A 68,261-nucleotide genomic window follows, 5' to 3' on the forward strand; every position below is an offset into this window, starting at 1 on the left:
TGAGTAATTATCTGGCTTAAATATTAATTTCCATAAGAGTGAATTATTCTACTATGGTGAGGCAAAATTGTACGAGGAACAATACTCTCAACTTTTCGGATGTGAGATAGGTGATTATACTTTTAGGTACCATGGTATTTGTATGCACCATAGATTGTTACAAAATAAGGATTGAAAAGTGATAGAAGACAAATTCGAAAAGAAATTGAGCGGTTGGAAAGGCTTTCTATGTTCATGCTATTATTTTTTGAAGTCCGTGTTGGGGTTTTAAAATTTTGGATTATTATTTGTCTAGATTTTTCTGACAATACGATGGGCATAAAAAGAAATACAGAACATATTCTGTAGGTCTAAGAATAAAGGGAGGCTGAACATAATAGACCTTGGGATCCAAAACAAAAGTTTACTGAGTAAATGGTTATTTCAACTGATTAATAAGGATGATGTATGGCAGATTCGAGTTAGGGACAAATACCTTGATGGCAAGATTATTACTTACGTGGAGAAAAGCCTGAGGTTTCCTATTTTTTGTCGGCCTTATGAGTATCAAACCTCTCTTCGTTAGTTTACAAGACGCACACAAGTTAGATTATGAAAAGGTAAATAGTTAGACAATAATACTCTAAAAGCATATAATACCCATATGGTGCATCGGAAACAGGCGACGATAGCAGAAGTGCATAACTTAGAACTATCGAATGTATCCTTTGGTAGAGCGACTATGGACGACAAACTAGAGACCTGGCATAGTCTTGTAACTAAGATAGTTTCAGTTCAGCTTCTAAGCAACATGATAGTTTTAGATGGTCCTTACATCACAGTGAAGCATTTATTATTAACTCTATGTAGGGCGTTGCTAGACTCTAATGTGATAAATACCAACTGATATTCGTGGAAGCTTAAGCTTCCTTTTAAATTAAAGATTTTTCTTTAGTACTCGTGTAAAAGAGTCATTTTAACTAAAGACGCTTAGTAAAACCAAACTGGCTAAGGAATGATAAATGTTGTTTTTTAAATAGTGACAAGACTATTCAGTAATTTTTTTAATGCAATTTTGCTAAGCTTATTTGAGTATTTGACAAACTGGATTTGAGGGGATCACAGATTCACAGGCCAACAGCGGGGTGGGAACTGGGAAGCGTCTTTCGGATAGCGCGAGCGCAGCAGCCGGCCGCTGAAACCCGCAGCCGCCTCACTCGGTCGTCGTCCTCCCCGCGCGTAATGCTTCGCGTCCCCGCTCTCCTCCCGCTTAAACCCTCAACCCCAACCATCAGCTTGAGCCCCATCCGCCGCAGCCATGGCCGACGCCCCAAACCCCTCTCAGCCTCCTCCGCGCCTCCTCCCCCTTCGCCGGCTTCACGGTCGCCCAAGCCGACCCCGAAACCGGAACCACCAAAACCCAAACACGAGACCCGCAGCCAAAACCCAGAGGATCCCGCCGCCGCAGGGTTCCCCGCGACGAAGCCGCGCAAGCCGCGCCGCGGGCGCCGTGGCGAGACGGTGGCAGTGGAGGACTTCGTCCGCGGCCGCCTCGAGCAGGTCTTCGCCTCCATCCGGGAGCGCAACCCCGAGGTCCTCGAAGGTAAGGGCGACATCCTGAAGCAGAAGGACCAGGAGGAGCAGTTATCCGATGAGGAGGAGAGGGAAAAGCCGGAGGATGGAGAGGGGGAGCAGAAACCCGTGGTGGATGAGGAGGACCCGAGCTGGCCGCTGGACGCCGACGTCGGGTGGGGGATTCGGGCTTCGGAGTACTTCGACAAGCACTCGATCAAGAACGTGACGGTGAACGGGGTGGAGATCGATTGGGAAGGGGAGGTCGACGAGGGCTGGGTCAAGGAGATCAATTGCTTGGAGTGGGAGGGATTCGCCTTCCACCCCAGCCCACTGGTTGTCCTAGTATTCGAGCGCTACAACCGGTAAGAATCAGCCGTCCCTGTTTAGTTTCGATTCCTAAGCTGTTCACATTATGTTTGGAGCAGACTGGTTGTTATTCACGCACCACCAAACTTTCTGTTTGTAACTGTGGTGGCTGTGAATTGCGAATCCAACGAGGCAACGAGCCCAAAAAATTCAGAACTGCCCTAGGACTGACAGATAAACGGGTTTCAGTGTCTGGAATTTCTCAGGATGCTCTGAGTTGCCCCATAAGAATTGAAGTTTTATTAGTTTCTTTGCAGGACGTTTTGATAGTTTAGTATTGAATTGTACGTGATGTTGTGCTTTGTAGGGCTGCTGACAATTGGAAGTTTCTTCAAGAATTGGAAAAGGCTGCTAAGGTATACTGGAACACTAAAGATCGGCTGCCTCCTCGGGTGAGTGTGAATAATACATTTTCATTAGTTGGCAAGGTTACTCTGGTGTTTGCACAGGTGCTAAGTTATGTTTTTCAGACCGTGAAAGTTGATATAAATATCGAGAGAGATTTGGCATATGCACTTCAAGTAAAAGAATGTCCACAATTATTGTTCCTCAGGGGAAATAAGATCTTATATAGAGAAAAAGGTTAGTCCAACTAACATGCTAACCTAACCCCTTATATTTGTGTAGCTTTGGTAATATATTAAGTCCCAATATGATGTTTATTATTGAAAATAAGATAGTTATCGATAAGTTGCATTCCTTTTGTGATGCTTGCTATTTCAATTGCCAAGATTTCTACTATGTCAGTACATGATTGTCTTTCACGCTGATTGAGTTACAGAGATAAGAACTGCGGACGAGCTAGTCCAAATGATTGCCCATTTTTACTACAATGCAAAGAGGCCATCCTGCGTTAATCCTGAAGCCATTGCTCCTCTCTAAGTTCCTGCACACAAGTCCTGAGATACTGCCCTATTCTTGACTTTGTGCCAGTGCTTTCTGGTAAGCTTTTCATCTAATGCTTACCCTAATACCCTATTGCCTATTCAAAACTTCAACAGTACTGGCTATTGTTCTCTTTAACGCTTTATTCTCTGTATTTATCTGATGCAGGAAAAATATGCTCCTAATTTGGTCATTTTCCAGGCATGCTAGTTATGCCAGTGTGAAGCTGATGCTTGAACGTCCAAAATATACCTGGAAGAAAACCCATCTCAATGGTGGTTGCCCCAAGTTGGGAAGGTGTTGAACTAAATCATGTATTTCGATAAGCTTGAATTCATCGTAGTATAGTCTACCAAAACACAGCTTTCATCTGTCATTATGATATTCTGGATAGTACAGGGGAGAGTGCTTAGTTCAATTTTCAGTTCCCTCATCTTATACCGCTTTTTACCACTGCATGGCTAAGCATATATATAGTTGCTCCACATTTTTCATCAAAAGGTACAAAGGTGTTTGGAGCTTCTTCTTCCGCTAAATCGATTAACCTTTTGGCCTTCCATTGTTGAATCCATGCATCCTTGTTTGGAACATAGATAGTCATATGGTGTAAGAGCAGAATCTTGGTGCAAGCTGAAAACTTACTCTAGTGTTATTTTAAGTCTTCACCTTCTATGCTATAATCAAATATTCTAATGTAAAACTGGCCTTGTCCGCTTTTTAGTCACTGCAACTAGAGTAGGTTTAATTTAGGGTTGTGAACTTGCTGTTTCAAGAAATGCAAAATGCTAGTAGTGTAGTGCTTTCTAAGCATGGATACGATGAAAGGGAGCAGTAAATTTTCCCCCAACATATACACCAGTGTCAACATGTAAGGCATTGCAATCAAGTGCATGCTGTTGATTTCACCGACACACTGCGTATAACAAAGGAGGGCAACCAGCCGTCTGCTTAAATGGGCTACTCTCCCAGCAAAACAGAACAGACACTTCTGTAGACTATACAGTGCAGTATTATGCCCTTCGAACATATCTGAACTAAACCCAGCAAATCAGGCGCATGATATGGACGACGAAGAGGATGACGCGACGCACAACGCCGGCGCAGCTGCCACCTCCGCACCCCTACTGCACAGAAGCTGAGAGATTGCGTCGTCCCCCATGGCCTCCGCCATCTGGAGCGGCGTCACGCCGCGCCTGGTCTTGGCGTTGACGTCGGCGCCCATGTCGAGCAGCAGCTCCACGGCCTCGTCGTGGCCGCCCTCGACGGCGAGGTGCAGCGGCCTGTGCCCCTCCACGTCCTCGCACTCGATGTCCATGCATCCCGACCCGGCGAGCAAGGCGATCGCGTCGCAGTGGCCCTTGATCGCGGCCAAGTGGAGCGCCGTCAGGCCGTACTGGTCGCGGCCGCGGACGCCTGCACGCTTGCTGATGAGGGACTCGAGGCTCTGGAGGTCGCCGCGCCTCGCCGCCGTCATGACCAGCTCCCACCGTTCCAGGACGTCCACCACTTCTTGCTGCACGCACCAAGCACAATCGCCGTTACATTAGTGGACAGTAATGGGATTGCACTGGCTACTATCGTTCGCCGTCCTACTCCTATCATGATTCACGAGCACGACGACGCTTGTCACATAAGCCAAGTTGAGTGCACCCTCCAGCTGATCCATGCCGTGATTCCTCCTGTCTGTTCTGTTCGTTGTCAGATTAGTATATGCGGTTTACCGCAAGGGTTGTTGTGACGAATCTATGTCCAGTTAAAGAAGCAACATCTGAATTCCCTGAATAAGTGTCGGAATGAGACAGTAAGAACGACAACCAGGTAGATTCGGGTCGCTTACGTATCCCTTCTCGCGCGCCACGTCCAGTGGAGTCCTCCCGCGCGCATCGGCCGCCGATGTGTCAGCGCCCATATCCACAAGCGCCGCCGCTACCTCTGCTTCGCCAGCCGCGGCCGCCGCGTGCAGAGCCGTCCTCCCCTCGCGATCACGCGCGGCCAGGGCCTCCGGCCCCAGCCGCCTCACCCCTTCGATGTCTCCTCTCGCTGCAGCCGCGTGCAGCGGTGCCCACTGCTCGGCGTCGGGCACCGCAGCCTCGGGCTCAAGGAACGGGAGGAGGTGCGGCTGCCGGCGCAGGATGAGGCGCACGGCCGCGGCGTCCCCGGCGTCCGCGGCGAGGCGGAGCAGGTACGGCCCGCCGAAGAACACGCGGAGGCGGACGGTGCTCACGACGTTGCTGTTGTCTGTGCCGGAGGCCCCAGAGTCGAGCTGCGCGGCGGAGAACGCGGAGAGGACGAGGAAGCGGTCGGCGCGGGAGCGCGGGAAGGACGGAGGCGCGTGCTGCTGCGGGCGGAGCACGACGCGGAGGGAGGCGGAGGAGAGCGGCGGCACGACGCCGCGCGGGGGGCTGACGAGGAACTTGAGCGGGGAGGAGGTCTGGACCTTGAAGGCGACGGTGAGGGACGGGTGCAGGGAGCGGAGGCGGAGGTCGGCGGAGCACTTGGAGTTGGGCTTGAAGTCGATGACCACCTCGTCCTCCGCCACCTCCAGGAGCTGCTCAGGAGCCGGCGCGGTGGCTGGCGCGGCGGTTGTTGAGGAGGCTGGCTCCGCCGTGGCCATTTCTTGGAAGGGGAGGTAGATGAACGAACGAGTGTGTTAAGGAGTGGAGCCAGCAGTGGAAGCATCAAGCATGGAATGGTGGCTGGCTACCTTGGACGGCGCTTTTGATGTCACGCTGGATGGGAATGGAGGGAATGTTGATCTTCTGTGCCTTACTAAATGCCTATGTTTGCGTGAGCAGGCTCGTCACCTCTTCTCACTGTGCTCTTTGAGTCTTCAGTTCCTGCATATTACCTGTTGTATCTGTATAGTGAAAATCTAGGCCAGTGAGGTCTCAATTCACAAATGAGAAACATTCATGTCTTAGCTGTTCCCCCTTTCTCCCAATGCAAGCTTTACACTGCTCTCTCGCTACTTATTAGTTGTTACTACTAGTTCATGCTCACAGCGGTTAACTCCCATGACTCAGCTGTGCCTGCTGCCCGTGCAGACTCGCTGGATCCCGCGTGTCCCTCAATCGCATGGTAAAACAAGGGGACCATCAGGGAATGATGGGGCAGGGCTACGATCGATCAGGCCCCGGACGCGCTAGCGCACGTCCCATTCAGAACGGGTGGCGAGTCACGCCGGGTGAGCAAGCAGCCAGCACGCACCGCACACTACAGTGCCCTCGTGAAAGGCCCCATCAGCCACCACCTCGCGTGCGGGCGCGGCCTGCGTCACGCGACAAGATCCTGGCGCCCGGTTGGCGAGCCCCCGCGGCTAAGCCAGCCATGTGCCGACGCCCTCTCCCCAAATTGCCGTTTGTCGCGCACGAATCCGCACAAAAGCGGGGCTTGGCCGCGTCCACGAGCTCTGCGTGCTCCAGCATCGACCTCACGTATTACGCGCGGCTTGGCGATACGCGCCTGAGCAGAGGCCCGGTCGGGGAGGTAGAAAACTCTGCTCCGGGAGGACGCTGCCGCTGCCCAACAACTACGCTCCCTGGTTTTTATGTGTGCTCAGTAGAACTCGCCTCGATCCGTGAAAGTTAGCTGGGTGCACTGCTGAACCAGATCGACATTCTCCGCAGCATATGTAATATATTTAGAAGATAGAAATCTGAGAGTGTCGTGACCTTATCTTCACGTTGGGTTGGATGCATCGATCGATTTAGATCCAACTCCTCGTTTATGCGATGTGAGAAGGATATTCACCGTCGATTCTCATGCCGATCAAATGCGGCATGCTTTGAGATATCTGCAGATGTTACTGGAACCATTGCACCGAGGTTTCCGTACACCGCATACACGGACCGCTAGGATGTTAAATGTTATGCACCGCAGCGGTATAGGTTCCGCCTGTTGATAAACAAACAGGCATTAAAATTTTTTGACTATATTTGTACTTGTATCACAAAGGCGTTTGTAGTCCAACGGTTAGGATAATTGCCTTCCAAGCAATAGACCCGGGTTCGACTCCCGGCAGACGCATTATACCCTTTTTTTGCTTAGCTTAACCACTAGCTAGTGGTCGCAAGCCCCTAGTTCTTGAATCTTGTAGGCATGTGGCTATCTAATTGAAGTGGGCCGGGCTCCATTATATACTAGCCGGCCCTAACTATATCGGCCTCTTGGGCCGACCTTATCAATCTCCTGAAATGGGCTTATGTCTAATGTCCAAACTTGCTTTGCGAGCCCGAGCTCACTGGCCTGTGGGTATGAACAATGGCATGGTTGAATACTTGAGAGAACTCTGTAGGGCTTAAAGAGCGTGTCTACTGTCTAACAATATAGTCAATCACGGCTATAAAAATTATTAAGATCATATATATAGATAACACTTCTAATAAAGTAGTTAAATTGTTTTTTTAATTTAATATGGATCTACATATAATAGGTTATTATGGATATATTTGGTTTCTTTACTTACTTAGCAAAGTTAAGCAAGACAAACCTTACCAGAAGAGAAAAGTTAATTTAGCTCTCCCTCAAAAGATTTTTTTTTTGCCATCTTGTCTAAATTCAAAACAAATAAAAGAACCAAATATGCTTGCTGGTCCTCTAGCAAGGCTAGATAAAGATGGGGAAAAAACCAAACATAACATAAAAGTACAAATGTAATAGTAGTAACTAGGTTTTCTTTATTCTCGTATTAACTCTTTTCCACATAAACAAAAAATATAGCGTGATCATCTCTATAGCTAGCTGACGTGGATTGTTGAAGATGCCATAACAGTAGCATCCCGATCGGTCCTATCTGCAAGCAAAGGCAACGCTAATCAGCATCATTTTGTTAGACGATATGACAAAAGCGAAGCATGGAGGGTTCAAGATCCTCCCTAATCCACTCCCTCCCTAGTCTCAAAAGCTTAGCACACCGAGAAGTCGGGTGAGAGAGACACAGGGTTATGCCATGAGCAAAGTGACATCCCACCAACATCATAGGATTACGATATGTCGGTATTGAAACCTCACGGCTAAAAACATGTCAGCCACGCAATCTGCTAAGATGGGTCGATTAATCGAATCCCAGCCACTGATGCTCCACAGAGATGATTAGGCCATCCAAATCGATGGCAGCAGCAGGACAACACGTCGGCACATGCCTCTGCCAGGCTTTGGTTCGCAAAAGCGAGATCGAGTCAAAATCTTCTTTTCGCTCAGACTATTCGCTACCAAATAATTTTGTGGCATCAGATGGGACCGTCCTGTGCCGCATACGGAGGTGACTAGGTGAGGTGAGGTGCAAGACTCCACGCACGCATGCGGGCACGGGACACCCACCATCACGTGGTACGCAACATTCAGCATATTCTTGACATTGGGCCATGGGCGGGATGTTATCTAAAATATAAAAGCACCAGTTGAAAACTAAAGTATGTGCACTTCAAAATATGTATACGGAACAACCAACACTCTTAGATCAATTCTTATCAATGTATCTAACAACTTGGATTTGTTTCATGCCGTGCCATTGCATCCAACAACTGAGATTCGCATATGACACAACACTTGTCATATTCACCCCAATCAATTTAGAAACCTCTGATCAGTTTGTATTTGCAATCAATTAACAAATGCTATCAGCATTAAATATCCTTAATAGACCGTTATTTCATTCCATCTATATCCAATAATCAATTAATCTTCTTTCAAAATACCGTCCAAATCAATTAATTTGGTTCCAAAATATCACCCAAATATATTAACCTCCTTCCAAAATACCATTCAAATCAATTAATCTCATTTGAAAATACAGCTTCAATCAATTAGTCATGATCAATTTGCACACACTCTCCTCTCATAAATCTTTATCGCATGTCACAATTCTCTCCTCAAATACGGGCTTATGTGATCTCCTACTTCAAACCACCTATGCCACCTTCGGGGGCCACGATCATTCCATGTCGCCGTCACGCATCCACAACCATCCTATGTCGCCGTCACGCATCCACAACCATCCCATGTCATGTTCCTGTGCCGGCAGCCACCTCCTTCCCACGTTGTGAGGTGAGGCATTAGTTTCACCATTTAATTTACAGTATTCAGGATTGCTCATGTTCTTATGTAGCATGTTACTTTTTCTTATGTTTTGTTGGTTCTAACTTTTATGGATACTTATGCATATCTCCTGTTTGTTGAAATACCATAATGCAAGTTCTATTTGCCAAACACAATCTATGCAGAAAAAATCCGTTATTTGCTATGTTATATTTAAGTGGTCATGGATCAAATACTTTCATTTTTTTTTTCTCGTTACTTCAGAAGATTGGAATTGAAGAATAACTATGAGTCTACAAAATATAGTAAAAGATCCTAGTTAGCACTTGTCACAAGATATCTTAAGGAGTTATTTTCACTTTTCAAGTATAAAATCATTTAGACTCGTACGCTATGTACTTGTTTAACTTCCGACTATTGTATTTTTTAACTGCATTTTGAATATTTCATTTCACTTTGTTTATGTGTATCAAGTCGCAATGATTTGTGGATTGCAGACTTAAGGACATGTTGTGTTAAGAAGATATTTAAAATAAGAACTGTTAAATGAAGCCTTCCTTTAGATATTTAAAATGATTTTGTATAGATAGCCTCTTGTCACATGAATCCTAATTTTGAAAGGTTTTGGATCTGATGCCATTGCTGAGTGAAAAGATATCTAAAATGGTTTTGTACTTCTGTGTGCCACCAAATCAAAATTGATACCTGATTATTGTGATGTGCAGGAATGAATAGGAAGCAAACAAAGGGCAGGCCATAGAAACTTGCAATTGAGTCTTAATTAATCAGCACCCAATTTGCAGTACAAACTCCATGGCTTATTTGCTTAGGCGTGAATGCATCTACTTGGCTGGGCGGCGGTCGGAGACTTACACCAATTTCATGCCACAGTGGAGGTAGCACGAGCATTGCGTGGAAGAGTCGTCACTTGTGGTCTTTGTGGATGTGTTCCACGCCTGGACCTGGTTGGTCACGCTCGTGGAAAGGAATTTCTGGGGCAGCTGGCGGTGAGGCCGCGGACAATTTCTTTGAGAGTTTATTATGTGTGTTGTGTTCATAGATGCTTAAACGACCTCTTAAGCATTTTTAACTAATTGCTCCTGTGAAGTCTTATTAGGATCTGTTTGTTTTAGTCTGTTTTTAGCTTTTATTTCTGTTAAAAGTCTAGAAGTCAGAAGATTAAATAGATGAGTTTACTGAAAAGAGTCTTCTGAGAAGACATAAACCTATTTTTGAAGAAATAAATTAGAAGCTGAGAAGTTAGCTGAGAGTAGTTTTTCTGAGAAATAGTGTGCTGAGAAACTAAAAAATTATTATAAAATTCAATAACTAAAATATAAGCAACTTTTTAGAAAAACAAATACATAACTTTTTTCTAAAATCAAAAGTAAAAACCTAAATAAATAGACTCTTGATTTGTATGCTTCTCAAAGTATACTACGAGTACTTCAGAAAAACCTATTTGAGACCGGCGCGTGGGGACTGGGGAAGCACACGATGGTGCTGTACTTCACCAGCCTCTGAGGTATGCGCAGGATGGCTGAGCCGTGCGCCGTCCTGCTTTATTTATCTTCCACTTATGTATAAGACAAAATTATGCTTGGAGGCCTCTGAATAATTGAAGTAAAATTGCAAGACCTACTCCAATGGCTCAGTTTGAGCTCGTCGTGCATTCAAGATCTCATGTGCAAGTGCAGATGCAAATATTGAATATGTGCGAAGAATGAGACGTGCATATGCTCTGTTCAGGCGCCTGTCGCGAAAGACCCCTTGCCGTATAGATAATGTTTGGTGAAAGCATATTGTTCTATTGTTTGCTCTTTAAGTTACTGTATGATAATTACGTTCTTCAGTTTGTATCATTTTTATTTTTACCTTAGACGATAAGATGGGCGTATTTTCACTATCTTAAATTGAGTAGCTTTAAGGATATATCCTTAGTTTTTTATTTATCTATTATTTTTATTTCGCGAAAATTTTCAACTCTCAATATAGTATTACTGATCTCACGTGTGTGTAATACGTGGTTGCTAGTCTAATTAAACACGCCTGTAGCTGATCAGTCCATGGTCAATGGAACCAACTCATGGATCGAGCAATAAGCACGACTTTCCATCACCTAATTAAAAACCTGTCCGGAGGCGAGGTCGCCAAGATTCTCCTCTTTTTGGGTCACTGGAAGCTCGTCAAATTATCAGTGTCTCTTGGAAGTATGGAACGAGAGAAAAAAAAAAGACAATTTACTCGTGTAATCCAGTCTTTGGAGAAAAAGAAAAATGTCAAACGGCACAAACTTTCCTTCTCGAGAAAATACAAACAGTACTAACGTTAGCTACTGCAAGGCTTTGCTGGGAAAGAGGAGTAAGGACTAGCGTGCTGTTGGCTAGCATTCACTCCCTTCGTGCTCATGGCTGCATCCGTTGCTTGGAAGCATCGTCTTCCAACACTGGCAGACTGGCAGTTCGGATTTCAGTAGTTGCTAGCTGCAGAGACGGTTCAGAGTAAGAGGGGAGCTGGAAATCCAGACAAAATGGGCAAACAAAAAATTCAGACTGAAAAGTCTGTACACTAACATGCATGTCCCTGTTGCTCCATCGATTGCACTATTGCACGTAGGATTGAACGGAGAAAGCCGGGCACGCAATAATTTCACGGTGCGAACCAAACTCGCATGCTTACTGATAAAGCCAGCATGTCATCAGTTACTGTCATACGGAGCTGGAGTACCCATTGAGTAGTCTGTCTGAACAAGCATATGATGGTACTCCTACAAGGCTACAAGGTTTCATCACCGTATACAAGAATCCATGCGAGTGTTGAAGTTAACATGACAGGTCTTCGGAAAAGAAGTTAACAAGACTTCGAAACTCTATTCACTAACAACCCTTACTATTTTTTGGACGAACAACAACCCTTATTCTACAATTAGATTTTGACCCTTTGATCCGTATACTACACTCCAAGCTTTAATAGCAGGCATAGAGATAAGGTGACCCACGACCACTGGGCAGTGTGGTCGGGATGGATGCCAGGAAATTAAAGGCTAAGTTCACATGTTTGCCATTAAGAAACAGCAGGGGTACTTTTTTTAAAATACAAAGTCGCAGGCACACACATGTATGTATATTATACTTACATCCACACATATTTATATAGATATGTCCTAACATATATATATAAGTAAGATTAGATACATAATTTTATATAATACGAAAATATATTTTGACCATTAAAAATAGGAGCAATTTGATAGGTACCATCGCATAAATCATAAAAATTAAAAAATACCATCGCTGTTGGAATGACATATAACACTTTTATAATGATATCTATATAATTTTATCTTAAAAATATAAGTACCTATATCAAATCTAAAACTTGAAGCCAAACGGACATGTTTCACCGTAAGATACTAACCACATGAGATTTCGCAATCAGCAGGAATACACTGAGTAGCATATAAACAAGAGAGAGAAGACGTTCACACGCTGGGCCATGCTTTTTGTGCGAATCAGCAGATTCAGCACCGGCCACCGCGTCCGCCTGCCCACGGCTGACTCTCCTCGCGTTAAAGCTAAACAGAGGCAGCCGCACTCTTTTCCTAATCACCATGCGACCCTCCTTCTCCATCAAATATTCAAATTGCGCATGCTATGTCAGGATCCGTCGCCTTTGGTGAAAAAAGTTTTGACAGATATTCATGGTTCATGATGATGCTTAGGTGATGCTGCTGTCTATTGTTTAGATGGTATCCTTTATATCGTCATAAGCGCAATTCTGCATATTCCCTTTTGTCGGATTATACATCGTTGATTATGTGTACCTCCGTCCCTCCATCTAGTTTCCTTCCTACTGTGGAGGTTATCTTGGTTAGTCACGCATAATCTCTATGCATACATATTTTTCTACTTCTATATTAACTGGTGGTCTATATTAATAGCGTGATTAATCTCGCTATAATATTTTGTCACGATAATCTTTAATTAGAAATTAGTATCTTTAGTTTTTTTATGAGGTTAGTTTATTTAATTACAAAACACATAAAATTAGAAGAAGAGATAAAAAATATGCTAATAAAAGAGAAAATTATTTATGTTCTAAACTTGTACCCGAATTATATACATGTATTGGTTCGATTTATATACGTTTTGATCAACTGCCATAATTGTGTGTCAGGTATAAACATCCTAACAAAAATTAGAATATATTTGTCTTTCCTTCATGTTGTGCCTTGCCTACTGTCTACCTGATGCGATGAACTTGAGCTATACGGTGCTTCTTAATTTATCATCTTAGTAAAAAATTTGAAATTTTATTTTTACATGGACACTTTATTTAGGTATTTGACGTTTATAATAATTTTTTTTTATCTATGACTATATTTGATATGGATCATTCTCTTTTCTATTCCAACCCTAATTTCAATTATTATTTATTTTATTTTATTTGAACTCTTTATTTAGATGTTTTGCTTTCTAAACCGTATAGAAATTGAATTACTAATTTTTCATATCTTTTAATTTTGAATTTACCTATTTATTAATCGTATCTGATATGAACTTTTTTTATTTAATTTAAACCGTCAGATGTTTATAACAATGAAGGATCTAGATCTTTTTATTTTTTCAAATTAATGTGGTAATTTCGTGATCTTTTTCTCCTCAAATATTAAGATAATATATAGATTACACATCTATATGTTCGATTAACGAAACAATGCATTTTTCAGTGGAATAATGACTCGATTAGGTGCCTTAGGTCTCGGCCAAGTTAAGATTTAAAAAGAACCTTGCGGAAGCCAAACTATATATACCACACGAGAAAAGCAAATTGCGACATGGGTTTAAACCCCGGTTAATGTATGAATGTATCAGGTTTAGCTTGAGGTTGACTTTGCTTAACTGGCATTTCGACCTACGTCTGTTTGAGTTGGTCCGATCCTTAATATCCTTACCACGATTTGTCCACCTCTCGCCCGAAAATAAGGAAAAAATATGTTCCTTTGTACGACGATGTGTCTTAAAAATATCCTAGGTCGAAGCAGGCGAAGTCAACGTGAAGAGAGCGTACTCAGTGCATCAGGTGTAGGCTCAAGTCAAGAACAATCTCCTTCAAATCACTGCAACTTGCAATGGTACAATGCAAAATTTTCAAATTCCTTTCTCCAACTTGCAACGGCTAAAAAGGAAAAGAGCACTTCCCTTCAAATTCCAAACCTAGCAGCTGAAAGCCCGAGCTCAAAACCGAAAGCGAGCCAAAACTTGAGGGTCACTGCTGCTCCCCTCCCCCAAACTTAAAAACGAACAAATCCATCCCCACCTCCTCCCCGTCTCCGCTCGCCAATCTCCTCCCATGTGGCTGCCCTGGGTGAAGACGCGCCCCGCCTCCTCCCCCTCCTCCGCCATCTCCACCTCCTCCTCCTCCTCGTCGGCGGCACTCGTCGCCGCCGCCTCCCCGCGATTGTCTTTCTCCTCCCCCTCCCTCAAGGACCTGCAGGCCCTGCTCCTCTCCGACTACGCCACGCCCTCCCCGCCGCCCGCGGCACCCTGCTCCCCCTCCTCCGTCCGCGTCTTCCACCGCGTCCGCGTCGCCGCCTCGGCCCTCCGCGCTCTCCGCACCCTCCAGGCGCCGCCGTCCGCCGTCGCCGCATCCGAGGCCGACCGGCGCGTCGTGCTCTACTTCACCTCGCTCCACGTCATCCGTAGCACGTACGAGGACTGCCGCGCCGTGCGCGCCATCCTGCGTGGGCTCCGCGTCTCCGTCGACGAGCGCGACCTCGCCATGGACCCGCGCTACCTCCAGGAGCTCGCCGCGCTCCTCCCGCGGGCGTCCCGCCGCGTCACCCTCCCCCAGGTCTTCGTCGGCGGCCGCCACCTCGGCGGCGCCGACGAGGTCCGCCGCCTCCACGAGGCCGGCGAGCTCCGCCGCTTCGTAGCCGCCGCCGCCTCCCTCGCCTCCTGCGGCCGGTGCGGCGGCGAGCGCTACGTGCTCTGCGGCAGCTGCAACGGTAGCCACAAGCGGTACAGCGTGAAGGGCGGCGGCGGGTTCCGCACTTGCGCCGGCTGCAACGAGAACGGCCTCGTCCGTTGCCCGGACTGCTCCCCGCCGGACGTCTGACGATGACCCAGATCCAAAAGGTCCCAATCCGATAACTACTATAGTAGATGTTTTCTTCTTAGTTTCAAATCAAACTTGAGATAAGAAATGAGCCTTGTGTGTAGTTGTTAATCTTACTTGTTAGCCTAGTGTTGATTGGTTACTATGTGAATGTGGCCATCTGCATTTTTTTAGCGTTTGCTAACCAACGCCTCAAATGCTGGCTGTTGCAGTAGGATTTAGAACAATTATCTGTTTCCTGGCTTCATTTGCTACTCTTTTTCTTCTTCCTTTTTCTTTGCTATGCTATGCTGGGGGCAGATCTGGAGTGTGTTTGATACGGAGTACTAAATAACTTTGAGGAAAAGGTTGATAAATGCTACTATTTAGTAGTACTAGTTGAAATTTAATTGATACATCGATGTCGTAGTTGCGTGAAATTTGAAACAAAATAGTTGTGTTAAATTGACTATGGAGGTTTTATGTGCCCAAGGGCCAAGGGATGAGCTCTCATCCATTTATGTCGATTTTTAACTACCAGCTAAATACTCATGTGTTTTAGCGAAAACATAAATATTAGACGCGATACTATATAACACAATTAAGTTATGAGGAGTGATATTGTAGTGTGATTTCAAATAGGATTAAAAAAGAATAAGATTATCCATTAATTTTTTTCTTAATTTATTAATTAATTTTATTAGTAAAATCGGTCATATATTTGTAATAAAACGGGAAGGTTGAAGTACCAGGATGGATGAAAAAATGAGTAAATTATTCGAATTTTAGAGTTTTTATTAGACGAGAGAAGCCGTGGAAGAGGTGATAGAGAATTAATGTTATTTTTTTTCAAAACCTTATCGCAGCTGTCACCAAGTTTGAACGGTTGGTGACCTGTTACTTGATTAAGGAGGCGTACTGCCAAAGGGGTTAATTAACTTTTTTTCTATCCTGCCGGATGACAACTTCCCAGATTCTACCCTACCAGGTGCATTGCCCAAATGACATCTGTGCTCCACTCGAATGTGCTTGTTTGCCACTCTGAGCTATTTTCACCAGCACCTGGCATTTTTCTTTTTCTTTGGCTCTATCTGACGTGACGCTGGACGTCTTTGGCTCTATCTGACGTGGCGCTGGACGTGCAAAAACGTTTCAAATCAAACTTGAAATAAGAAATGAGCCTTGTGTGTAGTTGCTAATCTTACTTGTTAGCCTAGTGTTGATTGGTTGCTATGTGAATGTGGCCATCTGCATTTTTTTAGCGTTTGCTAACCAACGCCTCAAATGCTGGCTGTTGCAGTAGGATTTAGAACAGTTATCTGTTTCCTGGCTTCATTGGCTACTCCTTTTCTTCTTCCTTTTTCTTTGCTATGCTATGCTGGGGGCAGATCTTTGAAAGTCGGGATCTGGAGTGTGTTTGATACGGAGTGGAGTACTACTTTGAGTAAAAGGTTGATAAATGCTACTATTTAGTAGTACTAGTTGAGATTTAATAGATATATCGATCTCGTAGTTGCGTGAAATTTGAAACAAAATAATTGTGTTAAATTGACTAGGGAGGTTTTACGTGCAAGGGCTAATGCATGAGCGCCCATCCATTTATGTCAATTTTTAACTATTAGCTAAGTGCTTGGACATTGCAATAAAAATATAAATATTAAACATGACACTATAAAATATAAATTCAAGTTATAAAGTGTAGATGCACCATAGAAGTGCCACCAGATAAATATGCCAAGAGTTATGTCGTAGTTTGGTTTCAAATATGATCTGAAAAAGAAGGAAATTATCTATTATTTTACAATTTTTTTATTAATTTTCATTAGTAAATTTGATCCTATATTAGTAGTTGACAACATCTCGGAGAGGTTGGAGGACAAATGTGAATGGCGAAAATGGTTAAATTATTTGAATTTTAGAGTTTTTATTAGATGAGAAGAGAGTAGTGAAATAGATGATATGAGAATTAACTTGTCTTTTATATAGTAGAGAATTTGTGTCATTTTTTTCAAAACGCTTACCACGGCTGCACCAAGTTTGAACGGTTGCTGACCTGTTGCTTGATTAAGGAGGCGTGCTGCCAAAGGGGTTAATTAATTTTTTTACTATCCCACCGGATGATAACTTCCCAAATACTACCCTACCGAGGTGCATTACCCAAATGACATCTGGCCCCCACTCTAATGTGCTTGTTTGCCACTCTGAGCTATTTTCCCCGGTTCCTGGCATTTTTCTTTTTCTTTGGCTCTGTCTGATGTGACGCTGGACATGCAAAAATGTTTCACCCCTCTTCTTCTCCGATACAGATCCTCTAACTTACTATACGTCTGTTGATATACGAGCCTTAGGCCCCACATGTTAGTGTGTATGCAGTACCTGGGCAGTAAATTAGAGTATCAGTGTCCCTCCCCCTCCCTCTTCTTCTTTGGCCTCGCACACGTTTGGCCACCCACCATTGATGCTACGTCGTCGCCATCGCAACCACCTCCTTCCCCATCAACGACCAGTGCCCCCATGTTCCCGTCTTCCCCTTCCTCTTTATAACCACCTAAATCACACCTCACTAATCTCCTCCTCTCGAGCTAGCTCAACAGGATTGGATCTAGTTCCATAAGATGAGCCAAGTGTCTAGTGGTGGGGGCGGAGGTGTGAAGGCACTCTCGCTAGACCTGCTTGCCCATGCGCTGGCTGGGGTGCATGACCTACAGGACCGCAAGTCGTGCCGCCTCATGAGCCGCACGTTCGCGCGTGCCTAGGCCACGTCTCGATGCTCGGCTTGCCCCTCCTTCGCACTTGACCTCTCAGCGTGCGCGTGGCTAGACGACGCCTCCCTCGCCACCATGATGTCTGGAGTCGAGTGAGGCGTTCAACAGCTGAGCCTTGTGCAGGCGAGCAGGCTCGAGGCCCTAGTGTTGGTGTGCTTGAGGCCTCATTTCACGATTTATTTTTTCTCGGTGAATCATCTTTTTAACAATTAGGTGTCCAACAAGTAGAGCTGGGACTTGGGCTGACCAAAGCATAACACAGCATAGCCCAACCCAAGCATGACATGACACGAGCACAGATGGGTCAGGCTGGCCCGACACGATTCATGGACCGAGTCGAGTCGGGCCAGCTCGGCACGAAAAAGGTCGAGGCACGGCGGCCCAGCGATACGTATAGCTTATGCGTGCCATGCCGATGGCGAGTGGCGGTGGCGTGGTGGTGTCCTTGGCACGGGTGGCCTGCCTAGTTCGCGACAGGAACGGGGGCTTGACCGGGATTGGCGTCGAGCGAGACGATGACAAGCACATCGTCCCAGATCTCGATGAAGGCCTGAAGAATGGCGTCATGGCAGGGAGAGCTTCTCCTCGCTGTGGAGCTTCCGTGTTCCCCACGACTCGACGCTCTGCTCTAGCTCGCGCAGTAGGCCGGAGAAGCTCAACGTGGCGATGACCTCTCCTGTAGCCGACAGTCACCACCTTTGTAGCCTAGCTCCACCACGGCATCCTCCCAAAGGGAGGACGATGAGACAGACATCAGGGTCAGGGTGTCCATCGTTGTGGTCTTGTGGATGCCCACATATTCAACCTGTCGCCCCTATGACACATCGTTGTCGTCCCTATCGTGGTCGGTGAAGTGGACACGAAAGTGGACACCGACACACTCTATGCGTCCTTGCAACTGCACCCGAGCGCGAATCCCGCGCTGGCGCCATCATGACACTTCTTGGCGGAAATGGTAGGGCTCTTCATGACTTCTATTCTTGCTTGGAGCTCACTATGTGCGGTAGTAGGCTTGAGCAATGGTGTGCTTGCCACTGGTACTACACTTACAGCTGGAGTGGCATTTTCATTTCGAGCCGTAGCTGGAGTGGGTAATTAATTGCCACCATCGTCTTGCACCGGTGTCTGTGCTTGGAGCCTTAGATTGGCTGCTGACAAATGGTCAAATGGATGAGGATGAGAAGGACAGTGTATAGGAGGAGGTGACATTGTGCGGGATGGGGATGGGCAAGCTCGGCGTGGTGCTCATCTTGGGCAGTGGGCTAGTGGCCATCGCGTTGAAGAAATTATGAACTTTAGCTTTATGTTGTGAGCATTGACTCATAGTGTATTACAATTTGCACACACACTCTGACACTCGTGACTCATTGAGTGACTCATCGACTTTAGCTTTATTATGTATTGATATGACTCTTCGAGTGATACAAAGTGAAAAAAAAGCAACGGGCAAGGGCCAGGAGTAAACGACTACTTTTTTGCTTCCATTTAATCTTTCAATCTAATCTATATTTTTCTACCACACCAAGTTACCAAACACAACATGCAACCATGCTACCTCATTTAAAGTCATGTGCTGTTTGGAGCAAGCACGCCAGAGCCACCCAACGCTCCATTAGCCTCCTTCCAGCTCTCGACCCTCGCCAATTATCCCCGAGCATGTGAGATTACGGCATGGACAACCATCACATGGACGGTCTCGAGGGGTACGAGTACAACTATACCGACACAAATCTGATGGAGCTTGAGGATGTGAATCATGCCTCTATTGGTAACACGTCCAAGTCGACCAGACGGTGGTCAGAAGCGTGGAAGCACATGAAGTTGGTTGAGAAAATACGGGGTGGTGAGAAGATATGTCTCGCAATTTGCAATATTGTATGGTGAATTATCTGCCTCTACAGCCATAGGTACCAGACATTTGAATCGACATTGGAAACGGTGTCGGGAGAAGGTTGTTGTAGTTGAGCGGATAGCCGAGCAACCTATACAGACACAACTTACCTTCGCGCCTGACAGTTCGGTAAGCAGATGGATATTTGATCCTTTAGTAGCTCGTCAAGAAATTGCTAAATATATAGTTTCTGAGGATCTACCAATTAGAATGGGGAAAGCCTTAGTTTTAAGAGAATGAACCAACGTGGTTTTTGTCCACAATATCAACATGTCTCTAGAAAAATTATAAAGAACGATATTTTAAAATTATTTCATGGTCAATTAGATGCTTTGAAGCAAAACTTCCATAACGTGACCTACTCATTTGCTTTAACATATAATATTTGGACTTCATCACACCAAAGAACATCATATCTTAGCGTTGTTGCACATTATGTAAACAATAACTATAACCTAAATAAAAGAGTAATAGAGTTTAGAATCATTGATGAGTCACATACAGGAGAAGCCATTGCTGCATGTGTGCTAGAGGCTGTTAAGGAATATAAAATATAAAATAGGATTATTTCTATAACCTTGGACAAAGCATCAGCCAACTCAAAAGCAATAGAGGACCTAAAACCTCACATACATAGCTACATTGGTGGGTATCTTCTCTACCAAAGATGTATGTGTCATATCATCAATATCATGGTGCAGGCAGGTATGACAATGGTAAGTAGATATTTGAACAATATTCGTGGTGCTATCTGTCTCATCTCTAGTTCCGATAACAACACTATCAACCTTCTTGCATGGTGGAAAGATATAGAGCGATTCTTTCCTGTGTTGTCACACTTTGCAGGGACGTTCTTCTGGTTCCATTTTCGCCCGTCTCGTCGGAAGCAACATTTAGCATGGGGGGGGGGGAGAATTATTGAAGAGCGTAGATCATCGCTCACTCCTGAAATGGTAGAGACAATCACCTGCCTCAAAGATTGGGAGAAGGTGAATCTTGGCACACATCAGCTTGAGGATCTAGAGATCGCAGGGGCATTAGCGAACCTCGATAACCTTGATCTAGATGATAATGAGTAAATCATGTGTGTAATGGTGTACTGCACTCTTTTCCTTACCGAGGGAACCTCATACTAGGGAGTAAGTTTTTTAACGAGGCAGTCATATTGTAACACATTATTTTATAATAAAATTTCTCTTTTTTCCTCTAAAAATATTTGATGCATCTATTTTATGTATCATATTCTTTTTTACTCTTTTATTATGGCTGATGCAGTGACGTGTTAGCTTCTATGCTACCCGTTGCACATGTGGTACGCGGAGGCATTGCTATAGTCACCGTGCTCGAGGGCATCGGTCGGAGATCCCATCCATGGCTGCAGTCCCCGTCCCGACCAGTGCCTCCGAGCAGGAAGCTAGGAAGTTGCCAAGCTGCTCGAAGAGTACAGACCAGCTGGTGACCAGTGCCCCCGAGTAGGAAGGTGCAGGTTGCTCCAAGACGAAGAGTGTAGGCCAGCTGGTGAGTTTGTACCAACCATAATCCTTTGTAATCAAAACTGTTATGTCAATAAAGAATCCAACTACTCGCGCTACCACACATCCGTCCTTATCCGTTCCTTAGTCCTCAGTCCTCACTCGTACGGCCGCACATGCTGACATGCAGCATCATGGCAGCAAGGAGGAGCAAGTAGTACTATACACAAACTCCCATGCCCACGCCGTCCTGCTACTCATGCACTCAGGTTAGTGAGGATCCTAGCCGCACCTACACCGACGATGGCGTCGCTGAGCACGTCAACGAGTTGGTCGATGGTGGTGGTGGTAGTGGCAGGGCCTTCGGCCTTGAGTATGTTGTCGCAGTTGCGGGGGCTCTCGAGGGCCAGCATGGGGAGCACCTCGCCTGCCTCGACGCACACAACGTTGACCTCGTCGGTGGCCCTGGGCTAGAGGAATATGTCGAGGAGGATGCTTACCATGTCGTTGGTGCTGCCGATCCTCTCACGCCCATCCACCTCCATGGCTCGGCGTGTCAGCACCTCAGCGCCAAGCCGCCGTAGCTCAAGGTGCCCCGACTCGTGCTGGAGCACCGCGAGGATGTGTCCGCAGAGGTCTTCGGCATCAGACGTGGTCATGTCCGCATAGCGTTCGTTGTGTGCTATTGTGCTCGTCTCGTCAGCCGCGTTGCTCCTTGCTGACGTCGCCCTCGCCGACGTCCGCCTCGCCTTAGGCAGGAACAATGCCGAACCTGTGCCAGCCCGACACGACGCAACCCGTCATGCCTTCATGCCGTGCCTTGGCCTCGTTGGAGGCTCGTTGTGCTAGCCCGGCACGACACGAACAGCATCTCGTACAGTCCTGGCACGGCTCGAAGAGGGCTATGCCGTGCCGGCCGGCACGGCCCAAGTCCCAGATCTACCAGCAAGTCCATAATCAGATTATTTGTTTTTTCTTGGACCATGCTCGCTCTCGAATTGTCAATTGTGATGGTCGATAGAATACCCTATGTGATCCCCTCACCCCCCAAAAAAAGAAAAAGAAAAAGAAAGAAAAAAACAGAAGGAAAAACCATTCCCAACCTGTACGTGCTGAGTGCGAACAAAACTCTGAGGATCTTACATGGGACAGGGAGCTGCAAGACTCATCATTTTTTTTTCCAATTCTTCGTGATTTGTTCGAGGAACTCTCCTGGTGGCTTGATTCCTAGTTTCCTACACCATCCTTGATCACTTGAATCGATCAGTATCATACTGTCATCTAAATTTGATCACTAACTTTTTTAAACACCAGTACAACAAGTACATACTTGCATCACCACAAACATGCATTCACACAACGGCTACAGAAAACAAAATATGCAGAACTTAACAGGTGGCCTCATCTAAAACTTTCTTCCCAATGCAGTGTACCAAATTAGCTTTAAACTGTTCAGAAACCACAAGAAACTCATGCTACTCTACATAAAATGATCAGTACTTGCAAAAACTTTAACACAGGTCACTAAATCCTGACAGCATGAAAGAATGTACAGGCCAAGCATGTAGCACGGGGGGAAGAAGGACATCTCATCAGGATGATGCGGTTCTACTCGCCAGGAACTCGTCCAGACTCTCGTTCTGCTTTCGTCCCAGGAACCTGACGCAGATGGGCGGCGCCACGTTGTACCTGGCGAGCAGCGCGTAGGGTATGGAGAAGAGCCCGTCCCCGCATATGAGCCCGGCCGCGAGCACCGGAGCGAACACCTGCGCGGCCTCCCTGTCCGTCCTGTTCCACGCGAACAGGATCAGGCTCCCCACGCACATGTCGATGGACACGGCCGGGACAAGAAGGAACGACACGGCCATGCCGGTGACGCTCGGGATGTACTGCTGCGCGGGCCACCTTTTGTGCGCGGCCAACTCCCGGATCGCGCAGACGGCCAGCGCCAGCACGAAGAAGGCCACGCTGATGCCGAGGCAGTGCTTGGGCAGCTCGAGGTCGCCGGCGCCCAGCACGGCGATGGCGCGGTACAGCTTGGCCAGCGGCGCCTGGTAGATCTTCTTGGGGTTCGACTCGTAGAAGTAGTGGAGCACGTTGAAGACGACCGGGTTGACGATGCAGCCGAGCGCCGTGCCGATCACCTGGCTCACCAACGTGGCCCGCGGCGAGGTGAGCGTGAGGTACCCCGTCTTGAAGTCCGACATGAAGTCGGAGGCCGTGGAGACGACGGACGCCACGACGCCGCAGATGACGAGGCTCCCCACGACCCCGCCGTTCTGGACGCCGATCCACGACGCGAACAGCAGGATCACCAGCTTGTTGTACTGCGCCGAGAAGTTGGTCTCGGCGACGCCCGTGCCGTAGGCGTTGCAGAAGGCCAGGAGGGGCGCGAACACGTACGCCACGGCGACGTGGTAGAACCGCACCTGACCGAAGATATGCGGGATGGCGATGGCCGAGAGGGCCGCCAGGACGACGTAGCCGCCGATGGCGAAGGTGTTGGGGATGTGCTCCCTCAGGAACACCTGCGTCCTGCGGCGGTCGTCGAAGCTGAGGACCTGCCGAGGCATGGCGTCGACGTCGGAGAAGGACCTCATCGTCTCCGCCGCTACCTGGTGGTGGCGCATGGTGTGTATGGTCCTCATCGAGATCACGACAAGCTGGAAGATTCCGTCGCCAAGAATCATGGCTATGGCACCAAACACCTGTAAGATCACATGGTCTATCGGGTAGGTTGCTGATGTGCATCATCATCATCCGGTGCCATTTCTTTGGCAATCAATCACAGAGTTGATGCATGGTCCTAGTAACATTCACTATTGTTACCTTGTACCCGTTGAGGCCCTTTAGACTGCTCTCCTGGAGATCGGCGTCGTACCAGCTTCCTCTCTTGCTTTGGATGTACGGCCACACGATCCCCCAGGAAATGATGGAGCTGACGAGCATCGAGATGTTTATCAGGTAAGGGCTGATCATCCCAACACCGATGTAAGTTCCATTCAAATTGATGTAGAAACTGCAAGCGTAGGAAACAATGTCACTGAAGATGGCGAGTTTGTTTCTGACCAAACTCGGAAAGTGGATCAGTGTTCATGTCCACTGAAAGCCCAGTGTTCTTGTTACTGTTACATTGCCGTGCACTGATTTGAATTCAGTTCTTCAGTAGGAATGAAACTTGCATCGATGCAATGTTTGAATTGTTGTCATCAATTCTCTGACCCTTACCCGCGCTGAAACGCGTTGAGTCCGAATGTCGGGAAGGAAGTGAAGCCGCAGTTGGGTCCTCCGCTGTAGAACCATTGGAAGACAGACCAGAACAGGCTCCCTAGGCATGACCGGATGACGAGCGACACCTGCCTCCTGGATCAGAAACAGAGACACATCCATCAATTCGCATTCGCAATGCTGACCGTTATCAGCTAGCTATCTACCAATTCATGCACTACTCACTTTGCTTGCCTGGCGCCATGAGGGGTGTGGAAGCTGTTGATGAGGTGAGCCGTGGCCGTGCCGCTCGGGAATGTCAGCCGGTGGCGGATGATCATCGTCTGTTCACCGGTGGAACGGCGAGACGTCAGGGAGCTACAATTAGGCGACGTTATCTCGTCGCGGTCGATGGTTGATCAGCGCGTGCGTACCTTCCTCATGGGGACAATGGCGAGGAGGCCGACGAAACTGACGAGGAAGAAGAATGCCATCGTGCGGCCGAGCGTCGGCTCGCTAACGTTGGCGCCGGTGGCGTCCGCGGTGCTGGTCTTCTCCGCCGTCCTCCGGTCCATCGCGAGCAGGTACGACCCGAACCCTCCTGATCACACGTAACGCACCAACGATAGTACGCAGTACAACGACCGCGGCGGCCGTGCAACGGCAATGCGAACAGACAGAACACAGGAAGGGACGCCGGATCGCGTACCGCTATATGTCATGCTGGCGCAGGCGACGACGCAGGTCTGGACAACGGCGTTCTCCTGGCGGGTGAAGGGCCGGCGCGGCACGCCGAGCTGGTCGAGCAGGCGCGTCCACGCCCTGAGGAGGAAGAACCCCAGCAGGCCCGCCGAGATGTTGAGCGACGGGATGATCCCGGACGTGAACACCAGGTTCATCATCACGCCGCTGAGCGCCGCGCCCAGGGCCAGGCTCGCCGCCAAGGCGCGCCCCGTCACCTGCTCCGTCCACGGCGGGACGGGCTTCGCCTCGAACGCGCGCTCCGTCGACGGTCCCTCCCGCGGGTCGCCGACCGACTCCATCCTCGTCCTCCCGCGCCGACCTGCCTCGCTTCCGGATCGTCGGTTCGAGCCTGTGACCGCCAATGCATGTACGTTCGATGGCCGTGCAGCTCGCGCGGTCGATTGGTTGACCGAGGGAAGGGAAGGGGAGGGAGGAGAGGGGAACGAAAGAATGAGAGGAAGATCGTTTGCATGCCTTTGCCTTGCGCACTTACTATTATTGACGAGTTGATGGTGTGTCACAAATAAATGGGCATGGTAATCTCGCCGCTATGTTCTGTGGCCGAGTTGTTTATCGGATTGAGCAGGAGTGTGGAATGCAGACAATTGTAGATCATCCTGCTCACTGTTTCATTCTCGTGTTTTGTGCACGCGTGTTTTTTTTTTCAATTAAAACGAAAATGTAGTCCCGCATACACTACTGTACATGCCCCCACACATATACATATGAATACGTTCCCATCACACACTTACAAATAATATCGCCGAAAGTGTGTAAGATCATGGGCATCTGGTACGCCACCAATGTTGATGTTGATCAAATGATATGGAGGTGTTACAAGTCACGTGTTCAATGTTGATGTTGATCAGATGGTATGGAGGTCCCACAACTCAAGTGTTTTCGTTTCTCCCGATGACCCAGATCCTTTTGTCAAGAATTCTAGAGTAACCTCACAAGAAATGAGCTAAATAAACGGGACTAATTTCCATTTTGGCATAAAGGCTCCCCAGAAGAAAACAATGTTCAGAGTTTCCGTCAGAAATGATTCATGGTGTGTGTGAGAGACTCAGACGACAATGTGACAGAACCATGAAGCTAACACGACAGTTTCCATTTCTTGTATAGGCGTACCAACAATAGCCCACTTGCAGCAGTAGCAAAAATGGGCAAAACAGAAGAGAAGCAGCGCAACTGCTATCTTCGTTGCCATGGACAAGCATCAACATTCAGCAGGACACAAGCTAGGAAATATCCGTTTATCATACAATTTATTCTTCTCGTACTGCTGTACACATGGACTTTCTATGTAACTGGTTATGATGGAGTATTACAGCAAGTGTTGAACCAACAATTAGCCAACTGATCCCTCAAGTTTCAGGTTCATAAGTGCGTCCACCTCCTGTGCAAACTCGTAAGGAAGATGCTCAAAAACAGACCTGCAGAATCCACCGATCATGGCGGCAACAGCCTTTTCATGATCTATCCCTCTTTGCTGGAAATAAAATAGCTGGTCCTCTCCGATCTTGGAAGTGCTTGCCTCATGCTCAACACGGCCACTAGTGCAGCCCACCTGTTATCAACAAAGCGTGATCAAAATGACAAGACAGAAGCGCGAATCTTATACAGTTGTCCAAGTGAGAGCATACAGAATATGGCCACTAAACTATTGCAGAAGTATAAAGACAAATGCTAAATGGTAGAAGAAACTACTCAACAAGCACAAATGAGTTCTTTTCAAAAACAGACATGTCAATGTTACTGAAATATAGATATAGTGGATGGGATACACTGATCGTGCATCTGAGGTACAGGCAGCTTATGCAACATAGGCATGTATGTCCGCATGAAAGGACATATGTGCTGGTGTGTGCCTGGAGATCACAGGCATATCCATAATAGTGAAGGACACTAGAAATATGGAGGTCAACAAGTTGAGCTAATTGAATAACTTAGAGGTGAAATAACATTATGAAGGTACGATGAGTCAAGCAGGCAAGCACAAATATGCATGCAAGATGTGTTAGGAAGGAATGCATGATCTAAAAAAACATGAACTTATGTCATGCATCCCGTTTATGATCTAAAAAACAATATGTTCAAGTCAATGACCACCTTTATCAAACAAATAAACAGCTAGAGAGGAAATCCTAGACTAGCTTAAAAGAGACAGGGGAACTTGTATTCATCATCAAATTGAATCCAATAGGTTGCAGATGTACCAAAAAAAAAGATATGTTACTGTGTTAGTTACAACTGCACAAGACTGCAAGACAACGCAGGTGCTTGCTTTCTTTCCATGGAAATTCAACCTCCCTATAACACTGAAATCCAGACGATGCATCTGATATGCAATTGCACTTTCCAAAACATCAAGCCATATACATGTTTTAGTTTATGCAACATCAGAAAGATACTTCAATTAGCATCTGACACTACAAATCAACTGAATAATGAGTTGTGCATTTAACCTTACAGACTTACATTTTGATATATATGGATTGCTAACTCACGTACGTTACAGTACTAACTGAGAACCACACACAACATGATTATGACTAAGTCATCAAGTGTCTAATGATTGTGAACAAGTCATGCACAAACAACAAGTTTTTTCTTTCTTGTGATTTCCACATTGATAAACCTGAACATCCAGACGTATTACTTACTGCAAACCATGCTACTACAGCACACAAATACAATCCCTAATTTTTTTTCCACGCATCAAAATTTGCACAGTGTCTCCCTTAAAAAATGTAATAACTTAAAAGCACCAAATTAAAGACACCTCGATTATGGCATTATAATATCATGTCAAACTTCAGGTAAGAATTTTATATCTCTCAATGAATGGAAGAATTCTAGCTTTCCTTTCTTATTACTGCAAAAAATTCGTGTGGCCAATAAATTTAATTAGATCAACAATTTCCTATATCACAGAAAGGATCATTTCGGAAGAATGAAAGCATCATTGCATCAACATACTCCTTGCACGTCTAAAGAATTTGTGTAGAAATATTGTTAGATCAAACCTAGTTAATGCTAAGAACATTTGTATGGTACCTTCAACCTAATCAAATTAGCACTGCCTACTAAATGCTATGTAGCATTCGGACTTTCAATTCTACACCGAGTCTACATGTGTTGCCACTGCATGAACAATAATTGTTTAAATGGAGCATTAACATATTACCATATCAGTATATCACACTGCAATTGAACCTTAAGTGCCAAGCCAAGAACAACAAAAATGTAGTCCAGAAGCAGAAAGGCAGAGTAGTTTACCTGAATTGTGGGATAGGTATTTGCAGCAGCATTATCCCCAATTAGTAACGAATCACACTGTGAAGAATTATAAGCATTCTCTGCGCCAGAGTTCATCTGGACCAGGCCACGGTAGCAATTCCTCGACTTCCCTGCAGAGATGCCCTTGGATATAATCCGGCTGCGTGAATTCTTCCCCTTGTGGATCATCTTCGTCCCAGTGTCAGCTTGCTGGCAATCCTTTGTGAGCGCAACCGAGTAAAACTCTCCAACAGTGTCGTCCCCCATGAGCTCCACGCTTGGGTACTTCCATGTGATAGCAGACCCTGTCTCAACCTGTGTCCATGAGATCTTCGAGCCCCTCCCCTTGCACCGTCCCCTCTTCGTCACAAAATTATAAATGCCTCCCTTCCCTTCCTCGTCACCAGAGTACCAATTCTGCACCGTGGAGTACTTAATCTCTGCCCCCTCCTCGCACACAAGCTCCACGACCGCGGCATGGAGCTGGTTTGAGTCGTATGCCGGTGCTGTGCACCCTTCCAAATAGCTAACTGTGCTCCTCTCGTCGGCCACAATCAGAGTCCTCTCAAACTGGCCAGTCTCCTTGTCGTTGATCCTGAAGTAGGTTGATATCTCCATGGGGCAAACCGTGTCCTTGGGCACATAGCAGAACGACCCGTCGCTGAAGACTGCCGAATTGAGGGCAGCATAGTAGTTGTCGCCGGGCGGCACGATGCTGCCGAGGTAGCGCCTGACCAGGTCCGGGTACTCGCGGATGGCCTCGGAGATGGAGCAGAAGATGACGCCCTTGGCCATAAGCGCCTCGCGGTGGGTGGTGGCGATGGAGGTGGAGTCGATAACGGCGTCAACGGCGACGTTGGAGAGGCGCTTCTGCTCGGTGAGCGGGATGCCGAGGCGGTCGAACGTCTTGAGCAGTTCCGGGTCGACCTCGTCGAGGCTGTTGAGCTTGGGCTTGGTCTTGGGCGCGGAGTAGTAGCAGATGGACTGCAGGTCCACGGGCGCGTATTCGTTGTCGCTCCACGTGGGCTCGACCATGGTGAGGAAGCGGCGGTAGGCGGCGAGGCGGAAGTCCAGCATCCACGCGGGCTCCGCCTTGAGCTCCGAGATGCGGCGGACGGTGGCCTCCGACAGCCCCTTAGGGATGGAGAAGGACTCGAAGTCGGAGACGAACCCGTACTTGTACTCCCGCTTCAGCAGATTCTGCAGCGCGTCCGACTCGTCCTCGGCCGCGGCGACCTGGGACGACGACGGCGAGGGCTTCTGCGGCCCCGTCTGGACGGCCACAACCGAGAGGCCGCCGCGCCGGCGCGCGAGGAAGCGGCGGCGGGGGCCATACGACGCGTGCCCAACCCTGAGCTTGGAGGTGAGGGCGCACGGCGAGAAGAGGGACGTGGAGGCGGAGGCGGCCATGGTGCGGCGGGGCGAGACGAATTGGGGATGGGGAGAGACCGAGACAATGGGGGGATGCTAATCGGGGTTATTGGGCGGGTAGAGCCGTGGAACGGGTGTATGGCGTACGCGCGCGGAGCCGGGGCGCGTGGGAGGCCGGTGTTGATGGGCGCGGTCCGGGGAGGGTTACACGGGTGGGGGCTGGGGCGTGTGGCGGCCGAGAGGCGGAGCACGGCACTGGATGCGGTTCGCGACGCGTGGCTGTTTTGAGAGAAAAACGTCGCGATTTCGGGGGGATCTTCGTGCAAATAAGCGTTTAATCCTTATTTGGAGGCTGCGACAGATTTTAACATTTTACTAGTGAAGAGATTGATTGTGTAAATTTTTTCGTGTAGCTATGAAATATCATAGAAATATCCTTTTTACTAATAGGATTATTCATAGCTTTCGAATTAAAATCATACGGATGGTTTGTTTGTTTACATCAAAGATTTTTCCCAGATTTCGGGGCGAACTCGTCCATTTCTTCCCACGGCAAACATGACGACGGAAGCGCCGACTCGGCTCGATCTAGAACAGCCGCAGACGGATCGGGGCCGTCAAGACGCGATCCAACGGTCCGCACCATCAGCGCATTCCCGATCTCAGGCCTGCGGATCGAACGGGACGCCCGGCCGCCGGCTCACCCGCCACGCGGCGGCGGCCCACCAAATCGCGCTCGTTAACGTAGTCGCCTCACTTCTCGCTGCACATCACGTTTCACATCTCGCGCCATGGCCGCCTCCTCCCTGCTCTACTCGCTCACCCGCCACGCGCGCCGCGGCTACGCGGGCTCAGGCCCGTTCAGCCACCACCCTTGGTCGCCGTTCTCCACCACGGCGGCGGCGGCGGGCGCACGGGATGAGCCGGGGAAGGGGTTCCCAGGGCTGGGGCCGACGGCAAAGGGAGAGAAGGCGCGGGTGGTGGTGCTGGGGACGGGGTGGGCGGGGTCGCGGCTCATGAAGGACCTCGACACGTGCGGCTACGACGTGGTCTGCGTCGCCCCGCGCAACCACATGGTGTTCACGCCGCTGCTCGCCTCCACCTGCGTCGGCACGCTCGAGTTCCGCTCCGTCGCCGAGCCGCTCGCTCGCATCCAGCCCGCCGTGTCCGAGTCGCCAAACTCCTACTTCCACCTCGCCCGCTGCACCGGCGTTGACCCCGACGCCCACACGGTGAGATCCCCCGATTTTTGGTAGGTGTGTGTCGATCTTACCAAATACTGTTTCGTTCACCGATTTCTATGTTTGTGCTGGTACGTGTGTTCCCAGATTCTTGGAGAAACGCTCAAAGTGCATTTGTGCTAGTCTTGTGTGCATAATTACTTTTGACCTTTTGAGGGGATGCGTGATTCGAATGTGTGGGGTTACTTGGGCGGAGGAAAAGGATGAACCGTAGCTTTAGTCATCTGCATTTTAACAGTCTGTACCATTCGAGTCATCGAGTGGCTGGCTTGTTGACTTTGGCCACAACAGTTAAGTACAAAAAGTTAAAAGACCATTCCGTGTTCTGACTCGTTTACGATTGTGATCAATGTGGATCTTTCTCTGTACTGTACAAGCCTTTGAATCGTTTACATGAGTATGGAAATCAGCAATGTATGTGCATATATTCATCCACCACTCATCAGGTCCTGTTTGTTTATGTATATGTATATGCTGGCTAAGCCTCTCACGGTACTAATGGTTAGTTGAGCAGGCTCTTATTGAGCTGATCCAGGTTCGAGACATGACATACTCTTAATAAAATCCTAGGGACATCTCCTCCTCGATGCTCTTTTTTTTTTTACGTATATGCTGATCCACGTTATGCATCTGATACTTACTGCACCCGTTCGCTAGTTCGTGTGCTGTCATTGAGTAATATGTGAGATTTGATGGGCAACCAGACAGTTCCTGTTGTCATTGCATGGGTGTCTCAGACTGATCAGGAACAAGTAGACATGCCCACAAAAAAAGTGATGTTTTACAAATATTTACCATCTAGTACTCTAGTATAGACATATAGGCTTTTACACTGCTAATTGGAGGGATACTACATGAACTTCTCCTATCAACATTATTTTTTCTATAATAAGCAGTTCTGTCTATTTATTCGCCTTCTTCTGCATTTAGATTGATTGCGAGACAGTTACAGATGGTCAGAAAGATGCCCTGGAGCCGTGGAAATTCAAGGTTGCTTATGACAAGTTGGTTTTTGCATGTGGAGCTGAGGCATCAACTTTTGGGATACATGGTGTTACCGACCATGCAATCTTTCTTCGGGAAGTTCACCATGCTCAAGAGATCCGCAGAAGGCTCCTCCTTAATCTGATGTTGTCGGACATACCTGGTATTCCTGCTTTACTTATTTGGCATCTTACATGTGCTAATCACCCTTCACTGGAATAAAATAATCTGTTATTGCTTTTACACTTCGATCGTACCTGCATTATATTTTCCACAGTTCATTGTTAAGCAAACTCAATTTCTTGTGCTTAGTACTATTCTAGTTTATGGTTGTCTGAGCACATAGAATTCGGAATACAACTAGCTCAGGACTGAAATAGTTGGCTATGAAAAGCCAAAAAAAACCTTGCCGGTCAAACCTAATGTTATATCCACTTGATTATTGCTGAGCACTTATAGACTTATGCTATATGGCATAACAGGAATTTCAGAGGAAGAAAAGCGCAGACTATTGCACTGTGTTGTTGTTGGAGGTGGTCCAACAGGGGTGGAATTCAGTGGTGAACTTAGTGATTTCATCATACGAGATGTTAAACAACGTTATTCGCATGTGAAAGATTATATCCGTGTGACCCTGATTGAGGTTTGAGCTGTTGTCTTTCTACTGTGCCGTGTTTTTTTTTAACCGAGCACTCTGATATCAGCTAATTCGCCTTTTCATTTCAGGCAAATGAGATATTGTCATCCTTCGACGTGCGCCTCAGGCAATATGCTATAAACCAACTAATTAAGGTTAGTAATTTCTTTTTGTTATTTAGTGCATATCATTTTTGCCTTCAAGGCTTCAACAGAACAAGATTTTGTGACCGCAAATTTCTAAAGATATCACGTCGACAATGACATTGCATATTCAGATGTTATAAATCTGCTAATGGATTGCATTTTGCTCTTTCTCATGTTATCTGAAATCTGGAGATAACCTGTTTGCGTATGTTCACCCACCAGTCAGGTGCTAGGCTTGTGCGAGGAATTGTTAAGGATGTACAACCCAACAAAATAATTCTTGACAGTGGAGAGGAAGTTCCTTATGGTTTACTGGTATGGTCCACCGGAGTTGGTGCTTCACCATTTGTTCAGTCGCTGCCGTTTCCTAAATCACCTGGTGGAAGGTATGATCATATAATTATTTTGTGTATCAACCATAAAATTATTGTGTGTGTGCACCGTCATATGCTGAATGGGTTGCATTGTCTGCACAGACACGCATCTTGCGCATTGTCTAGGATCTTTAATAAGTTTTTCAATGTTCGCAGGATCGGTGTCGATGAGTGGTTACGTGTTCCTTCTGTTCGGGATGTGTATGCTATTGGTGACTGCAGTGGATTTCTCGAAAGCACCGGCAAGGAAGTTCTCCCGGCTTTAGCTCAGGTAGTTTCATGAACCATCTTGCTGCAATCCAAGTCAATCACGAAGTATTTGCAAGCTACTATGGGAATCCTGCACTATTTTCTGAAGCACTGGAAAAACAAGGTGGAATGTGTAAAGGAAATTAAACAAAGGGATATACATGAAAATTAAGTTGCACATATTTTTGTTCTACTTGTGCATTTTTATGATTCAGTTATTATCTCTCTGAAGAAATGTTGTTAAGTAAGATAGTTCTTTTCCATTCGTTTCTATGATTCAGCTGTTTTCGCTTCTCTTGTTGAAGAAATGTTGTTAAGAATTCTTTCCATTCCTCTGGTACTCTCGAGCAGGTTGCGGAACGACAAGGCAAGTACCTCGCACGCCTGCTCAACCATGTCATGAAAGCTGGAGGAGGGCATGCGAACTCTGAGACCGAAGTTGATCTTGGTTCACCCTTTGTGTACAAGCATCTAGGTAGCATGGCAACTGTTGGAAGATACAAAGCTCTAGTCGATCTCAGACAAAGCAAGGTTGGTTAATGTTTCTCTATTTGCAAATTTTGAGAGTTTACTAACTGCTCGCGAGTTTACTGAGACAATTTCTCCATTGTCAGGAGTCGAAAGGGATATCTCTTGCAGGATTTGTAAGCTGGTTCATCTGGCGATCAGCATACTTAACCCGTGTTATTAGCTGGAGGAATAGGCTCTATGTGGCTATCAACTGGCTGACCACGCTGTTATTTGGCCGGGACATAAGCCGTATCTAGAGTGCCCGTCTGTAGAGGTCTGAACAGAATAAGTCCGATGCTCGTTACACTGCTATATGCCAAGGCCACTTACTTTTTTCTTTTTATTTTTTCTGGTCTTTTTTTTATCCCTATTATAGCTGCCTACTTGTAAGTTCCGAATGCATAATTCACTAGTAAATTATGAACAAATCTGAGGATATCCCAATTACTCGCATGTGTCAGGAATGTATAATACTCGTGCAGCTATAGTTTCTTCCTTGTGATGCAGCTATAGTTTCTTCCTTGTGAAAGAAATCGATTCCGAGGAAGATTCACTCGACAAAATAGATGACTTTCATGGCAGGAAAATAAGGTGTTAAATCAAGAGAAGAGAAAACAATACTGAAAAAGTCCAGTGCACAATGCTTCAAAGAAACCGGTTTTTCAACCCCATGTCAAGTCATTGTTGTATATTGGTCAAATGTTCAATGCAGAGTATACTGTTGAAGTGATTTTTAAAAGATAACTAAGCTTACAAAAGGATCTATGTGAAGGCAGAGGATAACTTAGTTACCTCCTCCCCTGTTCAATGAAAATGTTGCATAGATAACAGAGTTCAAGGGAGGTCTGAGCTTTCATCTCGTTGCCCAAATCATCAATTAGAACTGAAAGATATGACAGTGAAAGTAACTTCACGGACAAATGAGAATAAGAGATCAGGCCGTGGACGTTGTCAAGCAACAAAATCTGTCCATTTCCTTTCTGTTCATACACTCAACTGCAAACAACCTGTCCAAATGTTCTTGGGATCAAAATCAGCACGTAAATAAAATCTATATTTGAATGCTTATACTATATTTGACAGTTGGCAAGAATGAGATTGTAAAGAATGTGCAATCAAGCATTCAATTTATGAACACGAAAATTCTATCAAACAACAACAGTCAAGTTTCCTCTGTAGAGATGCCACGACCAATAAGTTAATGTGAAATCGAAGGGGTGCAGGCTACAGAGTACAGAGGAACGAACAAGTAACTGATTCACTGATACCTAGTAAACAGGTAAAAGAGAAGAAACAACATTATTCTACAATCCAGCAAATATCACCCAAAGTTATGAAATGCGACAACTGAAATCAGTGAATGAGGCCATATGAGTTTGGAATAACACTGACATCGAGAAGGTTCAGTTCATTCTGCGTCTCTTGTTACGTTGGAGGCCTCCACCATCCACATCCAAAGAACCCAGGGTGTTGTTCCTCCCTCTCCTCCTCAGGGATCTCGAAGACCCTGCATTGCTAGGCTCTCCTGCACTCTCAGAAATACCAGCATCCCCCTGTATCACTGCGATAGTGCTCGAGTTAGATGCTTGGTCTGCAGAAGGTGCTCCAGCAACATGAGTTCCATCAGCTGTTGACTCATGATTTTGAGGATTCGATGATAATGCAGATCCTCCATATTGGCTTGGTGAAGCTATTCTTCTAAGGTCACTCATGGCAGTTGCCAATCTTTCCGTGTTTGCAATGCCAATAAAGGCAAGACGTTCCAACAAATCAAGTCCATCTTGTACATGTGGAGTTGAGCCACGTCTGGATGATTCGGATGCATTGTTTCCAAGCAAATCATTATCCGGGCCAATGGAACCACCATCAGGGGGGTTCTCTGCTTCTCTCTGCAACCGCCTTGCTCTCATCCTTGTGGCCAATGCCAATCTACTTAGGCGACTAGCATGTTGAGCACTGTCATTTATTTCCGGCACAGCTGATTCAGACGGCCCTTCAAACCTACTCACGCTATTCATAATCTGCTGATCAAGAAGGCGCCTCCATGATGACAGTAACCCATGCGCCTCACCAAGCCTTCTTGAGATAGGTCGCATATGGTGGAACTGTTGCCTGAAGCTTTCAAGGCGATTTCCATGTGGCCTCGGCGGGATTGTAGGACCTGGTGACTTCACATCTTCCACTGCCTTCTCTCCATCCGAATTCCCTCTACCATATATAGGAGTAATATTTGCATCTGTCACCTCACCTTTGCAGACTGGACATTCCTTGTGGTTGGAGTAAACATTAAGCCACTGATACAAGCAAGGCCAGCAGAAGAGGTGGCCACAAGAAGTGACTACCGGCTCACTAGCCATCTCAAAGCATATGTTACACTCAAATGTGGCGACAGTCTTGCCCCTCTCCTCCAAGGCACCTAATTCTGCTCCGTTGGCAGTCACCTTATTTACTTCAGCAGTATCAGTTGCAGACTCATGCTGGGGCACCGGCACCGCGGCGTCCTGCCCTGTGGGGCGAGCCTCAGAGCTGAGGGGAGGAAGATCAGACCTAAACCTTCTCGTGCGGAGCCATCGGCTTCCAGTCTGCTCGAGCAGCCGCCGGTACCGGGCAGTAGTGTCTGGGAAGAAAGATGAGGAGGCCGTCGACGATGAAGGCCGGTCTTCCCACCCAAGAAGTTCGCTGGCCCGCACCAGCGGCGGCGGGGCCTGGAAGGCCAACCCAAGGTCGTGTTGGAACTCGGGGATAAGCGGCCCCGGCGGGGGCACGTACGGCAGATGCGCGTCCGGAGCAGGCGGGTCCTCGGGGTAGTACGGGGAGTACACCTCCGGCGGCGGAGGGGAAAGGTCGGCGCGGGAGGGGGAGTACGGCGGGTGCAGGGGCTCCGGCGGCGGCGGCGCGTCGACGGACGCGGCGGAGGAAGACGGGGATGAGGGCATCGGTGTGCTAAGGGCGAGGTCGGAGCCGAGGTCGGAGCGGCGTGGGCGCGGGGCGCGGGGGAGGCCGAGGTAGAGGTTCAGATCCATCCTCCTGCTGCTCTCCGCCACCTCATCGGCGTCCATCCGACGGGGAGGCGCCCCACAGACCTACCTCCGCTTCACCACTGGGCCGCCGCCTTGCCTTTCCACCGCACCGAGGCCGGAGGCCGCAAGAAGCAAACCCTATCTTGGCGCGCGGACGCGGCGCTGGAGCTGGGTCATGGGCGGAGGAGCCGTGCCACGTCCTCGCTGCCGCTAACGAAGAAGATAAGCAGGCGGCAGCGGAGAGGCGGGGAGGAGCCGCTGCCGGCGAGGGGCGCAGTGGCGGCGATGGGGTGGGGGAGGTGCCGGCAAGCAGTGCGATGGAGGATAGTTATGGACCCGCTGTCGCGGAAGAAGGGGGATCCATTTCCACGTCAGTTAAACCGTGCGACAGAATAGAAACCGGTTAACCCATGTTTTTTTTTTGAGAAAATTGCATATTTGACACCTAAAGGATACGCTTCTCATATTTGATACCAAATGATGTAATGGTTTTCTTGCCACTCTAAACAATATGACTTCTTAAATTTGGCACTATGGCTATATTCTAATTATCCAAATAGATTTTTCACACCTATCCAACTGAAAGGACCAAAATACCCTTTAGCTGTTTTAGCCACATAGAGCCCTGTACAGCTGGCAATTTGCATATGCAACATAAGAAATGCGCATTACACGGGCACACACAGACATACATATCCTGTCAATGGCAAAACTAGTGCGCAACAAGTTGACATTGAAATTTCTCAAATAAAAAATGAGCATCGGTACTAAAAAAAAACTGAGAAACATGATTAACTCCAAATGCGCTCACTTATCATCCATGGCATGCACACATGAGAGTTCAGATCCTCACAAAAATCAGTACACATACATGAGTTCACATCTCAAACAAATCAGTGTACACATACATGAGTTTATATCCTACACAACTGAGTTCATATCTCAGACATTCAAGTAATTCACAACACGAAATAAATGCTTCTCACATCAAAGTTCCTCGAGTCCGATCTCGGAAAGGCGCTTAGGTGAGCCCCTAATCCAAGGTCGGGATTCCCGGAGGGATTTTCTCGATAAAAGACATTCTTTTCTCTATTTTATTGGAGAAAATAGAGGTGGCAAGTAATAAAAGGAAATATTGATTTCCTCTATTTGGGAATTCCTCCCAAGCCGATTTTTCCTCCACACCGATAAGGAGCTAAAAGATCGACCACCTTAACACCTGTTTCAAAGATGGATAATTCCGTATCTAACTCGATAAAGGCATCACATCCGAAAATATGAAATTTAGACGGATATGACAAGCCAAGGCTCCGCTGAAAAAATCACTAAAGAAATACCACTTCTACCCTTTCTAGGTAGTCGATGGCTATTCATAGCTACTACCTTAACACCAAAGAAGAGTTCAACCCAATGCTTTATTTCTTTCTTAGTGAATCCCGATTCGATATTAGAAGTATATTGATTCTTTCCCAATAAACGAAGCTTTTTGTAGTGCTAGCAGGAATGCAAGCGAATGAATCCAATCCCATCCCCTTTTAAATCGGCAAGGTAATATCGTATTGAAGTAGGGCATGCTACGGCAACACAGAACTGACGGGGTGGGGGCTTGCTGTCTACTTGGTGAGCCTTCATTGCCCCCTTCTGTAACTTCACTTAGTTATGGCTAGCTTACTGTACTTACTTTTCGATTGTTGAGTCCGTTTGATATTTTTTCATTATTTCTTATCACTGGCCCCCCTCAATTCCAGACATGCTATGATACCCCCGGGTGGGTAGGAGCAGGTCAAGTCCGTATCACCGCGGAACAACTGCAACATCCGGATCAAATCTATCTACTTGGCAATTCATCTGGTGACTTCACACTTTGTGAACAGCATCGGATGACATAGCAAGGGTAGCGGCTTCGCTTCTGGCGACTAGCTTCTACCCACAATGGCTGAAGCTACCTTGAATCAATCAATGAATGAATGATCCGTAACCCCCATGGGTTTGAGGACCCATTGGTCAAAGGAAATGGGGGGCAAAAAATTTGACTTTTTTCTGAGAGCACTTAACACTATTAGATATACCTTCTATATAACCCCCGAAGGGGCCTTCCGGTATAGCGTCGTATCGGTGGAAAAGCAAAAAGGTCAACATGTCAGGTTTTACTACAATTACTTGAAATGAGCAATATCGATCAGCCACAAACTTTGTGTTGGTGGGAGATTGTTTGAGTAGACTCAGTAAGGGATTACCCAGTCTCCGTAAAGTCGTAAGACCATGTATGGGCGCTGACGTCTGCCCAGTGCTGGAAGGTCAAAGAAGTTGGTATGAAATGAAAGGAGACCCACAGTCCCACTTCTCCTTCCCCTCACCCCAGAAATGGGGTAGGCCTCGTTCTTCTTGACGATACCACCGTTCAAAAGGACTACACTATGAAGACTTTTGGGAAAACGCCAATGTTTGCTGGCTTATTTGGCAAAGAAAAATAGAGTATGTTATAAGAAATTAATCCTAACGCACGAGAAGAAAAACGAAAAGCATGAGACTTCCAGTACGATAGAGCCAGACCTCAATGGTCCTTTATGTCTGAAGCGGATGCGGGAAAAACCTTCCTTTTTTGGGAAGAATAAAGTAGCGGGTCAAGTAGGCAATCTTAGGACCATTCTTTTTCTTCATTAGGGCTTTTAGCCCCGAGCGATCACAGAGGTCCTTTTCAAGCAACTTCAAATCAAAAAGCCCACCCACAAGGGGTGCTGCTCAAGTAGCTTAGGAGGTGTCAACCCCACAACCACATGTAGAAGGAGTTCCAGGTGCAGCGTCCCTATATCAGAAGGTCTCGTAATCAACTGGATTTTTTTACTTGATCAATCGGAAGGCAGAGGTAAACTCCCCAACTCGATCAATGGGTGCTCATTGGTCTTCTTGTAACTCAAAGAATTTATCACATGAATAGTCAATTCGTCGAACTTGCTTAGTAGTGAATTGGGAACAAGAAGAAAAAGAGGAGGCTCGTGCTTCTCATGTTGAGGTAAGAACAAATGACCTGATTCACAATTTCTAATAGTGTTAAGTGCTCTCATAAAAAAGTCAATTTTTTTCTAAGTGTCATTTCATGATTGGTCCCAATCATGAAATTCACTCAATTCGAGGGGTTTCCCCACGAACCCCCCTTCTCACCCTATTTGTAGGCTCGCCAGCCGACCGATAGCAGCCAGATGTCCACCTTCTCGTACTCCCCCTCCGACGGTACTTGCTTTAGGAAAAAAACATTTTAGTAGCTTATATGCCTTAGGAGGGAGTTGTTCCCAAGTTCCACTCGGTTATTGGCTTGCTGCATAAGACAACGGGTTGACTTATTCAACCTTCTCATTCTTGTTGATGGCACAGAGCACCTCAAAGAGGACTCCAGCGGTCTGGTAAGCCTTCCCAAATTGGGCCCTGAAAGCGACATTGGTATGGGGCCTTCACCTCTTCCTGGAAGAAGATAAGAATAAACATACCTACTTCTATGACTTACTCTCTCTTTTATTGGAAAAACTATCGGCCTATGGCAGATACGCCATGCTATCTCTTGGATTTCCTTTGCTTATGTTCGGGCGCGGTAGTGGACAAACAGAGGGAAAGAAAGTATGGTGGGGGACAAATTTATTGTGAGAAAATAGAATTACGATGGATAAACAAACCTACCCGGTGGACTGCCGAGCTATACAGGAGCGGGATTATCTAAAAAGCCAAGGTCGTCGGAGTTCTTCCTCTTTCTTGGAGTTCTTCCCTTTTGCTAGTTATGGAGTGGATCTTAGCCATGCGGGAGATGGAATGCTCCTCACCCTTGCTGGAGATGAAGTGCCTGTCACTCTTGTTGAAGATGAAATGTTCAGGATGGATTGACTGCACAGTTTAGGATAAATTAGCACTTTAAATTGGAAAATATATGCATATGAAAACAAAGGGATTCATTTACCTTGTAGTGATAACTCTTGGACTGTCATGAACTTGGGAAGGAGTAGCCTTCTTCTTCATGTTGAACAACTAGTGCCTATCGCCCTTGTTGGGGATGAAATGTTCAGGATGGATTGACTACACAATAAAGGATAAATTAGCACTTTAAATTGGAAAATATATGCATATGAAAACAAAGCTATTCATTTACCTTCTAGTGACAACCCTAGGCTATCATGAACTTGGGAAGGAGTGCTAGTTTTTGGGAGTAGAAGTGCATATCAACTTGGTTGGAGATGAAATGTTAATGATGGATTGACTGCACAATGAAGGATAAATTAGCACTTTATATTGAAAAATATATTAATATAAAAACAAAGTGTTTCATTTACCTTCTAGTGACAACTCCTGGGCTGTCATGAACATAGAACATATGAAGGAGTACTAGTTTTAGACTTTTTTGTAGTATAAGTGTTTGGCTCCCACCCCTTTGTACTATTCTTCCTTGGCTTTCTCTTCCTGCCACATGCACACATAAATCACATTGACATTAGATGAAAGAAAACATAAAGCAAAGTAATACACAGAATTGAACTTGTCTCTTTTTGGTTCCATTATATGGGCATTTAGGACTAGCTTCTCTATGATCCATCTCCCCACATCTTCTGCATTGGTGTTGACTCCTGATCATTGTTGTCTTCTTAGCCTTGCCCCCAACTTTAAGACACCCTTTGATCCTTAATTTTCATGGTCTCCCTGCAAATCTTTTACTAATTGGTGCATTTAAGACATCCAATAGGTCTACTTAGGCCATTGTTACTTGTCTGGTAAAGGCTCTATAACACCCTCATATGTTGCCTTGAATTTCTCCAAAGTGTAGAACTCATGCACATAGTCATGAAGAATAATATTTCTCTGCGTCGACAAAAAGGCCTAAGCATGCTCACAAGGTTTACATGTGTGCTACCACTCCATACAGGTGCACTCATGTCTTTTAGTTTTCACCGCACGCCTCACATTATTAGTGTTGCCCTATATCTTAGCACTCTAGTCCACTGATCTAACAACTCTCAAATGCCTTAGTCCTCTTGTCGTAGCTCTCAATTGATCCATGGTAGTTGGTAAAATCTTCTTATTAGGCAGCCTTTGTGAAATCTTTCTCCTTTTGTCAAAGAGAGTCAGTATCTTCTCCCTAATCTTGTTGACTAGGTCAACTGCAGGAAGATCCTTGATATCCTTGATCCAATTGTTGAAGCACTTTGTCAGGTTATTGGTTATGTAGTCACACTTGATGTTCTTATTGAATAAACACCTCATCCACAATAATGAATGCCACTTATTCAAATATCCTTGCACATCATGATTGTCCTCAAACACCCTGGTCATGTAGTGCTGAAACACTTCAATCATGTATGACCTTGCTGCTGGATACATATATCCACAATAATCATCCTTGTACTTCTTGACAAAATTCTGCATGAGGTGTCTAAAACACTCTCTTTGCTCGGCATTTAAGAATACATTCTTCACAGTCTTTTCTAAATCTTTGCAAGCATCTGTACAAATTACAAGAATAGGAGAATCTCGAGTTGAACCATGTCCAATTATCTTCACTCTCTGAGTCTATGAAGCCAAATGCAATTGGAAACATCCAATTATGACCATCTAGTGCAGTGGTAGCAGCCAAATGACCATTCCACTGTCTATTTAATGCAGTTGAATCTATACTAAGGTAAGGTCTACATCCATTCATAAATCCCTGAATGCAAGACCTAAATGCACAAAAGGATCTATTGAAGTACACTTTGCCATCAACAACCTTAGTATCAATCTCTATAACACTTTTAGATGATTTTAATTCTACTTCTGCCTTAAAATTATATAACAATTAGAAACTCTCCTCACAACCACCAAAAAGTTATGCAACAACTTTCTCTTTACCCCTCCAAATTTTATCATAACTGATGGTAATATTTACCTGTAACTCCTTGGTGCCCATGTCTAGGGTCTTTCTAAGGAGATCCAAAGCCTTATCTGTCACCCATCTCTCAGAAACGCAACTAGACTTGACGCTGCTGCTTGATATACATGTGCTCATCAACTAGAAGAGTGACCTGCATCAAGAATGAAAGGCAATTAGATACACATCAGATAACTCAAATCACAATATCACTAATGTCAGATATGAGGTTAGTCCCCTTATAGTTTTCAAGTCAATTTGCTTACAAGATTTCTCAGTGGACAATCTTTTTCCCATTACCCATGGACAATCTTCTACTTACAGTACCCTCTAAACTTTTGCTTACAAGATTTCTCAGTACCCATGTCAAACTCCTCATTAATTGCATACTACCTGGCTGCCATTGTGAATTCCTCCATTAAGGGGTGCTCTATTCCAAGCTCGATCTTTGGGTGGTCTTTATCATACACAATGTGTGGCTCCTCTGGTATTCATATCATCTATAGAAATTCCTTCCCCATATGTATCATCAATAGCTGCTTGTGAAGTAACAACGGTAGTGGCAGTAGATCTGGTTGCAGTAACAGCCTCCTCAACTCTCTTCTTTTCTCTTTCATCCTCATCCAGTAGATCTGGTTGCAGTAGCAGCCTCCTCAACTCTCTTCTTTTCTCTTTCATCCTCATCCATCAAGCCAAGTAAAACATACAATTCATCGTCAGTCATGGTTGTCACTCTTCCTTCCTCATCAGAAGCTATTTCAATTTGGAGGGAATCCTAGTTAGTTGTTGATACTGGTTCTATTGTTGATTGTGTTACATTGCCCCTCTCCTTCCAGCAATCATGTTGCATCAGAAGCACTACTTAATAATGTGATGCACGATTGGTTCTCCAGGGTACCATCATCAATCCTTGAAACACAAGGAGGGATGCTAGAAGCTAGCCTAAGCGCACATTCAGGATCCAATTCATTCTTAATCGATGGGGAAAACAAGAACATATGACACATAAGTAGATTAGCTACCGTTCGGTTCTACATGTAGTCAGCAAAGGTTCAACAAAACAGATTGACGGACATGAATTTCTTACCCCGGAGGGAGTATACTCGTTGCTCATGGCAGCCTCTAGAAATAGTGCCCAACTATCATCTAGATCTAGGGTTCCAAAAAAAAGGAGAACCAATGGATGAGGAGGGGAAAACAACACAAATTGAGCTTCAAAGAGAACACGTAGCAATTGTTGTACATGCGCATGGGAGTACTCACTTCCACCGAGTTTGGTTGTCGTGGAGTTGTAGCCACCGTGGAGTTGGACCCTAGTGTCGCCTCCTGGAGACAAGGCCGAGCAGAACTGGATGGATAGAATTGTGAGTTGGGGTGCATCCGTATAGGTGGTATTTGGCAACGGGAAAAAGAGAGATGCGATAGAGAAAGTGAAATGAATAGAGGGTTGGGATACAAACTGAAAAAGAGATGGATGGTTGAAATTGAATTTCAGTGCATATATCTCTTTCCCTTTCTCAGTCCCCCTGCTATCCAAACGCCACCATAGGGATAAAACAACTGAGGGGCATTTTGGTCCTTTCAATTAGCTAGGGAGTGGAAAATCTATTTGGATGATTAGAATATAGCCATAATGTCATATTTGAGAAGCCCCATTGTTTAGGATGGCAAGAAAATGATTACATCATTTATAGTGGAAAATCTGGGAAGCCTATCATTTAGGGTGTCAAATATGCAATTTTATCTAGTTTTTTACACATCCTAATGATCAAGCACTTGAAAACGAGAGAGGTCGATCAAGCGATGAAGAACATTGACGGGGTTAGAAGAGGAGGTTGATTTGGAGGGGTTACTTCATCACTAGACTTAGAAGAGATCCTGGGAAGGGAGGCCGATCCAGCAGAGGAGGTGGACGCAGGGGCGAAACAGTAAGGCAACGAGGGTGCCGCCAACCGCAACCCGCGGGCAGTGGAAGATGGTCAGTGGGTCAATGCTAGGGGGAGAGGCAAGGATGTCGGGTTAGCGGTGGCAGGAGCGCCACTGAAGACGGGTGGAGGAGGGTGAAAGGTGGGGGCGAGCACGTGAACTCGATTGAGGGGCGGAGGATCGCGAGTGCGAGGGAGTCGTTAGGAGGTTGAAGACGACTATAAGCTATTGGATGTCCATCTAATAGCTCATAGCTATCACTGAAAAAATAAAAATAAAAAAGCAAGTGGTTGAAATATAGCAACCGCCCTAGTTTTTTCACATGTTTTTTTTAACCCTTTTTACCTCCAAGGCTCAACGGCCCAAACGGAACAAGGAAGAAACAGCCCCTCTCTTGCTTCTCATATCTCGCAGGCAACTTTTCAGAACAAAAAGAGAGAGGTAACATTACAGTGTATGTTGTACACAACAGCGAAGTTTATGGTTGCACAATTGAGAAATGCACTTAATTTTTTTTATCACAATTCCTTCTTTTTTTTGTCAAGGGGTGTAGTAGTTTACATCTAGGAAAAAAATGTTGTGGGACGGACACTGTTAAAAATTCTCTTTGCTCCAGGACGCTCTTTTTTGCTGTAGGACATTATTTATCCTGTAGCAAAGAAAAAAATTAACAATGTCCTACATAAAGGGCGACTTTTATTAGTGTCATGTAGTAAAATATCCCATATCTAAGGGACTGTTTGGGTGCGAAGGATTGGGATCCAAATGCAAAATTCATGGAGCATTCTCTTTCCGAAGTAGGCTCCCATTGCACACGCCCTAAGGATTGAAAACAAATAGTCAAGATTGTGGCATCCGTGGAACTGCGGACCAGGTATCCACGATGAACTTTCTTGGAACTGTTAATATAATGCATCTAGGCTTTCACAAATATTGATCGTTCCTAGCACTTCATATCCGTAAGGAATCATGGTTGCCAAACGGAAAATGAAAGTTTCCAGATTCCACCCCTCTTTTCAGCATCCTTGTCGTTAATATAGCGTCACTGTCTATGCTACATTTTCTTTTGGGACATTTGCAAAGTGCCACTGGTTTTTTTATTTTTACAAGAATACTACTCGAATGACAGTTTTGGTAGTATTTTTATAATTTTTTAGTAGCAAATTCACAATAACAATTCAAAGCAATGGCAAATTTGCAATTGCCCTTTCTTTTGGGCCAAACAGACATAAATGCGGAGTGAAATATAGGATGCTACCACAGAAGAAATATCTTAGCTAACGAGACATATTCAGAGTACCAAACGATTCCTTTCACCCGGTGACTGGAGATGTGTTCTAACTTAAGTCTACCCCCATCTTGGAAAAGAAAAACTGAGACGAGTTGTTCCACTTGCCCTTGTTTGCCTGGGATGTCTCTATTTGGTCCCGCATCAGGGTTCCATCAATCAGGAGAGGCAATCATTCTCGTGGACTAACAATGTCAAGAATCTGCAATGTGGAGGCAGTATGATGCATAAAAGTCTGGCTTATGATGAATATAATATTAAAATTAACCAAGAGAAACAATAAGATCAAAAGGCCAAGCCCAAGTGAGGTGGGTGAGCAAAACCTTATCGGTGAACTGGCCAAAAGCTTGACCTTCCATCACTTTCTCCAATTCCTACAGACAAATCAACGAGGGGACATACATAAATTCAAGTGGCATGGGCCCATTTGGAGCTTGTCAACCATTCGAACAGATATCAGAATCATAACAAAGGATAAGAAATAGAGGTGTTGTATACTATTCCTATAAGATTAAAAATAATCCCCATATTAAAAAAAAGTCCCACTTGTATTCATCCACAGTTTTCATTTTAGATTAGATGCACTAGGCTAGGTATGTCACATGCAATTTGAGCAGTACAACAGAAGATATGAATCCGAACACACTTCAAACTTAGCAGTTACCACAGGATAATGGATAATTACTTTTTCTGGTTCTAAAGAGCCATCAATCCTAAGTATCATTTTCTGCAGTTCAGGGTCCATCAGAGCATCTCGGATCTCGTTCAGTTCCACTATGAAGGATAGAAAGATCAAGTAAAAATGCATGTAAAGGTCTTGTTAGAAGGCTGCGCTGATAAATGACAAATCAAATATTATGCAAATGTTGGTTCGAAAATAGACGTCTATAAAGAAAGTTGAAGCACCATGCTAATATGGTGCTAATATCATTTTTTGAGTAATCAACCTACATGACAATCTTGTTAATACAACATGCAGCGCCTAACAACGTAAATACATAGTCAAACTTGGTGGTACATTATGCCACACCTAAAGACCTTAATGTATTGTTTTCAACAAGCCAGCTTGGATCCTCAACTTCAAGAGCTTTTGCGGGACACAGTGTATTTGGAGATTTTGCAGGGCACGTGGTGTCCAGTGCTGCAGAACAACAGAATGTACAATTAGACAATTTATAGGAATTGAAAAATACATAATGAAGCAATAATAGCTTTCTAAATCATACTTTAGATACTACTTTGATAAAATAAGAATATAACTCCATTGTTTACAGTTAGGGGTAGTTGTGACTTGTGAGTGGTGGATTAAAAATGTCCATAGAGGGTAGGTGTGCTATATGCTATAGTATTGTAAGGAACTAATGTCATGTTTGTTGAAATTTCATTAGATCAGCTATTAGCTACGTGTGGAACCGAATTAATTATACTAGATGTAGAGCTTGGTATAAAAAAGAATGAGGAAACATCTGGTTTACTAGTATTCAGTGTATTAAACGAATGTGTCTCTACATTGACCGAACCCACATTAGTTTGGCTATAAGTTTGTTGCATCGGCATACCTTGTCGTATATGCAAAGGTGTTGTAAATTGTGCCGATGAACCTAAAGGGACTTGCTGAAATTTGCTATCATTGTTGGAATTAGAAGTGTCATCATCACGCAATTGGGACTATTTTTTAGCTCTTCCATCTTGCAATTCAATAAACAAAGCCCTAACAATTATAACAATTTTACTACAAAATAAATAGTTATAACAATTTGTAATTTCCAGTGCCATCAAGAAAAGAAGGCAACAATAGTTGAGTTGTAACTATTGAAAACTCTACACGATGAGCTTTAGAAAAGGAGGAAAGAGATGGCTCTAAACAAAACCATTGTTCGTTCAAAACAATTCTAGACAGATTGGTTATGTATCAACGCATGCATATGTGCACTTCTAAAAAACTATTTTAGAGAAGAGGACCACGTTCAAATCAAGATTCAAGCATACAGAAGAGGACATCTAACTTCCTTTTTTGTCATGAGCTCAAGGGAGACATTAGTATGCACAACCAGGTTAGTATAGCAGTATACTTCATCTATAAAAATTACATATACTAACCGGGTTGTGACATTGTGTCATATATTAGCTAACATAGAGCCCCCAACCAACCAGAAACGAACTGAACAAAATTGGTAGAACTGAATCAATACGATAATAGAATTGAAGGACCTAATTATTTGTGGCTCATGTGTCATTTGTTTAGATGTGCTAGTGCTATGGCTACTGCAACAATATGCAATGTGACCTCACCCGAGACAAAGAAAAATTGAAATAATGCTAGTGGTTCAATTAAACTTAAGGTATACTAGTTTGTTCTACACATAGTGCAACTTGCAATCAACTTCGACTACAGAGCAGTAAGTAAAAATTATTTATCAACTGGTGATTCCAGTGCATGAGCAAATGAGCCACCAAAGGTCATAGATCAACCACTTTGTTGATTTTCATTAATGCATTGACAATAGATATTAAAGTCATGTTTGTTTTAGTTTAAGATTGTGAAAAGCGATTTGTAGATTGTGGATTGTAAGAAACTGGATTGTAAGAAGTTGTATTACACAATCTGCATAAGCTATTAGAAGACAGATAAAATCTGATGCCTAAATTGTTAAAGCTAGATTGCACAATCTACATGTTTGTTTCAGATTGTAAATTGAAACAGAGCCTAATTCACCACTCAACAATCTTGAGAAAATGGTCATCACTCACCAGATTGTTGAAGAACTTGAGTTGCTGCCTAGAACTTGAGCAATTGAGCCACCAAACGCCGCATATCAACCACCATGCACAACATCAGATCTATGAGACAAAGATCAAATCGCTTCTTACCCTTACACCAAACTCTACCAGTAAAAGGGGGGGGGGAGGAGGAGGGTTGGGAGGGAGGGGAAGTACCAGCCGCTAGGGAGGAGAATGCCGGAGTGAGCCATTGGGGAGGAGAACACCGAAGATAAGCGCTGCTGGGGTGGAGCGTCGCCGGAGTAGACTGTGAGGCAAACGCCACACACGAAAAGATAACACAAGAGCAAGCTCTGTTCCTGGCCTCGATGGGGATGTGTGTTTCTCCCATGAATCGGTGTGGATTGGATCAGGAACATTCCAACTCATGTCGTTGCCAAATGCACATTCAGCCACCACATGGTTTCTTCCCAACGTGGGTCTGGACCCAAGGTTGGTCGGGATCAAGCCTCAATCCATGTTGATCCAAGGGCTACCAAACGAGGCCTCATGGGGTCAGCACATTAGCACTCAACCAAACAGCCCAAAACAAAACTCAAACCATTAAAGATCTTTTTATTTTTATATTTTTAGATAAAATATTCTAAATATATGCACATATTTTGAAAAACTGCATTCCTAATTTATCTTTTTTTTTTCTCATTGTAAAAGTTATATTTTGTCTGAAATCTTTTGAGAGCTAGATAATAGCATCCTCTACACCATATAAGTTTTTTCAGAATTTTTCACGGTTATTTCAATAGTATTTTGAATTCTGAGAGCATAGGAACGCAATATTTTTATTGTCAAACCCATCACCCTTCCAACATGTGACATTTGGCATGTCACCCTTCCAACAGAGTCTAGATTTGCAATTTTCAAAATAGATATACATTTATATTTTTTATTTTTAAAATATATAATAAAAAATTCAACCATTAAAACCGTTTCAGCCCAAGTCATTAGCAGGGTTACCTATACGATGTCTGAAATTTTGTGAGATCTGCACCTATACGATGTTCTATTGCAGTTGAAATCAGCATCGGTTCACTTACATCCACTTCTCTGTTCATTAATATATTTCCATGATTTGTACAGGCACAGTTGGAAACAAATTAGAAATGACTAACCCTGAACAGATGAAATAACTCCAAACTGATTCACTCATGATCAAACCCTGAAGTGGAAGCAATCACAAGCCACACACCAACAAACAAACCAAAAAGCTACATACCATTGTTGCAATCTCATGTCCGGTAACGGACCAGCGGATCCTTGAACTGAAGCCGCTGGTGATAGACCCTCCACGCGTAGTCCTCCAGCAAAAACGAGCGGAACCTCCACCCATCCTCATCCTCGCCATTGGCACCATCTGCCTCGTCCTCGCGGCCCTCTTCGCCGGCGGCATCGGCGCACGGGACCAACGGCGAGATGACACTGTCCAGACACAGGGTGATGAGCACGGTGACCGACAACAGATCAGGCTCGCCCTGCTGCCCGGCCTCGGGTGTGGAGGTGGGGTGCGCCATCCCTCTCACTTTCTTCAACTTACCATTGCTCCACACCTAGCACGCGACCGAAAAAGAATCATGACACGTAAAAGATGAGTGCTACTGCTCCCTGAGGAGCAAAGTAAAGAAGAGCTCACATGATACGATGGTGGCTTTTGCGTTTGAAAAGCGGAGATGTTTGACTAAATTTTTGTGTCTTTGCGTTTGATGCGGACATGGGAACTGATTCGCCTAACTGGGTCAAAATTGAGTGGTGATACTGATGCATAACCTGCTTAGAATTTGATGCCGTTGCATAAACAGAATGGATGCTCTATCTCTGCCTCTGGTTCTTGCATGTTCAGTAGCAGTGGCAGTGTGGCACTAGCACGATCTAGGCTTTAGCGTTGTACTAGAGCACTAATTGGCATCTAGACCAACCCAAAACTACAAAAGATTGTTGTGCTTATGTAACCTCTACTGTTGCAATTTTCGATTGGAATGTCCACTGGGTATCCTATGATTTTTCACATTGGTCGAACTGGAAGATTTTCACGCAAGTACCTGGGCAATGTCGCCAATGGTGACAAGTATCGCGCCGTGGCGTGCGCCTACGGCTGTCCACTCGCCGCCGTCGCCCATCACCCAGCTCGCCGGCGCCGATTCCTGCCCGGAAGGCTCCCACTGGCAGTGAAGTCCCACGACGTACGGGTACGCCTTCGCCTTCCCGGTGGCTGGATGCGCCGCCGTCTCGCCAGCGGAGACCCTGGAGGCCCACACCAGACACCTCGCCGTCCTCCTCCCCTCCGCAAACGGTTCCTCCCGGAAACCCACGTCGGGGCACCCGGACAGTAGCGCCACCACCTGCATGCCCAAGTCCCTCATCCGCCGCGCGTACTCCGCTAACGCCGGGAGCGCGTCCATTTCCCCCTCGCAGGCGTCAAACACCACGGCGGGGTCTTCGTCTCTGTCGTCCGCATCCTGCTCCTCCTCCGTGAAGCCGAGCGTGCGTAGATTCGACTCCTGGAGCGTTGACGCGTCGATGAGAGAGAGCTCGGAGAGCGCGGAAGACGGTAGCTCGGAAGGCACCCCGTGGCCGACGAGGTGGAAGTAGCCCGCGTCGGCGGCGTCGCGGAGGGCGCGCGGGTCGGGGCTGTCGAGCGAGACGAGAGGCGGAAGGGAGTGCGGCGCCTGAGACCGAACGTAGGGCGGCGATCGGAGAGGCGGGGCCGGGGAGGAGAGGAGGCGGCGGTGGAGGAAAGCGGAGAGCGCGGCGTCCGTGCCCCCGGCTGCTGCGGAGGAGGGGAGCGCGTGGTGGTTCGACGGCGTTGGTGGGGGAGGGCCTGGGAGTACGCTCCGTCCGGAGTTGGGCCCCGACATGACTGTGGCGGCAGTGGAGGAGGAGGCCGAGGCGGCCATGGAGACGGCCGGAGCGGTGGGAATCGCAGGCAATCGGTGAGACAGAGAAGTGCTTTTGGTGGGAAACGTGTTCTGGTCGTTGGCCTCCGTCTGCAGCCGTGGAGAGGAGGAGAGAGAGGCGTCTCTTATTTGGGTTGTATGGGCCCACCCGCTGACGGAGTGGTGGGGGATTGCGCCGACCTGGACCGGTGAAAGGGGCAAGTGGGCCGGAGCACGGCTTACAGGCCTCAACAACTCCCCTCGAATCGCTGAATTCTGCTCTTTCTTTTAAAGAGAGATTGCCCCGGCTTATATTGAAACCTAATAACCAGAACACAGCGTCAACCGAAAGAAGGTGCGAAAAAAGAAAAATACAAAGCTGGGAATATCAGCAAACTAACCAAAGGACAACAGTACCAAATATATAGGCTAAACATCTACAAAGCTCAGAAAGTATTCTAGCTCAAATTTCACAGATATCAGATATAGGGCCATCCGCCGGGGTAAAGCTCCGTAGCTACTCCCGGACCTGGGTTGATACCCTATCCACCGTGACCCTGTCATCTTCAGTGAGGAGGATATTCCATTTCTGCGTGAAGGATACGGCTAGAGCCAGCACTTCAGCAGGCTTGCGGGGGAACTTCTTCTCGATCGCCATCGTGTTACGTGTTCTCCAAATATCCCAAGCCATCCCTGCAAACAAAAATAGACCCAGCTTTTGAGAGACTTTAAACTATTTCGGAAGCTAGCTCGCCCATAAGTCGGCTACCGAGACCGGAAACCCATTCCAACCGAAAATACCTCTCAGAGCACTCCAAACAAATTGTGCCAACACACAACCGAAGAAAATGTGATTGACATCTTCCTGATTATTGCACAGGCAGCATTTTGTACTTCCTTTCCACCCCCTCTTCTTGAGGGAGGTGGACATAGGGAGTTTGTTATGGAGCATTTGCCACAAGAAAATCTTAGGCAAGACACTCCTTCAAAGGTGAGAAATTTGTACATAGATTTAGTTGTAAACTTCTTTGACTTGTCCAGAGCTCAGGTAACAACATCTTCCCTATCATTTAACTGAACCTGCTGGAGCATTTGTAACAGCTCCTCCTATTGGAGCAGGTTACTAGTGGTTAGACTCCTTTTGAATTGCACCTCCCACTCATCATGATTCCAATAGTCAGAGACCACAGCATCCGGCTCAGCACACATCTTGAACAAGTCAGGAAACTGAATTTTTAGAGGAGTTTCACCAAGCCACACATCTTTCCAGAAGAAAATCTTATTGCCATTGTTCACTGCAAATACAACACCCCATTGGAAAAGATGCTTGACCTTATGCAGGCCCTTCCAAAACTAGGAGGTGCCTTTCTGCCTGGATGAGAAGAAATTCCTATCTGACATGTATTTGGCCTTCAACAACCTATACCAGATATTCTCAAAGCCAGTTGAGATCTTCCATATCCACTTGACAAGCAAACATTCATTCATTATCAAAGTGTTTAGAATACCGAAACCCCCATAATCCTTGGGTCTGAATATGGCTACCCATTTAGCCATATGGTACATGTTCACATCTTCAGCCCCTCTCAAAAAAAATCTTGATCTGACAGTGTCCATCTTCCTGTGGATCTCTTTGGGAAGAAGGTAAAATCCCATGGTATACATAGGTAAACTGGTAAGATAGGAATTTTTCAGTGTCAATCTGCTTTCATAGTTCAGATTTTTATCCTTCCATGGGTCTAGCCTTTTAACCATTTTTGAGAGGATTCCAGATGAGGCAGCCATGCCTAACTGATGGTCAAAAACAGGAATGCCTAAGTATTTCAAGGGGAGCTGATCCAGACTGCAATTAAGCATATTTGTCACCCTTTCCTGCTCTGCCTGCTCCATGCCAAAGTAAAAAAAACCCACTTTTGTGGAAATTTATCTTAAGCCCAGAAAGCCACTCAAAGCAGTATAAAATAATTTTAAGGTTAAGGATAGACTTATCAGATCCATCAATCATTAATATAGTGTCATCAGCATATTGAATATGGGTAATCCCCCCGGGATCAGATGGTCAACAACACCACTCAGTAAGCCCTTAATAGAAGCTTTGTCCATCAAAGCATCTAGAGCATCAGCTGCAATATTGAACAGCAAGGGGGATAAGGGGTCCCCTTGTCTTAGCCCTTTGTAGGTTCTGAAATAAGGGCCCCTTTGCCCATTGATATTTATGCAAACTCTACCCCCTTGACAGATTGCATCACCCAATCAATCCAGCTGGGAGGGAAGCATTTCCCTTTCATGACTTTCTCTAGATAATCCCATTTAACTTTATCATATGCCTTTTTAAAGTCTATTTTCACCAACACCCCTTGTTATTTTGTTCTCCTCAATTCATGGATGACTTTATGAAGGATCACCACCCCTTCTAAAATGTTTCTACCCTTGATGAAGGCAGATTATTTAGGGCCAACCACCTCCTTGGCCACTAGCATCAGTATGTTATTGAGGACCTTGGTGAAGCCTTTGTAGTCTATGTTAAGTAAGCAGATGGGTCTGTATTGCTTAATAGTATTGGCCTCCTTGACCTTAGAGAGTAAGGTTATAACACCATAATTAATTCTTTTCAGATCCAGGACCCCTCCAACATTTCAAAGATGTCACCCTTGACATATTCCCATAACACCTTGAAGAAGGTAGAGGTGAAGCCATTAGGTCCAGGAGCAAAATCTTCTTTCATACTCTTAAAAGCCTCCTCAATCTCTTGCTCAGAAAAAGGTTGGACCAGAGGTTCTTTGACATCATGTGGCAGGCTATTATGGTTATCCCAGAAGGAGTTTAGAAACCTAAGCTCTTCTCTGGAGTCAAATCCAAAAAGGGTTTTATATAAGTCATAGATGTGTCCTCTAATCTCCTCCTGGGAGGTGAGCAAGCCTTGTTCAGTTTCCATGGATAGGATCAAATTCTTTCTTCTTCTTCCATTGGCTAGCAAATGAAAAAATCTTATATTATTGTCACCCTCTTTGATCAAGGAATTTTCACCTTTCTGTTTCCAGAAGATCTCCTCCATGGAGAGAATTTTCTCAAAGCTATTTTCCAACCTATATCTATACTCCCATTCCTCCATGGCCAAGCCTTCATACTCTGCTTTGTTATCCAGTATAGCAAGCTGAGCCAGCATATCTTGTTTATTTTTGATCTGTTCACCAATGTGTTTTCTATACCAACCCCTCATGAACTGTCTAATGTCACATAAGTTGCCATGCCATACATCCAAAGAGTAACCATCATCAGACCTTCTTGCTTTCTTCTCCAGCCATCTTTGTTGCACTCTCTCTTTGAAGTTATCCATCAGCAGTCACTACCTCTCAAAGGTGAAATACTTACACCTCAGCACCCCAACTTCCCCTGAGTCCAAGCGGATGGGGCTGTGGTCTGAACCAACCCTAGTCAGACTCCATGCATGACATAGGGGGAAATGTTGTTCCCAATCATTGGACATCAGAAATCTGTCCAAATTCACTATAATTGGGGCTAGCTGTTTATTGGTCCAAGTATATTTGGAGCCAGCTCTCTTCACTTCCCTTAAGTGAAATTTTCAAATAAAATCATTAAAGAGGTTCATCAAGTTCTTATCTATGTTACTAGTATTTTTTATCCTGAGCCTCCCTAATGAGGTTGAAATCACCACCCAGGAGGATAGGGAGTGACACCTTGTCACAAATACTTTCTAATTCACCAATAAAGTCCTTGGAACAATTGGGGTTAGCAGGGGCATACATAGTGATGAGCTCCCATCTTAAGTTGGTGTTCCTCATCCGTACAGTTACCTGGATGCAGAATTGGTGAACTACACACTGTTCCACTTCCATTAACTCATCCTTGACCCCAACAAGGATCCCACTAGAATGACCCTGAGCAGTTAGAACACACCAGACCATATTCTCATTCCCTGCAATTTCCTTAAGCTCTTTTGCTGTGAAGTCCTTCTTCACAGTCTCTTGGATACCTATGATGTCCAATTTTTCCTGCATGAAAAAGTCATTTATCTGTTTTCTCCTTACAGGTTTGCCTAAACCCCTAGCATTCCATAAAAGAATCCTCATTTGTTTTTCTTCCTTGGTCTGCCTCTCCCCCTTATGTGCATAGATCCACTCCTTGTGGGCTCTATGACACATGGGTTAAGGTTATCGAGATCTCTAGCAGAGTTGTCAATGACCTCCATGGCCATGTCCTCTTCCAGGCCTCCCCCTCTTGAGGCTTCCTATTCACTTTGTTTTTGCAGAAAGGCTCTATAATTAGCCTCTGCAATCCTAGCTCTAGCTATTTCCTCAGCTTTAAAGGCATCAATTTGAGTATCAATGTTGTCAGCTACTAATTCTAACTCATGGATGACATTAGCAATATACATATTAGAGGAGTTATTCAGAATAGCAAACTGATTAGAAGAAGAAGAGCTACCTGCAGTTGAGTTCCTTTGTTGTGCTCTCTTCATGGCTTTGGCCTGAATTGGCATGCCATCTCTAGGAATTCTGGAGCTTGCCCTAGTTGCAACTGTTTGGCCTCTTTTCTTGGGAGTTCTGATCTTTGTTTTCTTGGGGACAGACACTCATCCTTGGAAGCTGTCATCATCTTCAGTTCTGGTGCTACTGTGTGATAAGTTGTCAAAGTTCTCCTCCTCTTCTCCCAGTATTTCAGAAGGTTGCACCCCATCAGTCGAGTGTTCATCCTGGCCCACATGCAGAGTTTCAGTAGTATTGTCTTGTGGGGGGAGGGGGGACATGATTGGCCAAGAGGTGGCACATATCAAATAGGGGCCCTTCTGATTGTGCACCAGAATCATCCCATCGGGGACATGTATGTCCTGTGAGCATTCACCATCCATCCCTTGTTGGTCCTCTTCCTTAGTCTGAGCCACCATCAGCTCAGATGGAGGAGGGAGAGGCTCCTCCATGGAACATCCTTCCTCAGTATCTTGGTGAGGAGTGGGTAAGGCTAGCATTGGAACTGAAGGGGGTTGATAGTTTGCCTCCCCCTCCCCCACTTTACTGTACATTTTGAATTCTCCCAAAATTGGGTCAAAAGATGCAAGGGGAGTGATTTCCTTGCAGCTTTCGGGCAGAACTATCTCCCCGACCACTTGCTTTCCTTTTTCCATTGGCTTATGGGTTCTTGTCTAAAGTTTCTTGTCCTTATCTCCCATCTCTTTCTTTGGCAGGTCACCTTGACTAGCCTCTTCATCAAATTCAGATAGGTCATCGTCATTAGACCCTTATCCTCATCATCATCTGGTTTGCTAGGTGTATCACCAGTTGAGATCTTATCATTAAAGCATTTCATGACATACCTAATCAAGTATCCTTCCCCATTAAAGAAAATCTCAATAAAATTCTGCTCTTTTTGCGTCATTTTGCAAAAGTTTAGCTTTGCCGCTGTTATAAGATCCGGATACATGCGCAGTGGCATCTGAGATCTGAGATGTGACAAGTCCTCAGTGATTACTTAAGCCTTCAGCCACCGTGCAAGGCCGGGAAGAATTTAGCTACACCAAGACACTAAGGGTATCTCCAGTGGAGGTGTTTCGAGAGGTGCTTACAAAAAAAAAATGGTTTTTAGTGTCACGTAGGATGAGTGAATGCTTATATTGTAGCATTGATGTGTTATAGTCAAGTATCAATGCTAGGAAGGTGCTTGTATATGTAACTATCATTAACAAATGCACCAAACACCTGATTAAGGATCTACAGAAAGATGCTTGCATTGAAGGGAAGTGTTTTATATGGGTGTTTCATGACGTGACTCTATTTATACACTAGAGATGCTCATAGTAGAGCAAAAACATCTTGTTTTTTGGGCAAAACTAAAAAAAACATCGGCGTCGTCTGTTAGATAATGAAATAAAAGTTGTCCCAGCCTCTGCATAAAACGTCGTCTTCGTTATTACTGATCCATCCGTATCAACCAGCTGGACCGCAACACTTGGTGCTTCCATTGGATCGAGAGAGGGCAAGACATGGAAAAATTTCTTGTCTTCCTCAGTTCGATCCTGGCACGTTCCGAGACTTCTACGTACGATACGTGCAATCTTGGCGCTGCACGCTTTTCTGCCGCTTCGGTTAAGCTACTCGCGAATGGACAGACTGGGACATGGCGCTCGCAGATGGCGAAGATCGTGACACAAACGCAGAGAAAGGAGATCGAACATCTGAACATGCAACCCAAAATTCAATCTTAGGGCCGGGTCGTCTTTCGTGTTCTTTTTTTTTCTCTTTTAGAAGAAGTACTTTTTTGTGGACTTGCAGGATGCTTAAAATATGGAAACGTGTGCATCTCCATGTCAACTTGGTGCCTTGTCTGAATCATGTTTTAGTGATGTCGAGAAGGAAGAAGAAAAAATCCCTTACTTTATTGTTCTGGATCATCACTGGATTATTAGACAGTCCATGTGTGCCTATCGTTTCGACGCCTAAAGAAAACGAAAAAGGTTTGGGCGTGTCCTTCTTTACGTGATTAGATGAGCGATGTTTCGGAATCGCATAACCGGTTGCGATCGCGAGGTATTTGGCAGCTTCCAAACGAAAGGATGGCAAGAGGAAGAAAAATCGGTTGCAGCACATCTGAAACATCCTCCAGGAAACATGCTTGTCTGAAGCGATGTGGAACTCCAGTTTCTCATTGTTTGGAGTTAGGTCGGAGAAGACGGCCTGCATTTCATTCTCTCCATTCACCGTGCCTTATCATGATCGCGGGGGGCACATATTATCCTGTTTTAACGTGTTGATACACGCGTACTGGTCCTCGATAAAAATCAGACCGTCAGTCATGCTTGAATTGTGCCTCTTCAACCACGCCACACTCTATATAGATAGACGATGCAGGGGTGGAGGGGACTCAAGGCCTCAAGCCCCCTATCCCTGGTGCACCTCGAAGCCCTCCAAGTCTCACCCTTTAATTTTTAGACATTGAAGAGGAGGAGGAAGAAGAAGAAAAGAAGAAGAGAGAGCCCTTTTGTGGTGATGTATCCGCCACTAAGAATGTGTTTGGTTCGAATGGCTAGAGCCATTCAAAAGATGTCCATCTATTTTTTAAACCTGTTTGGATGGAGGTGAGTGGATGGGGTGGACCGAACCAGAGCATATTCTTCAAATATGTATGCTAGACGGCGTGATCCAACAAAATCGGCTGGACCAAGCCATCCCTAGTTAGTGCGTGTGTCATGTTTTTCATTTACCTTCTTGATTGGTTTGATCCAAAAAATTCTAAATGTTTTCATGAACAAACTAGAGCTTACTAGTAACTAGTTTTAATTGGTTTGATAAAAAAGTCTAAGCCAATATTTACTTAAAATTCTTCAAAGAAGTCTACTTTTATAACTTCTAGTAATTTTTAACGCCTCAAATAAATCCCCAAAAATCAGAAAAAAAAATCACTAATATTCTTCTCATGTGATGTACTAATTTATTTAAATATTTCCAACCCTAGATTATTTGATGAAAAAGTAAACTCCTTTGTAATGCTCCTTTCATATACATTTTTATCATCTCATGTGATATTCTCTTTTTATTCAATTTGAATTCAAACCAAATTCAAACATATACAAATTCATTCAAATGTTATACAATCAAGAGATACATTTATCAAAAATTTATCATAACCAACTCAGCTCATCTAATCTTGAAAAACAATGGACTACCCGTTCATTACTTGGGCCTGATAGCCCGACTATGAGGACGCCTGACTGAGAGATGAATTTAGGGTCTGTTTGGTAGAGCTCTCCAAAGCCCTGATTCTGTGGTGGGAGTGATTCTGTGGCTGAAAGTGATTCTATAGTGATTCTCTAAAAAAAATTTGCCAGAGAAAATGATTCTCAACAAAATCAGAATCAGAAGAAGCTACTTTTTTCAGCTCCCCAGAATCAACAGAATCAGAGAATCACTCCCACGGATTCCAGCCGGGGAGCTAAAGCCTGATTCTGCTGTTTGACAGAGCTCCCCCTGATTCCAGCCGGAAATCAGCTCTGGAAGTTCTACCAAACGGCCCCTTAGCCTTTGGGTTAGGTTGTGGAGACCAATGCCGCCGGGCCAAACACTGAGTCACGCTAGGCCAGTTGTATTGTACAGTTACCTGGTCAAGGTCAAGTTTTTCTCCATTTTTTTCCTTCGAAAAAAAAGTTCAGGTTCCTCTGTCTCGAGAAAGAAAAATATAGGGTTCCAAAAAAAGAAAGAAAGGAAAAATATACGAAGCAACACTGATAGAACCCTGCTTGCTTGCTAAGCGAATTCAAAAACTGTCTGTCTTGTTCGATCACGTAACGTCTCCCTTTGTGTCCCAATTGAGTTGGACGAGAATTGCTGTCTGGAGCTTATGACTGACTATACACGTGCCTGGCTCATAGCAGACAGACAATGCTAAAAGAGTAAAACCTTTGTATTTGCTCAAAGATAATCCATAATCGACAGTTCTAGATGAAAAGGCACCATGCCTAAGCCCTGTTGCTTAAGCAAAACCAGTCAAGGAACTCGCAAGCAACGGGCACGCACGCACGCACGCGAGGTTGTTGCTTCAGCTATGCACGGGCAAAAGCGGGCGAGTTCTCCACGAAGCATTTGATCCAGCCATCCAGGCCTGACTGCGACCTCAGACCAGATCTTCACGTGCAACCCAAGTACCAAACTGCGAGCTAGCACCAACTACCAACGAAACCGCACGAAAGAAACGCATGCTCGCGACCTGCAAACCTATGCAAACGCAGTGTCTGCTTAAAGGTGCGCAAGGAATAGGGAACCGGCCATCCTCGTGCTGAAAGTGAGAGGGGAATGCCACTCGTTTATTCTCGCACGCTTCCTAGAGTTCAAGAGCAAGTTTTTAGTTGATGGTGTGAACGTGCCGGCGTCGGCAAGTTCAGGGAAGGGGGTGAACGAGGAAAGATATAGGGGAAGCGAGGGGTGACTATCACGCGAGAGAGAAATATCGTGTGAGAGAGAGTGGAGGCAGGAGATTGAAGAAGACCTGCGCACTATCGGATACCAATCGGACCGTCGAGAACATCGACTGAAAAAAAAAAACGAGAAAACAGTCGTATGGAAAATAGCATCTCCGTTATTCTAGTAGGTTGGTTGCGTTGATGCTATCGAGGAAGCGCAATCATACGCTTCATGCATCCAGCCCCGTGGTCCTGGGCTGCGGCGTACCACCCACCCGCATGGCGACGGAGCCACGGAGGCCGCGTCGTCTGCCAAGCACGAACCGCTGTGTTTTTTTGTCTCGAGGCTCCATCCGGGATCGCAACGAACGCAAGTATCCCGTTCCGGTTGCGTCTGTCCAGTCCATGGATTGTCGTGGTTAGCCGGCCTGAACCTTTGCTGTGTGCAATGATGGGTACATGGCATATACTTAGAACCAAAAGAATATTAAAATTTCTTCTGTTATGCAGAGTCTTGATTGAAAGATTTGTATTCACGCTCGCTTGGAAAGTCCGAAGATAAGTCTGCACGTACGTATGTATCCTCTCTGAAATTAGTCCACTACTACTCCTTGGTCCTTAAACAATCGCAAATTGCTGTCAAAACTTTCAGGTTAAACCTCCAACAGAGAAGAAAAATACAAGACCAGGAAAAACAAGGGAACAGTGAAGCTATTCAGACTCCTCACGATTCCACTTGGAGTAGCGAGCTCGGCGAGCAGTGGCGTTCGCCGCAGTAGTCGCTCTCCGATTTGAACTGAACCGACCAGCTCTGGGTGCGTCCACGGGCAGGAAATAGCAAGGAAAAAAGATCTATATTCATGCAGGTCTGTGTCCACGCGAATGGACCTGCTATTTCCTCGCGAATGGACCGCACAGAACTATAAACTAGATCGTATAGTTCTTACGTTCTGAGAAAAAAGAACGAGCCGGCACCCCGAAGTAATGGAGAGATGGTCGAGCGACGACAATGCACAGCACGCCCCGCGTTTCAGATCTGAATGGCAAATACGTTTCCTGACAAAAACAGAGTCAAATGGGAATATTGGCACACAGGAAGCACTAATGCTCGCAGCTTATAAACTAATGTACCATTGCATAATTGGACAACAACCCCTCTTTCAGGCTCGATTGGAACTTGGTGGTAGCAGACGGATCCAATGTCACATCGATGGCTCAGAAGAGAAGCGACAGGGCATAGCGGAATCACCAAGTACACCAACAATGCTGTCATTCCGTTGTCGCTTCCAATCGAGTGATACCTTTTTAGCTACAATGTCGTCAAGGCATCCAGTAACCCAGACATGAACCAACTGAAAATTGAAACACCCATTGGTTTGACTGTTCTTCTTCGAATGGAATGCTTCCATGATCATGAAGGAGAGTCTTTCAGTCCATGATGGAGCGTGGAGCTGAACTAGATACAATGTCCTCGGATGGGAGTGAGGTTGATGATGGGCGTATAGTGGCGCAAATCGCGCCACAATATGCCCTTTGAAAAGATAACCACCGGCTCTTACATACAACTATAGCATACCTAAAGTAGAAAAACAGGACCATTTTTTGAAACTGCATAGTTACAGAATGTTCTGTGGAGAAACTAGTACTCTTATAACATTTAAACAATTTGATATTCCTTCATAAAAATCAGTATAGTATTAGAACGTTCTTGCCTTGTCAGTAAACTTCTAATCCAGATCTTACACGTGGGAAATGTCTTGTTTGCAAAATTTTCTGTTTCTTAACTGACAAGCCAGGTAGCCAAAAGATCAGGAGCAGTGATCTGGATCCACGGTGACCATACACCGTAAAATCGCTGAAACTTCTCCAGCTCTGGAAGTCTCATTGTCTCAAACCGGTAGTGGCATTGTTCTACCCAAAAAATATATTTCACAACCACTGATGGAGGATTCCTCCGGGATGAATCAAAACTCGATTAAATGTCCCCATGTTTACATGTGATGCGTATGAATGTTGTTCTCTGTTTTTTTTTTTTCTGGAAGGGGGTGGAAGCCCTAAAATATATTGAGGTTACCAATGGTTACACACTTAGTCTTACACAAAGCACCGAGGTGAAGAATAAAAATATAGCAAGGCACACTACATTTAGGACATGTTTGATTTGAGTATAATATTGTCACGCATAAGCTTAGTCACGCTATAATTTTTTATACAATTGTTTTATTGACTATCATAACTATGATAAACTATATTTTTTTAGCTCATGACTCACACATCATACACATAATTTTTTAACTAATTTTGTCACACTTGTAACTAAGAATTTAGGCATGTATGGTTCAAACCTAAGTTTGTCACAAGTAAAATTAGTCATATCATAGATTTTAGGCAACTATTTGGTTGATTAACATAGCTGTGCCAAGTCCTACTTTGTTAGGAGCTTTTTTAAATTAATATTATTTTACGGAAATTTATAAAAATAATAGTTAAATTTACAAATTTACAAGAATATGTACTTGTCAGCACGTGAAGTGCCAACTGGGGACCTATCGACACTGCACATATTGACATCCTACGTGACGGTGGGCTTGGGGGTTATCGGTACTCCACGTGCCAACAGATAATGTGTCTCGCAGATGATATTTAAAGAAAATTTTAGAACTTTTTTATATGATCTTGGATGAAGATAATATTTATATATAAATTGTGTCTCTCAGTAAGACCTACAACTTTGTAATTGAATACCTTTTTATTTGAATCCATTTATATGCATAAAAAGTGGTTAGAAGTTCTAGTTCTAGTTTTTAGATCTATAATTTTTAGATACATTTTGGGCATCTAGATGGATTCAAATAAAAAATTCAAAGTTATAGATCTCATCGAGAGACATAATTTTTATATAAAGATCATCTCCATACGATATCATATGAAAAAGTTATGAATTTTTATGAATATCGTCTGCGGGATACAGACTTGTTGGCACGTGGAGTATCGATAGGCCTCCGCATCTGCTGTCACGTAGGATGGCGACACATCATATGCCGATAGGTCCCTAGTCGGCACTTCGCATGCCAACATGTACCTATTTTTACAAATTTATGAATTTAGCTATCATTTTTTACAATTTTCCAATAAAAAATATTATTTTCAAAAGTTTCCTTTGTTAGTTTTTGTCTCACACTGCGTTATACACTATATTTATTGACTAACTTTGTCACACTTATAGCTAAGAAATTAGGCTTTTTTTAATCGTGCCTAAGTTTACCACGCCTAAAATTAGTAACGTCATAGATTTTTAGATAACTATTTGATTGACTATTAAACCTATGACAAACCACACTTTCTTAGCCCCTCTAACCCACACGTCATACACTCAGTTTTTTTGACTAACTTTGTCACACTTGTAGCTAAAAATTTATTAGATATAGTTTTTAGTAAGTCACACTTAACTAACCTTAGATGTGACAAACCTAGGCGCGAACCAAACATCTCTATGTTAGCCACACTTTGTGACAAAACTATACTTGGCTAACTTTAGATGTGACAAACTTAGGCGTGAACTAAATAGGCAACCACACTTTTTATGGCAAGCCACACCTAGCTAACCTTAGTTGTCTTCGTGGCTAACAAATTTTGTTAATTTGGCTATTATTTTTACACTTTTCTAATAAAACAATATTATTAAAAAAAAACTTTTGTTAGCCTCCTTGCGCACACTACACCATACACTCTATTTTTTGACTAACTTTATTATACTTATAGCTAAAAATTTAGGCATGTTAGTCACGATATATATTTTAGGCAACTGTTTGGTCGACTGTCAAACTTGTGGCAAGCCACACTTCTTTAGCCCTCTACTCCACATGGTGTACACTCAGGTTTTTGACTAACATTGATACACTTGTGGCTAAGAATTTATTTGGCATATTTTTTTTGATAAACTACACTTAACTAATCTTAGACGTGGTAAACTTAAACACGAAGCAAACATATTTTTTGTTAGTCACACTTTGTGTCAAGTCACACTTGACTCATCTTAAATGTGACAAACTTAGATGTGAACTAAATAGGTAACTACATTTTTTATGACAAGCCACACTTAGCTAACCTTATACGTGACAAATATAGTTACAATCCAAGCACGCCCCTACTTCTCCAGTTTTGACAATTAGCAAAGAGGGCCTTAGCTAACAAATAAATTACAAAACAAAGAACATGGGTCACCTCGATCATCCGCCGGAGTGCCAAGCTCGAGCTTGACGGAGAAAAACGCTGAGGACAGATACCATATCTTCCGCCCAAGATGACAAGGGACACCAGACATTGGTAGTAGATCGCAAAAGAATAAAGCCACTATAGCACATTGGCCGCTCCCTTGCAGTACATGGAAGTGCATGCACAAATACAGCACCACCGCTACCGGAGATGACAGAATCGATGACACATAAAGCATATCTGGCATTACCGGTGTTCAAACCGATGACCCAGAAAGCCAAACCTACTAACAGGCATACATAATGAGCTTTGTCATCGAAATGGATGCCGAAAGTGGCGCCATCGGCAGAGGGGAGTCAGAGGAAGCAAAAGATCCGCCACAGATGTATCACCATGTGAAAGAACCTAGATCTACGCAATATATATCTACAATCTTATGCCAACAATCAGATCTCCTTCTCTTCTGGCGCCGGTAAGGCCGCCTGAAGCGAGGGGGACTGGCAAGGACGACGATGGAAGCGGATGGACATGAATTACCTCAAGTTCACCCTTTCTGTACTGTAGCTGGAAGTGAGCATTTCCGTTTGCTCCTTGTTGTTTATTCATGTTGTTCTCGGTTCCTCTTCATAATTCGCAAACCAGCCTGTCCGTTATAATTAAGTTAGCCACCACGTTGACCATGTATGAGGAGATTAATCCCTGAATTGAATTATACTAGCGCATCAACCCGTGCGACTGCACAGTCTAGAAATTTAGTTTACGGCTGAATTATAGATATTTGTGTTAATAATATTTGTATGCTAAGATACATCAACTATTTATATTTAAATATTAGAATGTAAAATATAAATATAATTTTTGTTTATAATATTGGAATCATGTTTATTATTTGTGAATAGATCTAATTTATAATTTTTATTTTATGTGTTATGCAAATTGATTTTTATTTGTTTCTTAATTTTTTGAAATTATTATTATTTTTAATGTCATCACTGTATCTCATATTATTTTTTAAAATACATTATAAATTATTTGATATTATTTTTGTGTGATAATCTGTAACATGTTTGCGTTCTGTTGTTTTAATTTTGTAATGTTTGATTATAATTGATTTGAAAAAATATGTTAATTGCTAACGTAACTAAGTTGGAGTTTGCTAACGTAATCTTGTTGAATAAATGGTATCTACAACAAAAAAGAGAAGAAAAGGCAAGGTAAGAAGTAGCCTTGAGGCTGGACTCTATGATTTTTTTTAATCTTATATATTGTTTTGTCTGGTCGTTGATTCATGGTTACAGTTAGTCAATCAATTAATTCGACGGTTGGATATTTTGCTTTTTTATAAGAATTTCTAGAATTTTCTTAAGATTAACATATAGAAAAAAATCCTTCAATTAATAAATATAAGATAAGATGCCCATATATGCTCTGGTTTGAATCATTCCTGCCTACAAATCATTTTGTAAGTTACTTAACTTTACCAAATCCATTTGAATAATATTTAGCAGTATAGTGGTACTACTATTTAATACCGGTGCTGTATATAAGAAGTTCTCCGATCGAAATGAAAGCAGTCCATATATGCCAATGACGTGCTGTGCCACGTTTCTACATGCCTCGTCTGGCCAGGTCTTGCGATTTAGAATTTGTCAATGAATAAAATCCTTCCTGGCCATTCCATCCAATTAATTAAGCCCGCTTGCCCGTTCAACGGCCGATCAAGGAACAGAAGGGAGCGAGAAGCATCAAGAGATGGCTTCCCCTCACCAAATCCACAGCCCCCGGTGCTGACTCTCTGAGAACGGCCGGGTTCGCCAATCCATAAACACCCCGCAGCTGCAGCTGGCTAGCTAACTAGCTCGATCCCTCCCTCCTCCTCTGCGCGCGGCACGCACGCATCGGTCGATCGGTCCAAGCAAACTTGCCGTGTGCGCACAGGCCGAGAGAGGAGCGACTGGGTAGCGAGCGAGCTGCGGGCGCCATGCACTTCGCCGGCCGGCGCAAGTCGTCGCTCGCGGGCGCGGGCGCCGGAGCGTTCGTCGGCTCGTTCGGCGCGAAGCACGCCGTGTCGTCGCTGCGCAAGGGCGGGCGGCTGCCGGTCTACGTGGCGGGCGTCTTCTTCTTCATCTTCGTCATCATCATGTACGGCGAGGATATCCAGTCCCTCACGCTCGAGCCGCTCACGCGTGACCCGCCTCTCGTGCCGGCCGCGCCAGGAGGAGGCGAACACGTCGCTGTACCCCGGCGGGATATCTCCTCTTCGCAAAAGGCCACCGTGTTGCATCGTGACGACGAGAAGCCCAAGCCCACGGTAAAGGAGACGGTGCAGGAGACCCGGAAGGTCGCCAAGAGCAAGAAGCCGAAGAAGCCAAAGAAGCCGAAGAGGCCGCGCCCAGCGAAGAAGACGGTGGTGCCGGCAGTGCTGAACGTGCCGGAGACGTGCGACCTGTCCAAGGGCCGGTGGGTGTTCGACAACACGAGCTACCCGCTGTACCGGGAGGAGGAGTGCCAGTTCCTCACGGCGCAGGTCACGTGCATGAAGAACGGCCGCCGCGACGACACCTACCAGAAGTGGCGGTGGCAGCCGAACGACTGCTCCATGCCCAGGTACATACAACTAAATTTGACGGATCGGGCAGGCATAGCTGGGCGTGCATGCATAAATGGAAAGGCTTTCCTTTGCAGGTTTGACGCGAAGCTGTTCATGGAGAGGCTTCGGGGCAAGCGGTTCATGTTCGTGGGGGACTCGCTGAACCGGAACCAGTGGGAGTCGATGGTGTGCCTGGTGCAGTCGGCGAGCTCGCAGGGGAAGAAGTACGTCACCTGGGAGGACCAGCGCGTCGTCTACCACGCCGTGGTGCGTATGCCGCCGTCTCCTCCCCCCTCCTCTACGATCCGTGCCGTCCAGGATAACCGTCGCTAGCTAGCCGGGGGGCACGGCTGCCATATACAATTCTTTCCACGCAGCCGTTTTCAACTGTGACGTGCCTGTTGGTGACGGCTAGGTGCACCAACTTGGCATTTCCCTGGATCGGAAGGGCAGTTTCTGACCAGGCCGCCACTTGTTTATTCACGAAACTAACTAACGAGCTGGTGCAGGAGTACAACGCGACGGTGGAGTTCTACTGGGCGCCATTCCTGGTGGAGTCGAACTCGGACGACCCCAAGATCCACAGCATCCAGCACCGGATCATCAAGGCGGACACGATCGCAGCGCACGCCGAGAACTGGCGCGGCGTCGACTACCTCGTCTTCAACACCTACATCTGGTGGATGAACACGCTCAACATGAAAATCATGTACGTATATGTGCGCCACGCCGTTTTCCAGCCGTGCAACCCGCGGCGGCGCGGACGAAAGGCACCCCATTCGACGCGCGCGCGCGCCCGGAAAGCGACACTGACGTGTGGGTTTTTAATCGATTCGCAGGAGGCCGGCCGGGCAAAGCTGGGAGGAGCACGACGAGGTCGTGCGGATCGAGGCGTACCGGAAGGTGCTGACGACGTGGGCGAGCTGGGTGAACGAGAACGTCGATCCGGCGCGCACGTCCGTGTTCTTCATG

At 45.4% G+C, this 68,261-nt stretch overlaps 10 protein-coding genes and 1 non-coding gene across 13 annotated transcripts in view; 5 read left to right on the forward strand and 6 right to left on the reverse strand.

Moving 5' to 3' along the window:
• Positions 1–1,099: 1,099 nt before the first annotated feature.
• On the forward strand, positions 1,100–3,223 carry LOC133909057 (thioredoxin-like fold domain-containing protein MRL7 homolog, chloroplastic). Of its 2 annotated transcripts, XR_009908297.1 has the most exons (5): positions 1,100–1,916; positions 2,228–2,312; positions 2,391–2,502; positions 2,702–2,862; positions 2,974–3,223. XR_009908297.1 is itself a non-coding variant. In XM_062351333.1 (4 exons), the coding sequence occupies exons 1-4, from the start codon at positions 1,222–1,224 to the stop codon at positions 2,800–2,802; spliced, it is 993 nt and encodes a 330-aa protein (XP_062207317.1). In that variant the 5' UTR covers positions 1,100–1,221; the 3' UTR covers positions 2,803–2,863. The 2 variants fall into 2 exon arrangements, 1 of the variants encoding a protein (XP_062207317.1); XM_062351333.1 differs by lacking the exon at positions 2,974–3,223 and having other exon boundaries at positions 2,702–2,863.
• Positions 3,224–3,666: 443 nt separating this feature from the next.
• LOC133909056 (protein VAPYRIN-like) lies at positions 3,667–5,796 on the reverse strand. Its single transcript, XM_062351332.1, has 2 exons — positions 4,643–5,796; positions 3,667–4,318 (listed from the first exon to the last, which is right to left on the reverse strand). Exons 1-2 carry the CDS (start codon positions 5,417–5,419, stop codon positions 3,854–3,856), a joined length of 1,242 nt encoding a protein of 413 aa, XP_062207316.1. The 5' UTR covers positions 5,420–5,796; the 3' UTR covers positions 3,667–3,853.
• A 963-nt stretch (positions 5,797–6,759) lies between these two features.
• TRNAG-UCC (transfer RNA glycine (anticodon UCC)) lies at positions 6,760–6,831 on the forward strand. Its single transcript has one exon. It is a non-coding gene; the product is annotated as a tRNA-Gly (tRNA).
• Positions 6,832–14,121: 7,290 nt separating this feature from the next.
• LOC133910145 (uncharacterized protein At5g39865-like) lies at positions 14,122–15,205 on the forward strand. The gene has a single exon (XM_062352661.1). The coding sequence runs from the start codon at positions 14,194–14,196 to the stop codon at positions 14,956–14,958; it is 765 nt and encodes a 254-aa protein (XP_062208645.1). The 5' UTR covers positions 14,122–14,193; the 3' UTR covers positions 14,959–15,205.
• Positions 15,206–22,657: 7,452 nt separating this feature from the next.
• Positions 22,658–25,315, reverse strand: LOC133907615 (probable metal-nicotianamine transporter YSL18). Its single transcript, XM_062349690.1, has 6 exons — positions 24,982–25,315; positions 24,707–24,873; positions 24,519–24,616; positions 24,294–24,428; positions 23,895–24,084; positions 22,658–23,773 (listed from the first exon to the last, which is right to left on the reverse strand). The coding sequence occupies exons 1-6, from the start codon at positions 25,313–25,315 to the stop codon at positions 22,658–22,660; spliced, it is 2,040 nt and encodes a 679-aa protein (XP_062205674.1).
• Positions 25,316–26,106: 791 nt separating this feature from the next.
• Positions 26,107–29,803, reverse strand: LOC133909060 (uncharacterized). The gene is made up of 2 exons (XM_062351335.1): positions 28,299–29,803; positions 26,107–26,586 (listed from the first exon to the last, which is right to left on the reverse strand). Exons 1-2 carry the CDS (start codon positions 29,706–29,708, stop codon positions 26,368–26,370), a joined length of 1,629 nt encoding a protein of 542 aa, XP_062207319.1. The 5' UTR covers positions 29,709–29,803; the 3' UTR covers positions 26,107–26,367.
• A 531-nt stretch (positions 29,804–30,334) lies between these two features.
• On the forward strand, positions 30,335–34,174 carry LOC133909061 (internal alternative NAD(P)H-ubiquinone oxidoreductase A1, mitochondrial-like). The gene is made up of 8 exons (XM_062351337.1): positions 30,335–30,901; positions 31,841–32,057; positions 32,377–32,537; positions 32,621–32,686; positions 32,900–33,063; positions 33,208–33,322; positions 33,652–33,831; positions 33,915–34,174. Exons 1-8 carry the CDS (start codon positions 30,461–30,463, stop codon positions 34,065–34,067), a joined length of 1,497 nt encoding a protein of 498 aa, XP_062207321.1. The 5' UTR covers positions 30,335–30,460; the 3' UTR covers positions 34,068–34,174.
• A 301-nt stretch (positions 34,175–34,475) lies between these two features.
• On the reverse strand, positions 34,476–37,198 carry LOC133909059 (uncharacterized). The gene is made up of 2 exons (XM_062351334.1): positions 35,203–37,198; positions 34,476–34,817 (listed from the first exon to the last, which is right to left on the reverse strand). The coding sequence occupies exon 1, from the start codon at positions 36,867–36,869 to the stop codon at positions 35,214–35,216; it is 1,656 nt and encodes a 551-aa protein (XP_062207318.1). The 5' UTR covers positions 36,870–37,198; the 3' UTR covers positions 34,476–34,817; positions 35,203–35,213.
• Positions 37,199–46,034: 8,836 nt separating this feature from the next.
• Positions 46,035–48,041, reverse strand: LOC133907625 (uncharacterized). Its single transcript, XM_062349699.1, has 5 exons — positions 48,029–48,041; positions 46,959–47,069; positions 46,614–46,702; positions 46,252–46,302; positions 46,035–46,130 (listed from the first exon to the last, which is right to left on the reverse strand). Exons 1-5 carry the CDS (start codon positions 48,039–48,041, stop codon positions 46,101–46,103), a joined length of 294 nt encoding a protein of 97 aa, XP_062205683.1. The 3' UTR covers positions 46,035–46,100.
• Positions 46,894–51,712, reverse strand: LOC133909062 (1-aminocyclopropane-1-carboxylate oxidase-like). 2 transcript variants are annotated; one of them, XR_009908298.1, is made up of 5 exons: positions 50,743–51,712; positions 49,923–50,253; positions 48,866–49,181; positions 48,680–48,769; positions 46,894–47,069 (listed from the first exon to the last, which is right to left on the reverse strand). XR_009908298.1 is itself a non-coding variant. In XM_062351338.1 (2 exons), the coding sequence occupies exons 1-2, from the start codon at positions 51,595–51,597 to the stop codon at positions 49,936–49,938; spliced, it is 1,173 nt and encodes a 390-aa protein (XP_062207322.1). In that variant the 5' UTR covers positions 51,598–51,712; the 3' UTR covers positions 49,686–49,935. The 2 variants fall into 2 exon arrangements, 1 of the variants encoding a protein (XP_062207322.1); XM_062351338.1 differs by lacking the exons at positions 46,894–47,069; positions 48,680–48,769; positions 48,866–49,181 and having other exon boundaries at positions 49,686–50,253.
• A 14,655-nt stretch (positions 51,713–66,367) lies between these two features.
• The window catches only part of LOC133909063 (xylan O-acetyltransferase 1-like), a 5,693-nt gene continuing 3,799 nt past the window's right edge, over positions 66,368–68,261 (forward strand). The window contains exons 1-4 of the mRNA XM_062351339.1: positions 66,368–67,306; positions 67,385–67,556; positions 67,799–67,998; positions 68,129–68,261. The exon at positions 68,129–68,261 is cut by the window's right edge and continues 23 nt beyond it. Coding sequence (XP_062207323.1) covers positions 66,681–67,306; positions 67,385–67,556; positions 67,799–67,998; positions 68,129–68,261 — 1,131 coding nt within the window. The 5' untranslated portion in view covers positions 66,368–66,680. The remainder of the gene's footprint in view (positions 67,307–67,384; positions 67,557–67,798; positions 67,999–68,128) is intronic.

This window comes from Phragmites australis, chromosome 2 (assembly GCF_958298935.1).
Source record: "Phragmites australis chromosome 2, lpPhrAust1.1, whole genome shotgun sequence".
Lineage (NCBI taxonomy): Eukaryota > Viridiplantae > Streptophyta > Magnoliopsida > Poales > Poaceae > Phragmites > Phragmites australis.

Excerpts from the sequence above, each read along its gene's own strand:
- LOC133909057 (XM_062351333.1), top strand. The coding sequence starts at position 1,222 with ATGCTTCGCGTCCCCGCTCTCCTCCCGCTTAAACCCTCAACCCCAACC. Across the intron at positions 1,917-2,227 it reads GTATTCGAGCGCTACAACCG|GGCTGCTGACAATTGGAAGT; the intron begins GTAAGAATCAGC and ends TGTGCTTTGTAG. Across the intron at positions 2,503-2,701 it reads GATCTTATATAGAGAAAAAG|AGATAAGAACTGCGGACGAG; the intron begins GTTAGTCCAACT and ends ATTGAGTTACAG.
- LOC133909056 (XM_062351332.1), bottom strand. The coding sequence starts at position 5,419 with ATGGCCACGGCGGAGCCAGCCTCCTCAACAACCGCCGCGCCAGCCACC. Across the intron at positions 4,319-4,642 it reads TGGCGCGCGAGAAGGGATAC|CAAGAAGTGGTGGACGTCCT; the intron begins GTAAGCGACCCG and ends TGGTGCGTGCAG.
- LOC133910145 (XM_062352661.1), top strand. The coding sequence starts at position 14,194 with ATGTGGCTGCCCTGGGTGAAGACGCGCCCCGCCTCCTCCCCCTCCTCC.
- LOC133907615 (XM_062349690.1), bottom strand. The coding sequence starts at position 25,315 with ATGGAGTCGGTCGGCGACCCGCGGGAGGGACCGTCGACGGAGCGCGCG. Across the intron at positions 24,874-24,981 it reads CGCCAGCATGACATATAGCG|GAGGGTTCGGGTCGTACCTG; the intron begins GTACGCGATCCG and ends ACGTGTGATCAG. Across the intron at positions 24,429-24,518 it reads CATGGCGCCAGGCAAGCAAA|GAGGCAGGTGTCGCTCGTCA; the intron begins GTGAGTAGTGCA and ends TTTCTGATCCAG.
- LOC133909060 (XM_062351335.1), bottom strand. The coding sequence starts at position 29,708 with ATGGCCGCCTCCGCCTCCACGTCCCTCTTCTCGCCGTGCGCCCTCACC. Across the intron at positions 26,587-28,298 it reads ATACCTATCCCACAATTCAG|GTGGGCTGCACTAGTGGCCG; the intron begins GTAAACTACTCT and ends TGTTGATAACAG.
- LOC133909061 (XM_062351337.1), top strand. The coding sequence starts at position 30,461 with ATGGCCGCCTCCTCCCTGCTCTACTCGCTCACCCGCCACGCGCGCCGC. Across the intron at positions 30,902-31,840 it reads TTGACCCCGACGCCCACACG|ATTGATTGCGAGACAGTTAC; the intron begins GTGAGATCCCCC and ends TTCTGCATTTAG. Across the intron at positions 33,832-33,914 it reads TCGATCTCAGACAAAGCAAG|GAGTCGAAAGGGATATCTCT; the intron begins GTTGGTTAATGT and ends CTCCATTGTCAG.
- LOC133909059 (XM_062351334.1), bottom strand. The coding sequence starts at position 36,869 with ATGGACGCCGATGAGGTGGCGGAGAGCAGCAGGAGGATGGATCTGAAC.
- LOC133907625 (XM_062349699.1), bottom strand. Across the intron at positions 46,703-46,958 it reads CAATACATTAAGGTCTTTAG|TGGAACTGAACGAGATCCGA; the intron begins GTGTGGCATAAT and ends TATCCTTCATAG. Across the intron at positions 46,303-46,613 it reads GCTCTTTAGAACCAGAAAAA|GAATTGGAGAAAGTGATGGA; the intron begins GTAATTATCCAT and ends ATTTGTCTGTAG.
- LOC133909062 (XM_062351338.1), bottom strand. The coding sequence starts at position 51,597 with ATGGCCGCCTCGGCCTCCTCCTCCACTGCCGCCACAGTCATGTCGGGG. Across the intron at positions 50,254-50,742 it reads CCATTGGCGACATTGCCCAG|GTGTGGAGCAATGGTAAGTT; the intron begins GTACTTGCGTGA and ends GTCGCGTGCTAG.